This window comes from Psammomys obesus, unplaced genomic scaffold (genome assembly GCF_907164565.1).
Source record: "Psammomys obesus unplaced genomic scaffold, mPsaObe1.curated_primary_1811, whole genome shotgun sequence".
Taxonomy (NCBI): domain Eukaryota; kingdom Metazoa; phylum Chordata; class Mammalia; order Rodentia; family Muridae; genus Psammomys; species Psammomys obesus.
In genome coordinates this window covers 15,837,386-15,908,025 of record NW_026596085.1, presented here as the reverse complement: position 1 = coordinate 15,908,025, position 70,640 = coordinate 15,837,386, and the positions used below count along the sequence as shown (strand labels likewise).

Here is a 70,640-nt window from a genome sequence, read left to right as displayed (position 1 = left end):
CTCCTTCGCAAGGCCCCTATGCCATCCTGCCTCCTTTGGATTTCCGGCCCTTGCCCTCGCTGCTGTATCCATGCTTTGGTCTCTCAGTATTCAGCCGGCCTCACTTCCTTCTCTCTGGCTGCTCTCCTGCAGGGCTGGCCTTTTATCAGGCCCAACTCTGTTCTCTGCACCTGTCAACAGTGCTCATCCCCAAACCAAAGCTCAAAAAAAAAAAATGCTTTTAAGTAGCAGATGTATTGAGGAAATGAGTGAAGATCTAAAGACATATAATTTGGGAAAACATTAAGTCAAATTTTGTTGCCTTTAAAACCAAATGAAGAATTCAAATGGCTTAAACATGAATCCCCACAAAAAAAAAAATCACTCTGCAAATATGTGTTTGTAGCCTCTTTCTCATAATTCCCAATTTTGGAAGTGACCAGACAGGAGAGGGAGGTAAGGAACTCCTGCAAGACGCTGTCAGGTGATCTCTCCTCAAGTCACATGCAGCAAGGAACAGAGAGCCTTAGCTTGTCCAGTGTAACAATGAGTCGGGGCTAGGGATGTGGCTTGGAGGGTAGAGACTTTCCCAAAACACACGAGGCCCTGGCTTCTCTCCGCAGCACCACACAAACTGGGCATGGTAGAACATGCATGCCTACCCTCCTAGTGCTTGGGAGGTGGTGGCAGGAGGGTCAGAAGTTCAAGGGCATCTTTGACTACATAGTAAGTTGGAGGTTAGCTCAGGCTATACGACACCCTGTCTCAAAAGAGGAGGAGGAGGAGGAAGAGGAGGAGGAGACAAACCTAGACGTAGGCCTTAAACCCTCCATGAAAACGCAAACATGATCTAGACATAAATCTCAAAACTATGAAATTAGAAGGTTCTGTAATGGAAAACCTAGAGAGATGAGGTAAGAGTTGCATGGGAACATTTCGTACCTTCTGTTCAACGTTTCTGCAAATCTAAGTTTACTGGGGGACAGGCCTGCTCAGATTTGTACAACTATCATTTACTGAGCAACACACCATTAAGCTGACAGACTCCAGGTCACACATTCTGGGTTCAGTTCCTGACCGTGCACTTAAAAAGTACACACAACTATGAGGAAAGTGGCCTGATGGGCCTATTTCTGCATTTCCCCATACAGGAAGGGTATCCAAACTTGACTCATGGCATGGCTTTAACTGAGCCCATACCAAGAGGTAAGTGGTATCCGTAGGCAGTGTGGTAATCCCTTGTGAGTACTCACTTGATGAACAGGGTCTGCAAACATCTTGGCAGCCATTATTTGCGAATACTCGGCATGGCGAAGAGTGGGGGCGGGAATATGACAGCTTCCGGGTGCTAGAGTGCAACATATGCCAATCGGGTAAAACCGACATTTTGTACATTAATTCCCTGTGAGAGGAAAGAGAGCAGATTACATCATCTCCATCGTGTAAACATGGCTGACTTCCTGTGTGCTCCTTTCTGACCATTCTTAAGGGGAACGCTAAGTCATATTTAGACTGCTTTTATCATATCCAAAGAACTCAAAAGAGCGGAAACAAAGATTATGTAAGTGCTTATTTTCTTAGTTGCTCATTGCTCAATCACTGGCCTAACTTTGTTATTTCTTCCTGCTGTCTCCTAGCTATGTCTCTCCTCCTCAAGACTGAAGTATTCCCTTCCAAATAACCTTTGCGAGGCTGGTGTACTGGCGAGTCCTACAACCTGCTCTCATCATGGAAAACTTTTCTTTCTCCTTCAATTATGAGATAGTTTCACTGGATATGGTAGTCTGGCTTGGCATCTGTGGGCTTTTGGTATGTATTTTCAGTGGTCCAAGCCAGTCAACATCCAGCATAGATGGAAGAGGGACTCGTGAGGTCCTACCCCTAGCCAAGGAACTACTGGTGGCTGGTGGCTGGTGGAGGAGGCAGAGTCAGTTGTTTTGAAGAGTGTGTCCCCTGGTAGGATGCCCATTGTCCTGTGGGTGGCCCTGGACCCATGCACATATACTGAGAGTACTGACTGGACCCAGTGGGTTGAAGAGAAGATAGCACCTCACTCCTGCTTCTTCCGGCACTCTGAGTGACCTTCCCATTCATGACCAGGCAACCTGGAGAACTACAGAGAAGCGAGCACTCGGGGCTTGGGTGGGTGTGTTATTATAGGCCTCAAGTGGGTAGCCAGGTCAGCTGCTGCCCTGCCTAGGAAGTAGCCCGGGAGGTGACCTCAGCCTGTGCCACCCAACACCACCACAGCTCCCAAGGATGGGTTTTGTGCTGCGCATTGGGTGCTAGAGTTCCTTTTGCACTGCCCCACCCTTCTCATCTCGCCTTTTAAGGGACATGGAAAGGTCTGGTGGTCTGTGTCTGTCTCCCACACGCTCCATTTCCCCCCCCCCAAGGCAGGCAGGGGCGGTACCAGGCTCCTTAGAACCCTCACGCTGTCTCCATCACCACACGGGGTGACATAAGAACAGCTTGCAGGCCAGAGGGGTAGGGTGAGCCCTCCAGTGGTCCGTGGGAGGAATCCCTGAACACCTGTGTGCCATGAGGACCCTACGGGGTCCCTCGTGCTCTGCCCCCACAGTAGGTCACCTTCGATCCTCATCCCCAGAGTCATCTACAGATGGCAGGTGGGGGAGGGTAGTTCTCCATTCCACATCTACCCACGTGTACATGGGAAGTGGGCGGGGATAGCCTGGCTCAGTCCAGGACTGCACCAGCCAGGGATGCTATAGAGAGGCCAAGGCCAGAGGCCCTAGAATGTCCCTTACCTCTCACCCCAGCCATGAAGCCACCCAAGTAGTAAGGCCAGGACATAAGTTATTGTTCACACTAGAGAATTAGGTTCCCTGTATACATTTTGAACAACGAAACCATCTTGGGATTGTATGGGTATAAAACTTGTTTGAAATTTTGAAAAAAAAAATAAGATGATATGAAATTTGGAGGGAGCAGTGGGGAGTTCTGGGAAGAGTGGGAGGGTAAATATGATCCAAATACAATGCATACATGTATGAAATTCTCGAGGAATAATTAGTACTGCTAACTGATGTCTGGGGCGGGCAGTAAGAGGTTAAAAAGTTAATTCTTGCTGGATATGGTAGTGCAGGCCTGTGAGCCAAGTACTCGGGAGGCTGAGGCAGACAACAGAGGGTAAGCTTGTTTCAGAAAACAAAAGGAAAAGAACGTTCAGTCTCTGGGTATTTAAGAAGAGTAGCATTGTAATACAGCAGCAAAAGCAGAGACAGGGACTCTGAATGACTCCAAACAGCACCCATGAGAACCTCCAAAGACTGCTGGCGCCATGGACGTGAACCTCACAGTAACCTGGTAGCATCTTCTAGCAAAAAGGCCAGATGTCAGGTCTGGTGAGGAGGCTCAGAGGCTGAAGGCATTTGCTGCCAAGCCTGTTATGGTTATTAATGTATGTTATTGATTTATCTTTTAGTTAAGCAGCAGTTATTCCTAAACCAGCTGTATACCCAAATCACCACATAGAGGCTAAGATTTATTCGATTAACCTAGAGCACAATGCTGGGCAATAGTTACTCCATCCTAAACCTCCCAGCCTGCATAGTTTCCGACCATTCAGATTTTACCCATTATACTTGCTTTTAGTTATATCTTAGTTCCGGTTCACCTTTCCTCCTAGTTCTAAGACCCTCCTCGTGGTTCCAGATCTCTGCTTCTCCCTCTGTTATCATGTCCCACCCTATCCTCTCCATTGCTCAGCATTAGGGCTGGTTGCTTAACTAACAATATAGATACCAAATGGTGGCATGTTTACACAAACTTGAGACAGTGATGCTTAGAATAAGCATCACAGTGCAATGTCCGATTGAAACCAGATAGTGGGGGAGAGGAATCAGCATTTGAATGAACAAAGATAAATTGTATACGTTCCACAAGAACATTATACCAACACAAGCCTGAAACTTAAGGGTGTTTCCCAGCACCCATGTGGTGGGAGAGAACTGATTTAAGCAAATTTGTCTTCTGACCTCTCCCTATGCACTTGCATTCTGTGCACACACATGTCTTATGTGCGCTCTCTCTCTCTCCCTCTCTCTCTCTCTCTCTCATTTACACACACACACAGAGAGGGAAAGAGAGAGAGAGAGACAGAGAGAGCGTAAGCACTCCTGCAAGTTGTCCTCTAACCTCCCATGTACCCTGTGGCATATGCCCATACATACAAGCAAACATACGTGATTTAAAAGAATTTTAAAATTACAGCTTCCTAAATGAGTAGGCCATTAAAAATTTGCTAGCCAAAACCTTCAAGGGAAAAGCTGAGGCTCTGGAAAGCTCCCACATTCTCCTGGAAACCTAGCAGGCCACCCAAGTGCACGGGTCCATGGGCACCTCCAGAGCCAGGTACCTTCTTGGGAAGGCCCCGAACTCTCCCCTCAGGCTGCCTTGGAGGGTCTGCACCACAAGGAGGAGACAGCTGGGCAGAGTTACACATGCCTCGCTGGAGAGCAGGAATGAACATTCCAACACATGCAGCATCCAGAAAACTTGGAGACTTGCTGTCCCCAAGCTCTTAGAAAACGCCCAGTCCTGAACTGGCTATGAAGCTCATCAACCAGACACTCAATGGCCGAGCAGAGCAGAGGAAAGGCCCGGCCTTACAGGCTGAGTTGAGAGAAGTCACCACACCATAAAAGACACAGACAACAACAGAACATAGAAAGGAGTGAGAACATGGCCACCATGATTCTATACGTGTGTTATTTCAAGTACTGAGTTTTTAACAAAAGTTTTAGTATGGTGCAGGGCTGGAGAGAGAGCTGGTTCAGCTGTCAAGAGCACTTGCTGTTCTTTCAGAGACCAGAGTTTCGTTTCAAGCACCCATTTCAGGTAGTCCACCACCTCCTGGGAGACCTGACACCCTCTTCTGGCCTCCATGATTACCTACATTCAAGATGTGCACATATCACACACAGACTCACATACACTTTAAAATAAAATAAATCTTTAAAACACAAGATTTAAAAGAAAGTATGGCCTGTACATACTTGCCTTTAGAAACTAGACAATCCGCAAAAGTTCTGTGAAAAAATCTATTGTATGAAAATTTTTTCAATGTTAAAAGAAAAAAAAAAAACAACAACACTAAATTCTATATCCAGCATGAAAGTAAGGGAAAAATAAGGACTTCCTTGGCTACATGAAAATTCAGATAGTTTGTCATCATCCAGACATGCTTGTAAAAACTCTCAAAGAACATTTTCAGAAACAAAGAAAAGTAATATAGATCAGAAATCACACCAATAAAGCCAGAGGGCTACAGATGGAGATGTGAAGGGGAAACAAGCCCACGGGCACTAGGAGCCAAGCCTGATGGAATGAGGCACCCGCCATACCCAGACAGGAAACAGGACATCTCAGCAAGAACAGCTGGAGCCTGCCATGCCCACCACTAACAATGGCAGAACTACTTAGAAGCTAATCAAGGCCTGGAGAGATGGCTCAGTAGTTATCGGCCCTGGCTCCTCTTCCTGAGGACCTGGCTTCACTTCCTAGCACCCACATGTGGCTCACAGCCTTCTGTTACTCCAGTTCCATGGGCTTCAATGTCCTCTTCCGGCCTCCACAGGCATTAAATATACATGGTGCACAGACACACATGCAGGCGAACACTCCTACACGTAAATAAAAGCTTAAAAAAGGATAAGGCTTGAGAGTCATTGAAGCGCCAACAAACTGACAGACGCCTACAGAAAACCTACTTGCCAGGATACAAGCTCTTCCCAAATACAAAGGGGAACATTCTCCTGATAGACTATGTCAGAGGAGAAACTCAACCACACGGGGATGACATTACAAGTTAGTCCCAGAAGACAGCTGTGTGGTTGTGGTAACTAATGCGTTTGTCCACAGCCAGGAGGTCAAAGGAAACCAGGAGAATGCAGGCATCGTGGGGGGGAGATGGAAGAGCAGTACACAAAAGGTTTGTAAAGTAACACATAGACATTTGTGATGCTGATGCCTGGGTTTAATTATTTTACACCATTTACTTATTTAGTGTGTGTATGCATGCCACAATGCACATGTGGAGGTCAGAGGGCAAAGGACAATTTACAGGAGTCTTTGTTTGACCATGTGGGCTCAAGGGCTCCCATTCAGGTTATCAGCCTTGGCAGCAAGTACCCTTCCCAACTGAGCCAACTCACTGGCTCCAGATAACTATGTTGTTGTTGTTTTAATCTCAAATAAATAAACTAAGCTTCTTCTTTAAGAAAGAGAAATAAAACCAAAGTGAGCAGCAGGAAGGAAACAAAGAAGGCTGAGGCCCAAAAACAGCATCCAAAAGTCACAGAGCAGAAAGGCCACTATTTGAAAATACCAGCGAAGTTGGTAAATACTAGGGGGACTAAGGAAAAATAGAAAACACTCCAACTGTTAAAATTAGAAATGGGAGACACATTGCTACCCTCCTTCCAGAAATAAGGGAACACAGTGTAACCAAAAGAAAACAAATACATTCTGAGGAAGGCAGGGGATTAGAACTGAGGAAGAAGCATGATGATAAACAAAGAGACTGAATCAACATTTAAACCGCCACAAAGGGGCTGGGGAGATGGCTCAGTGGTTAAGAGCATTGGCTGCTCTTCCAGAGGTCATGAGTTCAAGTCTCAATAACCACAGCCATCTATAGTGAGATCTGGTGCCCTCTTCTGGCGTGCAAAGCTACAAACAGACAGAACATTGTATAAATAATAAATAAATAAAACAGCCACAAGGGGGCTGGGGAGATGGCTCAGCGGTTAAGAGCTGGCTGCTCCTCCAGCGGTCCTGAGTTCAACCTATACTGGATCTAATGCCCTCTTCTGGCATGTAGGTGTGCATGCAGACGAAGTACACTCACGTACATTAAACAAATAAATAATCTTTAAGAAAACAGCCACAAAAAGTCCAGTGTCGCTGGACTAACCCATCTGCTCAAGGAATAATTAAAAGCCAGTCTACCGCAAGCTCTTCTAAAAAGTCAGAGGGCCAGCTCACAGAACAGAGAAGGACAACCGTCCGCAGACCTATAAAGCCAGCGCCAGCCTGGTAAAAACCAGATGACGTTACCAGGAATCACAGCCACAGACCAACTGTTCTGTGTGGCACAGGAACACTGACAAACTAAATGTGACCACAGCCCAGCCACGTGGGCTTCTGCCTGGCAGTGCAAAGGTGGTTGACACAGAAGCTGACAGAGGCTGGGACCAGCTCGGCGATGGGGCTCTCTCACTTGTTGGGATCTACCACTGGTGCTGTCGTGACAGTCGTGCCCACACTTCTGTGTGGGCGTGCACTTTGCCTCAACTGTTTTCCTTTTTTTTTTTTTTGAGGCAGAGTTCCTGATTTGACCAACCTGCTTAAAATTAAGTGTAAGTATTCAGAAACAAATGGCCACTGGACTAAAGAGATGGCCTAAAGGTTAAGTGCACTGGCTTTTCTTTCAGTTTGGTTCTCAGCACTCACATTTGGCTGGACCGTAACTGCCTATAATGGCAGATCTCCTGGAGCTGATCAGTGCAGGTATACAGTCAGGCAGACACACAGACACAGACACAGACACACACACACACACACACACACACACACACACAAACCAAGTCCTCCCAAATGCAGAGCCCCCACTCCCTAATCACTCGGCACTAAACCCCTACTCTTAAGGGGCCCGCTGCCTGTGATGCTGGTACAACAGGATCCAAGCTTCTATCTGTGATCTTTATACTCTGTCTGTGTCAAAACCGAGGCACGTGGCTTGGCCTATCAGAACCTTGAGCCCAAGCACAGCTTGTCTTCTAGAACTGGCTTACTTCAACTGAACGGAAAGCAGGGGATCATAGATTCACAGATAAGCTCCCAGAATCCTGCTGGTTCTGAAGCGTGTGGCTTCTGTGTTCACTCCTTTCTAACACTCGTGAACACAGCAGATAAACTCCTGAGCCTCTCAGATCTAACTGTAGCAATGAAGATGGAGAGTAAAGAGAGCAAGGTTCTGTGGCTTGATTATTTTGCCCAAAAGGCACTAAGCCCTGTGTTCAGTCCCCATCGCCACATGAAACCAGTTGTGGGCTGTCCTAGTTATCTCTCTGTTGATGCGATATTGCCCATGGCCAAAGCAGCTTGGGGAGGATGGGGTTTATTTGAGCCTACAACTTGTAGTCCATCAGCCAGAGACATCAAGGCAGGAAACTAGAAGCAGGAACTGAAACGGAAGCCAAAGAGGGGAGTCGCCCACTGGCTTGCCCAGCCTGCTTTCTTATCCTAGGACCCACCTACCCTGGAGCGGCACTGCTCATAGTGGGCTGGTCCTCCTATATCAATTAGGAACTTGCCTCACAGACATGCCCATGGGCCAATCTGATGGAGGCAATTCCTCAATTGTGATTCCCTCCTCCAAGCCATGCCTAGGTTTTTAAGTCAAGTTGTCCAAACTGTGACCGTTGTGCACACCTACAATCCCCTCACTGGAAAGATGAGAGCAGGAGAACGAGAAGTTCAAGATCATCCTTGGCTATACAAGTTGGCATTCTAGCCGATGACCAAGGCCGTCCTGTGATGTTATAGGAAGTTCCTGAAGACCGAAGCGGGGTCCGTGAGCTTGGGGTCTCTCCTCAGGCATGCAACCGAACATTCATAGATGCTGCTGCACAGGCTGGGGGTGGGGGGACACGGTATTTTCCCCATAAATCCCCTTCTCAATAACAAGGCAGCTTGCCCAGGCTTGGGCCTCATGCCTTACTGTGCCACCTGAGGAGAGAGATAATCAAACCACTGCCCGAGCTTTGCTGCATCACTTCGGCACAAAGCCATTCAATCCCAGAAACACTTAGCTGAGGGAAACATGGAAAAAAAAATACCACCCCATGAAAAGTAATTTCTCCTGATGCTGCTGAGAGCCTTGCAGGGAACCACCCTTTTCCTCGGGGGAGGCTGGCTGGCTGACCTGTTTGTTCTCTTCCCACTCTCCTGCCTACTAACGGCAGGATGGTGTGACTCAGCCACCAAAGTGATGTCCCAGGGCTGGCCGCAATGGTTCTGAACACAGACCCTATTTGATATTCAGTCTAAACGGTCATAATGTAAACAGATTCTAAACAAGTATTCTCTCGGCAAAAGCACAGGGAGGCCATGGCTGGGGTCTAGAGAGAGGGGGGAATATACCCTTCTCATCCTCCTATGTCCCTCAAAGTCAGGGGAGGAAGAACACTGATAACATGTTTTAAGACAGAAACAGGAAGGGGAAGGGGGCGCAGTTGATGAAGTGGTTGCTCTGTAAGCATGGAAACCGAGGTTTGAGCCCCCAGAACCTGTGGAAATAAGCTTGTCATGGTGGCCGGTTTTTAGTAAACCCAGGGCAGGGAAGCCTAAGACATGGGGCTCCCTGGGGCTCCCTGGGGCTCCCTGGGGCTCTCTGGCCAATCTAGAAGACTCGGCAGGCTCCAGGTTCAGTGAGGGACTGTCTCAAAACATAGGATGCAAAGAGACTGTCTTCTGCCCCTACATACATGTGCACACACATGGGCTCATACACAAACATACACACACAAGTTCAGGAACAAGGGGCCCCTCCCTCTTTAACCACACCCTTGAGGGATGTAGGAACTACGTGTTGAGCAGAGGCTGAGCTGATCAAACGGAAGGTGGTGGAACGAAGATGCTGGGAGCAGGTGGGATATGGACAGGGGCTGGTCAGCAGGTGCAGCTGAACAGAGAAACAACCCCGAACCCTGAGTAACTGGAGGGCCACTTCGGCTGGCATTAACAACACTTCAGAAGAGCTGGTAGAGCAGCCTGAATGTTCTGGACGCCAGGAAAAGACGAGTGTCTGAAGCGACCCATTCTGTTCCTTCCACACAGAACCCATGTATTCTGATGACATATTAAGGCCGAACAGACAGCTTAACAGCACATCATTTGCCTAGTGTGTATAAGGCTCAGGTTCAATCTCCAGGACCAAGAAAAATAAAAAAAGGTCAAACAATGTTCTATAAACTTGCACAAATTATTACGTCCGTTAAGAATAAGGATATACGTGGTAGAGGGCTGGAGCAAGGGCTCAGTGGTTAAGAGCACTTACTGCTCTCCCCAGGACCTAGATTCGGTTCCCAGCACACATATGATGGCTCACAACCACTTGTAGCTACAGTTTCAGGGACTCTTCTGGCTTCCATGGGCATTGTACATGCATAGTACACATACATACATGCAGGTAAAATGTTCACACACAAAAGAAGTTTAGAACCCAAATCTATATATTATATATTATTGTATATAATATGCGGCATATACAATACATGCTAAAGAAACAGAATTCACTGCTAGGAACATGGCTCAGGAGATAAAGTAGTCCCTTGCAAACATAAGGACCTGAGTTTAAACCATGTCAGAGATAAAGTCAGGAACAGACTGGAGAGATGGCTCAGAGGCTAAGGGCGTGGCTGTTCTTCCAGAGGACCCGAGTTCGAGCCCCAGCACCCATGTGGCAGCTGACAGCCATCTGTAACTCTAGTTCCAGGATATCCAATGCCCTCTTGAGACCTCTGCCAGCAGCAGGCACATGTGTGATACACAGACATATGGGCAAAATACCATACAGATAACATGAAAATTAAAACAAACAAAAGCCAAATGTGTGCAATATCCCAGCACTGGGGGGGTGCAGACAGCGTCTCTGAGCCACTGTGTCAGCCTTCCACGTCTCCTCCTGGAAACGCTGTCAGGTGACACTGAGCTGGGTTGGGTAAGTTTATCCAGTGCTACAAAACCCCTTGAAGTTGACTGATAACCATAGCCCACAGGGCTTTCTCAAAGCGTACACAGGCGCACACACACACTTTAAGTCAAAACAATGTAAAAACTAGCAAGTGTTCTGTGTCACGATTCTACCAGCTTCAAACACAATGCCCAATGCCTCTTTCTCTGGCCGCTGTGTCCGATCAACAACTCTGTAACAATCTCCTGGGTTAGAGACCTGTATTTTTCAAGAAGGGGAAATTAAGCACTAGAGAGAAAAGGGGGAAAAAGGCAAACGTACTGGGTCCCCAAGACTGAGACCCAAACTCTCCTCGACTTAAATCTCAGCCTCTTAAGACACTTGCACCAGTGTGCATGTGTGAGGGCTGTGTGGACAGCGGCGCTGACACAGGTCTGACGAGAGAGCAGGGAACCTTCACTCTCAACCCACACCAGTCTGCAGCCTATCCCTGCAGGGACTTGAGAGGAGGGCTGGCAATGACCCCGTGGATAAATCGCCTGCTGCATACCAGGAGGGCCTGAGTTCACACCCTAGCACAAAGTGTGGAAGGCTGGCTGTGGCGGCATGTGCTGTGACCCCAGGGCCAGCAGGCAGAGACACGCAGGTCCTTGGGACTTGCTGGCCAGCCAGCCTAGCAAGCTTCACCCCGACTCCTAACAAGGTGAACGTCAATCGAGGAAGACACCCAGCCTCTACCCCTGCCTCCACATGCTCACACAGACGTATGCTCTCTCTCTCTCTCTCTCTCTCTCTCTCTCTCTCTCTCACACACACACACACACACACACACACACACACACACACACACAAAGACACAGATGCACACACACACAGAGAAGGCTCTAGCACTCTTGAGGAATCCAGGGTCCCGACACTGACATGGGAGGCCCAGGCTGCTGTCTCACGCTGCCTCCATCTTAGACTGTGTGGCTGTGGCAAGCTCCGTTCCCCAGCTCTCAATGTAAGGAATTACAAGGATGTGAGCTGATCTCTAAGCAGTTTCCAAATGACAGAGTATCTTCAGAAACAATTTAGCCAGCCATCTGAATTCAATTCAGCCGAAACAACTGTGGCCATAAACTGACCAAACTCCATGACAACAGTGTCCTGCCTGAGCCTCAGCCTTCCATCACTGGGGTCTCCCACATCCCCACATGGCCCCCTCCTTCCTCCTGAACCCCAGCCTAAGGGATGCTGTTGGGCTTTCAGATCTACGCCCCTTCGAGGCACTAGACAAGCCTCATAAACCCCCAAACCACACAGGCACCACTCCTAAAGATAATGTGTTTCAGTGAGCTGGAAATGTGGGTGATAAGAAGATACAGTAACATTATGCGTTTAGAACAATGTTAAAGAGGGGGGCAGGGCATGTGCAGCGCAAACACCCTGACAGAAATACCTGATTCTTCCTGTGGACAGCAGGAGAACAAAAACAGCTACGCCTGGGAGGGTGGTGACGGGGTCCTTTCATTTGCTCTCTTCTAAGTGGGTCCTAGGGGCTGGCCTCTGCCCACCTTGTGCTTCCGACCACCAGCCGTGCCCTCCACTCCGAGCTGAAGCCTCCCTGCTCTCCAGAGCCCTGGGCACACCAGGACTGTCTCTGCGCTGCACCCACCGAGATCTGAAGCCACGCTTTTAGGTGGGAGACCTACAGCCTTCATGAAACCAGGCGGCCTCTCCCACCCCACAGGCACGCGCTACAAAGCATGCGTATACACATACACCACGCGGACACACGTACACCACACACAGCAGATGCTCTCACCACGCACACTTCACACATAATACATGTTCCTCACATATACTTACCACACGTTCCGTGCAGTCACCATTCCACGCAGTCACCGCGCCTGCCATACATACATACATGTTCCCTGCACACCTGTAGCACACGTACCCAGCGCACACTCGTCATATAGTCACCACACCAATACCTCACTCTCACCACAATACCATGTGCTCACCATACACCCGTGACATGTGACACATTCGATGCTCGTACGCACACCGCCTGCTACACACACCCCCCTCACGCTTACCAAACCACATACCGCTACCACACACGTGGCACGCACGCCCATACACACCACAGCCACATGCGCCATTGCCTAGGCACTCACACCACATATGTAGAACACAGGCGCTGCCCACCCACCCTTCCCTCCACACCTGAAGACCACCCCACTCTTTATCCTCAGCCATGACTCCTCACTCTTCTCCCTCTATTGAGAGGTGGGGAGTAACTGTAAAGGTTTCACAGTGTCACAGGCTCGTGGATCTCCATGTGTGTTCCCTGGGAGGCCATGAGAAGGGGGAACCATGAGTATAGACCCCAGCACACATCAATCCTCAAAAGACTGGCGCTCAGAAGGGCCTCTGTGTGTCCCAGGCTGTCTGTGTAATGCTTCCTCTGCCCACCCCCGCTGTGCTGGCAGGCACACACAGGACACCAGGGAGAGAGCAGGACCCCAGACGGCTACCATGGAGCCATCCCGCTCTCAGCATTTCAAACGTGTGAGAACTGGAGACTTCGCACCCTCCCCGTGGCTCTACCAGCAGACAAGGCGTGTTTGGCATATGCCATTTACCATCCAGCCAAGTCCCCCAAGTCCTCAGAGGCAGCAGGCAAAGTTCCCAGGGCTTCCCTGCTTCGGAACATTTGCTGCTGCTGCCATCTGTGGCAGGAAGAGGGGATTGCTGCAGGAGTCCTGTGGTCCGTTTGTTCCCACAGGTGCCTGGGTCAGGAGATGCCCAGGGCACTGTGGGTATCTAGTGGTGGCTGTGCAGTTGACGTCAGTGCTGGGGCACTTCAAGTCAGAATGAACAAGCCTGAACAAACAGGAGTGCTGGATGAGTGGCTGACACAAACGAGAGGGAGGCGCCAAGAGACGCCCCCCGATTTGAGGGCACCTTCCTCTCAGGCTTGCAGCAGGCCTCATGGGACGGGACATGGCACGGCTTACCTGGCTTTGGTGCTGCCTGACAAAGTGCTGTTGACTCTGGCCATATTTAGTCTGAGAGTGTTGCGCTTCATTTCCTTTTAGATCAAATACTTGTAAATTGGAGAATTCTGAGGAAGGAGAGAGCAGCTGGATTAGCACCGATGGGCTGACCACAACCTTTCTCTGAGCCACACAAGTAAAGCTACTGCCTGTGAGCACTATAGGCATATTCCTCCTACTCTCAGGTTCCACTCCAACTCACACACACACACACACACACACACACACACTTCCATCCTTCCACACAACAGCCAGAGCAATAAACTTGAATGGCCAATGGTGACCTGTTCCTTCCAATCACTGTCACTGTCCAGCAGCCCTTGGGCTTTGAAAACCAGGAAGACACAGCATCAACCCATGTCTTTCTGCAGCTGCCTCCCATCCCTGTTCTCACACCTCTACCACACTGGCCTCTGGTGGTCCCGGGACACACAAGATGCTTTCCACGCCTTTGTCCTCACATGCTGTCACCTCTGCCTATCCATCTCAATCTTTCCCTTTCTGCCCACTAAACTCTCCTAATCCTGGAGATCACTGATTCTCAAGCCTGAGTGTCCCTCAGAATCATCTGGAATCTTTCTTAGAAACAGATTGCTGCACTTAGTTCTAGATTCCAATTGCCAGGAAGAGGGGGTGGGAATTAAGAATGTGTGACTGTCCAGGTTCCTAAGCGGTTGCTACTGCCTCCACAGGCCCCCAAACATCATTCTGGGAACTCAAAACTAATGTCACTTCCTGGGAAGCCTTTGTGGATACCTCTGCCCAGAATAGCCTCCCCCATACAGGTAACAGTGACCTCAGACATCCCTCACATTCAACCACTTTGTAATAATGTTTCTACTGCTGTGAGTCTCAAAGACCTTGAAGACTACAGCCAAGGAGCTGGTGAGATGGCTCAGCTGTTAGGAGAACTTACTCTTGCTACAGAGGACCTGAGTTCTACGCCCAGTATATTGCTGGGGGGCAGGGTGGTAGACAGTAGTAATCCGAGAAGATGAAGGACTGTGGGTTAAAGGTCAGCCTGGGCAACACAGAAGACCCTGCCCCCGTACACACACACCTCAGATTACTACAGCCTATTAATTTATTTAATGGACGCTACCAAATTATGTGGTTAAACTTCAATAAAACTGTCAAGAGACGTGGGAGGCATGGAGGTCCTTGCGCTCACAGATGAGCTCGGGGGACCACAAATGTTAAACACACAGGCTGTCTCTTCAAGGGAACCAGCACAGGCCACTGAGTCGTGTTGAGCAGAACTGCCTTCTTGCCTCCGGAAAATCATGACTCTGCTGACTGCAGTAGTCTTGTAGATCCTCACAACCGGGAGAAAGAGAAAAATACTCCTGAAAGCCAAATAAAGTTTTAAATTCTGGGTTCAACTAATTCGACATTGTATCCAAATTTTTGCTCCAGTTTGGAGCACTGTACTGTGGTTATTCTGCAAATGGTATCACTGGGGTTGGGGGTCCAAGAACTGGGAGTACCCACAGCCTCTCTGGACTTTCAACTTTTATACAAATATAAAAATATTTTATTTTTTTAAACTTATTTATTTTTTTATTAATTACAATTTATCCACTTTGTAGTCCAGCTGTAAGTGCCCCCCTTATGCCCTCCCAATCCCACTCTCCTTCCTTCTTCTCCCATGCCCCTCCCTAGTCCACTGATAGGGAGGGTCCTCCTCCCCTTCCATCTGACCCTAGTCTATCAGGTCTCATCAGGACTGGATGCATTGTCTTCTTCTGTGGCCTGGTAAGGCTGTTCCCCTCTCAGGGGGAGGTGATCAAAGCGCCAGCCACTGAGTTGATGTCAGAGACAGCCTCTGTTCCCCTTACTAGGGAACTTACTTGGATGCTGAGCTGCCATGGGCTACATCTGTGCAGGGGTTCTAGGTTATCTCCATGTGTGATCCTTGGTTGGAGTGTCAGTCTCAGAAAAGACCCCTGAGCCCAGAGTTTTTGGTTCTGTTGCAATAAATAAATAAATAAATAAATAAATAAATAAATAAATAAATAAATATTTTTTAAGGATTAAAAATACAATGCTTCTTTCATGAGGCTCCCCTACCAGTCACATCTACAGAGAGCTTAGGCCTGCAAGCTTATCTTCCGACCATTTTGCTTGCTAAAGAAAAAGTTACAAGGCCCAGAGTCATTTTCAGTTCCATTTCTGTATCAGGGCCACATACTTACCTGTCTGTTCTTCTAGCCCTATCTTGACTTTCACCAGGCGTCTGCTTTTAGATGTTTCTATGATTCTATGGACAGTCAGCAAGCCCCTCCAGCAGAAGAGACCCCACTGGCTGTTTAGACCTATAGAGACCAGGCATAGGATGAATATGTCATTAGCCATTGTTCTTGCTGGGCTACAGGGAGCATCTTACACTGTGAGGTAGGCCCCTGGGCTAATACTACCCTTGCTCTTGAACGCTAACAATGTGTTGAGCAGGACCAGACACTGTGACAGATTCCACGTCTCTCATCCCTAACTACATCATGCTTGAGTCAGGTCCTCACGTAGCCCAGGCTAGCCTAGAACTCAAGTACCAGAGGGTTCCTAATCCTCCTGCCTCTCCTGCCCTGCCTTCTGGATCACAGGCATGAGTGAGCCACCACACCAAGCTCCAGCTCTGCTTCTTCCCCACAGGCAAAGCCACCATGTGGCAGCTAGTTCCCAGAGTTATTTGTCCATTTGCCAGAGAAAGACTGATGTCCAGTTTTTAGCAGATGCTATTTATAATCAGATCCTAACAAAAGTACCATCCATCTGCCTTGGCACCCAGAGAAACATAACTCAACACAACAGTAAAATCTACACGCAGCCAATAGCAATGGCATCAAGAGCAAAAAACTGTTGGTGCTGGCATCACATGGGGTAGAGGGAAAGGGAGGGGGAGAGCACTTGACTAAACTGGAAAAAAAAAATCATGAGCCGCACAAAAGATGTGGGCAGCTACAGCCACATACTTGAGAGGACTCTATTGGACTGTCAAGTACAAGCGGGTGTTCTGTTCTACCTAAGGACACGGGCATTAAAGAGCTCCACCTCCAGGGATGGTAAAGACAAAGCTCACGGATCAGACCATTGCTGACATCTCCTGTGTAGACTCGCAAGTTGATCCCTAACCCACCCGGTCTTCTCGTTGGCAAAATGGAAATAGCAGTTCCCTTTCAACTGTAGGATCTCAGCCTGGATCCTGACAGGGAGGACCACGTGTAAGCCTGCAGACGCTGGACCAATTGCAAGTGATGATCTGACTGGAGAGCTTCTCCTGGAACCAGGAAGGAGGCAAGGACAAGGAGCCTGCGAGATGATTCAGCAGGTAAGGGGGCTTGCTGGGAAGCCAGGTAACCTAAGTTCAGTCCCTCCAAGCTGAAGCCAGAGAACCAGCTCCCACTGGTCGTCCTTTGACCTCCACGGGCATGCCGCATCACCCATGCCCTCCAAAAAAAAGTAAAAAATAAACAAAACTCTAAAAAAGAAAAGCTGCTGAGGCCGCTGCTCTCACAGCTCTGTGCGCGTGCCCGCCAGCAAGTAACTCAGGAAATGGGCCAACAGCACCATCTCGGGGTGTTAGAGGATAATCAAGCAGTCAACCTGAGCAGGGAAAAAAACAAACTGCAGTGTGGGAGCTGGAGGAATACAAAGTCAAGGTGGGACCCATCGCTATGCCATCCCCAAAGCCCAGGCACGGGTTGGCACAGGGCAGACGCTCACTAAATCACCACTAAGTAAATGAGCACAGAGATGACTGGAGCCAAGCCAGAGGGTGGGATAATCCACTCAGGAAGCCCCACAGGGGCAATTCTCAGAACGTGTTACTGGAAACTGTTATGAGTCAGAGTTCCTTAATTTCAAATGTTCAGTTCAAACGAGCACATTCTCTCCCAAAAGTGAGGACACTGAGCTTATGTGTTTGTCATTTAGTAGTTATCTCGAGGCCCATCTCCGCCTCGCCTGATGAAACCCAGGAGAACTCTCCCCTTCCATCTAAGTGTGAGGAAAGACATCTTCCCACTAGAACCAAAGACCTTATTTCCCTGGATTCAATAAATTCCAATTTGAAGGTGCTGGCAATTGGGCTTAGGGCCTCACACGAGCTGGGCAAGTGCTCTATTGCTGGGTTATATGCCTGGCCACTGATTTCCTTTTTTTTTTTTTTTTTTGAGTCTGTTTTGCCTTGAATTGACAAGGAGCTCACTGCTAATGTCACAGCCAAACTTCACCGATCGAGACCTGAACATTCTCTTCCCTTCCCACGATTCTCTTCTCTGCTCTAAATTCCTTTCCAAGACCTGGAAGGAGTGGGTGTATCTGGCTTACACTTCAAGGTCACAGTCATCACTGAGGGAAGTCAGGGTAGGAGCAGAAGCAGGAACCTGAAGCTGAGACCATTGGAGAAGCCCCATGCTGGCTCACCTAGATGATTCATTAGCTCATGCTCAGAGAGCTTTCTTATACAGTCCACGCCCACCTTCCCAGGGAATGATGCCGCCCACAGCGGGCTGGGCCCTCCTACATCAGTTATCAAGACAGTCCCCTATGGACATACCTGAAAGCCAATTTGATGTGGGCAATGTAGTAAGAATTTTGGTGTCTTTAAATCCCATGTAAACATGTAAACATACTTTTGTTTTAATCTCAGGTGTGGGCTGCCTCAGACTGTCCACAGCAGCTGACTCTTTGGCAGGGGTGTGATTCACACACAGGTTCTGGCAGGGGTGTGATTCTGCCAGCTGAAAACAGTTTAATTCTGGGGACTCGGGTGTTGTTTTTAAAAGGAAAATCCCTATTCTTTGATATTTACCAGTAAAGACTCAGGAGCTATGAGAGGTAAAAGCCTACTAGCTCAGAGAGGCAAAGAAAACACCCAGCTGACCTTCCTACTCAGCTGACAACCCCGAAAAAAAAAAAATAAGCCTTCTTAGGCAGCTCATGTCCCAGAAGAAAAAGCCCCTTCTCCTTCTCTATGCTGTCTTAAATTCCCTTCAACTCAATATCCCTCCTTCCTGTGTTTCCCTATGTCAACTGGCTGCTTGCTCTGTCTCTTGACCTAGGATTAACTTTTTTTAATCCTTTTTACAGAAAGGTCTTGGATTAAAGGTGTGTGCTAGGGCTGAGCCACACTACAGCTACTTGTTTAAAATAAATGGAAAGTTCCTGGGTTAGGAACTGTATGGGTTAGGGTTGAGCCACACTAAACAAGAAACAGGTTTGTCCAGTTCACAGTCTAGGAGTTCACAATGGGATCAAATACCCTGCAACACCAGAGAGGGTATAAATTGGCCAGAGCCCCAAGAGAGGAGGCACAGCTGTTCCTCTTGCTGCTTCTTGCCCCTGATGCTGCTGTTGCCAGTTTGTAAGGTGATCAAGAGAAAAGAGACAAGAAGTTGGAGAACTCCTGACAAGACGAAGATTGGACTTTCCCAAAGGAGTTCGATGCCCTTAATCATCAGGAAGTAGTTTTAAAAGATCTACATCCCCTTTCCCCTCTAACCTTCTTTCTGGCCTGCCTAGTGTTGGAGGATTGGAAGGAATAAGGGTTAGAAAGGAGAGAGAGATAAAGACCCCCCCCCCCAAAAAAAATATCCCTACAGGGAAATCCCTCAACTGAGACTCCCTTCTTAGATAACTCCAAGCTGTATCAAGGTGACAGTTTAAACTAGCTGGGATACTGCTCTGTCAGTATTTTGTCTCATGCTGATTTATACTTTTTTTTGTGACCACGTGGTAGGTGTTCCTACATGTCATTCCAAAGCCCTGCCTGGACTTCAGGCATCAGTTGTTTATCAAGAACACAGGTCCTACTACCAGACAACATACAGGCAGAAGCCACGTTCTGCTATTTATTAGCCTCGTGCTTTAACCTGCGTCACTGACTACACGTTTTCATACTAACTGCACCCTTTCGTAGATGAGTTCTGAGGACTCATTGTAAAAGGCACATGAAGGCCAATGAGGTAGCCCGATGGATAAGGATACTTCCGCCAAGCCTGCCAAGCCTGCCAAGCCTTCCAAGCCCAGATCCCTGAGACCCACGTGTTGGAAGCAGAGAACTGAGTCCTGCAAGTTGTTCTATGACTACTACATGTGCTCGTGTACATTCTCTCTCTCTGTCTCTCTGTCTCTCTCTCTCTCTCTCTGTCTGTCTCTCTCCAACTGAATCTAAGAAAACTTTAAAATCCATGTGAGGTCCCTTGGGTTGCCTGACACAGCAAGTGTTCAGTGTCCCCAACGATGGGGCCAGCGATCAAGCCACAAATCGGAGCGGAAGAGAAAAACAATAAATGGCATCTGAAACCAAACAAGCAGAACAGCAATGAGGGGTCAAAACCCAGGACAAAGGGGAGCTGGAGCGGTGAGCACTGGAGGTGTCCCGTGAGTTGCGGGTCAAGCCACCGGGTTTATGCAAACACATCCTTTCCCCTCACCTCTTCTAATGCTGAGAGCGTCTGAGAGAATACTATAATGAAAGCGGATTGATGCTCACTTACATTACAAGAACCCCACCTGTATCATCCTGTGGGCCCATATGAGGTGTTTTTTTATACACGTGGACTTTACAAAAAGATCACATGAAGTAGGTTAAGGGAAAAAAAAAAAAGTGGCCATTGGCATCTTTTCTCCCAGTTTCATCATGTACTGCCTACGGTGTATGTGTCAGTCCTGGTAGGGGAAGGAGCCAGCAGGAAGCCATCCTGTGACTCTAAGCATCTATGACAGCGGTCCTCAACCTTCCTTCCTACTGCTGGGACCCTACACAGTAACATATCAGTAGTATCATCGTGTTGTGATGACCTTCAACCATAAAACGGTTTTTGTTGCTACTTCCTAATATCTGAAATGGGACCCCCCCCCCCAGGCTGAGAACCACCGTTCTATGAGCTCGTTACACTTGCTCTTGATGCAGACCAGTGAGACAGCTTTACTAAAGCAACTGCCTCGTTAGCATCACGCTGCTGAACAAGCCTGCAGAGCCGGCTCTATTTGGGGGTGCTGATCGGCTGTGAAGGTCTCAGCATGGCTGCTCAATTTCTGTATGAGGAAAAAAAAAAGTGGCTGGAAAGGGGGGGATGTCAAAATGCAAACTATAAATGAAAATAAAATTGGCAAGCAAAATATATATTGTAGGATAAGCTTTGTTGGTTTATTTTTGAGACAGGGTCTCAATGCAGCCCAGGCTAACCTCAAACTTGAGGTCCTCTTGCCTTCCTATCTCAAATGCCGGGACTACAGTGTACAGCATCACGTCCAGCCGCAGTTATACATTTCACTAAGTGCTCTCGCATGGAATTTGGACACTGGGGTTAACTCGTGTAAAACAAGGCTGAGTAAGGGAGGAGAGAAGCAGAACGCGGCAGCTCTGCTTTGAGACTTGCTACTTGCATGGCTGACTCAAGTCTTCGTCAAGACGGAGTGGAGAACGCGGCGTTCAGGATCTAGGCGGGGCACGAACTCTGCAAGCCGTGGGAAGTCGGAGAAGTCGCCTCCCGCGTCCGCCCGCCCGCCCGCTCGCCCGCTCCTCCACGGCCCCCGCTCTGCTCCGCGCAGCCCTGCACGCCCCTGGCCTTCCGAGGACCGCGCGCCTGCTTACCGGGCTTGGTAGTAGCCTCCACCTCGCCTAGGTCACCGGGGCGGGCACGATCCACGTCTCCAGGACGCTGTTGCCCCAGCAACCAGGTCGCGCGCTGAGTGGACATCAAATCCCCGCCCCCAGCAAGAAGCGGAGTTTCGATTGGTCAAGGGAAGGGGCGGAGCCAGGCGAAGGCTCGGGCCCTGGAAGGACTTCCGCAGGAAGTGCACACTGGACAGGCTAAGAGACCGGAGACAAGTGCAGTTTCTGTATTTTTGTTGTTGTTGTTATATTGGATTTTCGCGTGATTGAGGGCGAGTCCCATGAACCTGCTCCACTGCTGAGAGGCAGATTTTTTTTAAGACGTTTATTTTTACGTTATAGCAAAATATTCCTGTGTTCTTTTTCTCGTATAATTGGTATATCCATCACAATTATATAAGCATATATATATATATATATATTATATATGTATATATGATCCGTGTATGAATGTGCACACTCAAACACATTATCATTTTGAAAATTGTTACCTGTTACAACAATTAAAAGGAAATGGTGTTTTATTTTGCCCTCAAAAGATTTGTATGTGTTTGAGCATGTGTCTGCATGTGTGTATATGCACTGTATGCATGCGATTCCCTCAGAGGCCAGAAGAGGGTGTCAGATCATCTCTAGCTGGAGTTACAGATGGTTGTGTGCTGCCATGCCGGTGCTGGGACCTGGAACGGAGGGTGGGTCCTCTGTGGGAGCAGCAGGTGCTTTAACCACTGAACCATCTCTCCAGCCCCCCTGGATAATGACTCCAGTTTCCCCACAGCATACTTCATGAGTGCTAGCTGGCTCTCTGGTGAGCGAGATTAACTTAGAGTTAGTAAATCTGGCAGAGGCCTAGTTGTCTACTGTAGGATATGACTCTACAAACACAATACTTGTTTTCTTTGCCTATTGCTGTCTTTGGACTCCACCTTGTGCCCAGCACACGGCATGGTAGACATTCATGAGACCCTAACAAATGAATTACTATCGAGAGTCTCCGAGCCTAGTCACAGCACAAGAAATCACGTCAGGGATCATGAAAACAGCGGTCCTTGCCCCTGACTCTGTGGAGTTCCCTTCCTCAGACACCAATCTGAGTACTTCATGTGTAGTTTTGTCTTCTCCACAGCATGCTGGTGAAACAGGTCCTGTGAAAACACACTCACAGTATTTTGCCCAAAGATCCACAGCTGATCGGGCCAGACCCAGAGTGAGAATCCATATAGCTGAGCTCACGGTTTCACAGCCTTCCTGCCTTCCTCTTATCTGGAGGAGAAGATAGAGAGCTTCGTGGGTAAGATGCCCTGCGCACACCTCTGCCAGCAGGTGAGTTAATGGGCACTGCGCCCTGTGCTGCACAAATGGACACAGCATAGCCCCTACCTCATGGCCTATTCACCGAGTAAGCTAACTTCCCTACCACTCTGATCAGGCTGCCCTCACTCATTTCTCTGATTGAATGACCAGGCCTCACTTCATTAAGAGATAGAATCCATAAGCCCCCCACCCACATGACATAACTACTTTGACACCCTCTTTTGTCCCCCCCCCCCAAAAAAAAAAGGACTGCTTTTGAGAGAGTCCTATTCCTATACTGGTGCCCCGGGTCTCACTGCCAACCTTCTCAGAGATTTTTGCTTGCATTTGTAGCAGTTTTCTAAGTGTGCTGGGGGATGCCCTCGGAGCCCTAGAGCCCTTTCAGATGACCTGTAGTCAAAACTATTTTCTCACCAAGCTAAGACGTTACTGGATGTTTCAGTTATTCTCACCTAAGTGAGGCACTGCTGGAGACAAGATGAAAGAAGAGAATCCCGCTGCCTGTTAATAAACAGATTTACAAAACTCTTCTTTTATTGTTGTTTTGGGAAATGTTATTTCCATAAAAACTTATTAACCCATCTCACGGTCTCTCTGTCTCCCCGGAAGTTTTCAGAAACCTAGCGAGGAGAAGCTGTAGTCTGCAAATAAGGGGCAAGCAGGCATGGCCTGGGCCTTTGTAGGCAAGTGCGGGGTCTCTTTTGAGCTTTCCATGCTACTGGCCTTTTGTGCTTGCTACGTGCTCCAGGTCCATGGCAGCAGAGAGCCCCCTGATGGGAGATGTGAGAACATAAACTTGGAGATTTTTGTCACGCTTGGTTTTAATTTTTGTTCTCCCCACACACACACCATCTTTACTCTGAAGTGTTTTCCTGCTCTGGCAATTTCGTGCTTCTGTGTGAAGAGTTAACTATTTTTCACAAGAAGCTGAAGTCAGCTCACGTGTTTATTACCCAATGAAACCATAGCACCTCCTGGTGTGGGTCTGATCTCTGTGCAAACAGAACAAGTTCTGTACTGAGACAGTGGCCCCAAGCAACAATTTGATAACTGTCAATAATTTTCTCCTCTGAGAAAACTTTCCAAGCACCCTGCTGGCTCCCTCAGTGTGTCAGGGATGGGGGTGGAGGTGGGGGTGGGTGGGGGTGCTGGTGGTGGGGGTGGAATTTGGGATACCCTGCAAAGGGCTGTTTTCAGCAGGGGTGGGGGCCAGCTGGACTGTGTGGCCTGAATTCTTCCCCATCCTCTTCAGCATCATTTACACCAGAGACTCGCGCCCCCCCACCCCCGCCGGGAAGCTTAATGCCCACATGTCTCCATCCACCACGGGTATCTGCTGCCCCCACCCTCTGTTGGCACGACCCCTGAAAAAGACTCATGGGACGTCAGAAAAGCTGCAGTGGATCCCAATGTATGTGTGCAGCTTAGGGTCCTTTCTCAGTGCTGCCACAAAAAACAAAACAAAACAAAAAAGGGAGAGAAAGTATTTTTACAATGAGGTGAATCAACAGATTTCTCATTACCTCGGGAATCAAGAAGAAGAGTGCTGCATGGCCATAATCCTCAGGCCATCTTATAAGTTTGGGCTTCTTCCCAGTTGCATGCCTAAGAGATGGGACGAGGGCGTCCAGCTTGTCACTCTGTCAGTCCTGGAAGAGCGCAGGAGAGACTATACCTCTGCATTGAGGAGGAAGTGAGAAAGCCCTGAGGAGATGCGCTGCTCTCCAACAGCTAATGCTGGAGGTTGGAGGAGTGACGCTCCCGAAAAGACACAGGCTAAGGGCATCACTGGGGAGTCTGAACTCTGTCCTGCTGGTGGTCTCCCAAATGGAGACAGGACTCTACTCAGCGGTCCTTAGGAGAAAAGAAATCACACAAAAATAGGGGGCTGAAAGATGGCTCAACAGTTAAAGGGCACTGGGGCTGCTCATCCAGAAGACCTGGGTTCGGGTCTTAGCACTCACATGGTAGACCACAAGAATCCCTAACTCCAAGGGATCTGATGCCCTCTCTGGCTTCTGTGAGCACTAAGTGTATGCACGGTTCACACACATACATGCAGGCAAAACACCCATATACATAAATTTTAAAATAATGGAAAATTAAAATAAATGAGGTGTAAGTAGCTCCTGCTGCAGTTATTTTTCATGACTAAAAATAGTCTCCTCCCCACCCCCACCCCCACCTCCCTCCTCCTCCCCACCTCCTCTCCTGGATATTTACCTTGACAGATGATAGGCCTGCTCATTTTAATTCCATCAGCCAGAAACTAAATCGCACATTTTAAACACCGTCACCACGAACAACTGTCAATAGCCTGTAAACGGGGGCCATTTCCTAGAGCATTTTAAGATTCAACATGGAGAGAGACCGTGTGCAGATCAATCTGGCACCTCATCTGGCCCGCCCTCCCCCCCATACGCTGATGTGCCTTTGAGACCCTCGCCCCCTGTAATAGTTGCTGGCTACCTCCTTTCACGGAAACGGGAAGCAAGATCCACTTATTTTGCTCTTGAACCAGAACATGCAATGAAACATGCTGGGATTTCAGATTTCACAAACCCTACCCTCGGCATCATGCTGCAGTCCTCTTAGGAGGACGGCGCCCTCCAGAACTGAGCTGCAGTTACAGAAGAGCCATTTCCAGACTCAGCCACCTGGACACCCAGCAAACCCAGGCAGTCACCAGCAGCTCTCTTCGCTAAGAGCGAGGATCTTGCAACAGCTTGTGATTAGTGCTGTTTAGCGGTTAATGTGCCTTTAGTTAGGTAACAAGCAACTACTGATGGTTTGACAGAAAAGCAATGCTACACTAAATGGTGCTGGGAGAGTGATGAATAGAAGGCGCCCTCTCCATTTATGGCCTACCCGGGGCTGAAAACACCCACTTCAGGAAGCAAGCGGGAGAGTGTTTAAGAAAGAGAAAACAGCGTTTAGTACAGGGAATTCTTCCTTCTATCAGATTCACGGCTCTAAGTCCTGACCCCTCCATCGACAGACACCCATAGCCACATCTTGTCTCAGGTTGGGTCCAGGGTCCCGCACTTGCCCAAGCTCAGGCTCAGGCAGCCTCCCACCTTCCTTCTCTTTGCAACAGCCCCAGGGGTGGTAGAGATCCAGGACAGTGACAGTCACCGGCGTGTCAGCCTCACCTGATGTCGATCCTAACATGTCAGGTAAAACGGTGTGTGTATGGGGGTGGGAGGGATGTGAGCAGGCCAAGAGTCGTCCTTAGGACTGGGTTTAAGGTGGGGGTGTGGACATTAGAGAGGATGGCTGTGGTTCAGAGAACAACACGCTCAGCCTCTGAAGGCCCTAGATTCCATCCCTAACACCAAACAGAGAAGCAGGGGCCCAATGTGAAGTCTGAGTATCAGGTGAGTAGTACAGAGGACCTCAAGGCACGGAATGATGAATGCACTGTCGGGATGAAGGATGCCAGAGGCAGAATGCTGCTGGAGAGGACCCTGCCAAGCTGAATCCCATGAGCATTGACCCAGTGGTCATTTCATTCATTTTATTTTTATGTATGGTCGCGTGCCTGCAGGTGCTACAAGAGGGCACCAGACCCCCTGGAGGTGGAGTCAGGAGCAGCTCTGGGCCACCTGGGAACTGAGCTGAGGTCCTCTGCAAGAGTGGCAAGCGTCCTCAAAGCCCTGAGCCATCTCTCTGGTCCCACCTGGCATTCTTTGCACCAAGCGAATAGAAGGGATTGGGCCCTGGCCTGCTGAAGCTTTACCAGCAGGCAGTCAACATACCCCACACACCCTCCCCAGCTATCAACAAACAGGAGGGTGGGTAAAAACTGTCCCTAGGAGATCCCCAGGATGGGCCTATTCTTGGTGATGTCTATGCCCTAGGGTAGTGGTGTCGCGTCCACCCCTCCCCTCACCTCTGAGGCTGTGAGCAAAACCACAAACTAAGCCCAAGCTGTGAGATGACAATCCCACCATAGCCACCAGGTGGCGCTGGCTGGCCTGCAGCATGGAGATGGGCAGGACATTGTCGGTATTTTGTTTTGTTTATTTGTTTGTTTGCTTGTGCTTTTTTTTTTTTTTTTTTTTTTTTTTTGACAGAGTTTCTTTGTCTTGGCTGTGCTGGACTTACTTTGTAGACCAGAGTTTACCCACCGAGCAATCTTGTTCTCAGTGACCCATGACAGCATTCCAGATCCTGAACTAGCCCTATGTCTCCCTGACTCGGCCCCGACTGGAACTAAAGCTCCAGAAGGCCGGGTCTCCTCCCTAACTAGCACAATGCTTGTTACACAACAGCACTGAGGTCCCCGCAGAAGCTGATGGCTTACAGGTAAAGCAGGCACAGGAGTCCGTCCCCTGCTTCCTCTGGGCTCCCTGATGTGTGTCCAGTTTCGAAATGACTAAGGGCAGACCCTTCTAGGCACAGCATGAGGACGAAAGATGACCATCCAGAGTCTGCCTTCACCTCAGGCTCTCCCTCTCTACCGAGGAAATGGTGCCCAGACTTGCCTCCCACAGGACTGGGAAAGCCAGCCAGGAAGGGCTTGCCAAGCTCAGTCTCCATCCCACCGTGCCCTGAGATGGCACCAGAGGCAAGCAGACTGCGGAAGGAGAAGAGATCCACAGGAACACCAACATCTCTCCTCCGGTTTCTTTCCTTTCCCCTTCCTCTCACTTCCAGGAGGTCAAACTAGGGAATAGGTTTCAACCCTCACTGAAGTTTGCATGGGCGAAATAACCAAAATCTGCCTCATCAGAACCCACCCCAGGCTGTCTTCCTCTGTAGCCATTCCCAGGGGATAGGGCAGGAACGGGTTTAGCACTCCTTTGAGAAGAATTGCACAGGGACCCTTCTCTGCCCAGCACAACACACAAAACCCACAAGCAAGGGAAGGTGTCTTTTATTAAAGATGCAAGCAAGCACAGAGTACCGTGGTTCCAGAACATCCGTACAGTACTAAAAATAGAAAAATAGAAAGAAAATTTCACAGAAAGCAGCCTTCCTTCCCAGACACACGGGAAAGGCACTGCCATGCCCACCTCACAGAACCATGCATCCGGCCCACGCAAGCTTTTCCCTGGACAGCGTAACACCAGCTACAACCAGACCTGCTTCAGAGACCGCCCACAGCAGGCCCCTCCCACAGCCGGAGCCTCCCACCACCAACCCGGTAAGGAACAGAACGGAGTTGGTCCCCCTCAAACAGCAACCTGCTGGTCCACCTCTCACCTGGTCATTGCTTGAGCCAAAGTTGAGCCAGAAGACAGAGCAGGTGTGTGTTTGGGGGAGTTGTAGGGAAGACAGAGCAGGTGTGTGTTGCGGGGTGGAGGGGGGAGGTGTACCACATGGGACCACTGATCCCTCAAACACCCCGAGGGCTGAGGTGCGCGCTCAAACACGTAGGCTTGATAATCCTATCTGTATGGAGGACATTCAACCTGCAGACCGGGTGTCCTGGGTGTGAGAACCTTGGCTTGGCACCCTTGGCACAGCCGGAACACAAGTGATAGCGACTAGGGATTTTAGAACCATACTATGTCCTCTTGCCATCAGGAATGTGTCAGTCACTGCCTTGGGGGACAAGAGAAGGCTGTGGCAGAAACTAATTCTTGGTGCAGTCTGGTGTCTGTGGGGACTCTTCACACACCATCGACGCTTTCAGATGCCACCTGCAGCCTCCAGCCAGCTTCCTTTCTGGAACGTTCCTTGGACTCTTCTGTACTGGGCTCAGAGAGCTGCCCACTGGTGGTGTTGCTGAGAACGGCCTGGGACAGGTCCTGGTTTGGTGCCAGAATGGTTCCAGAAGACGGAATTCCACAGGCTAGACCCGCCTCTCTGGGACCCACCCCCACCGTCATGTGACCCCCTAACCTGTCCTTTGATCTCAGAACAAGGTGGAATGGCTGTGCCTAGAGAAAAGACTACAAAAACTACAGCGAACCCTGAGAGCTTCCTACCATCCGGCACTGCTCGCTCCTGCTTCCCCTTGCATTTGGTTGGCAGAGATTTATTTAGATTTCCAGTGAAAAGCGCTATAAAATACAGTGGATAAATAACATGGGGTGCAGGGTAGCCGTTCTCGCTGCCTGTGCGTGTGGCATGGCCACCACGTGGAGACTCAAACGCTACAGGCCAGGCGGCCGCTTCGGACAGCCTCGTCACCCTCCTCCGCTCTCTCCATCGGGCTCATCCCCTGCTGTTTCCACGCGGCTTCCGGAGTGTGTCCAGCAAGGAATAAATGAACGCAAACAGGACTTTTAGCGAGTGGAGCATCTGGGGACCGTGAGCATGCAAGTTTGTGGTTTCTGGTATTATAAATAAAAGTCAAACGTGAGGTCACACTTCCCCATCTTCTGTTTATATACTAGATCGAACTTCTCATTCATGGAGACAGTGAAGATGTCCTTCCACAGCCCGACTCTCCCTGCAACACAGACCAGAGTAGAGCTGGCTGTATCCACCGGTTTCGGAACAAAAGGGAGCCTCGGGGATGGATCTGGAAGCTTCCAGGTTTGTTCCTAGACCCATCCGAACTTGGCCTGCTGGGTGGCATGGGCCACCTGAGCTAGGACACAGGAGCCCGGCTTGTACTGGGGCTTGACCGGAACCAGCTTCCCTAACTCTGGAGGGAAGCCTTGCTACTGCTGCCTTCTGTCAACTTGCCCCAGGCATCCCACGGACACCTGTGGTCTGAGAGGGACTTCACCTCCTGTTCCAGGCTAGCTCCCGGAACCTACCAGGGCAGGTGCTCTTGCCATAAGCCTGCCAGAGAGGAAGTACTGTGGGCTGGGTACTCACAGGTCCACAGCACCAAGTGCTGCTGGCAGATCAGTTATCTCTGAAGAATTTGAAAAAGAAAAAACAAACAAACAAAGAAGCCAAAGGACAATAAGGAAGTTCTCCTGAAACCATCAGTGGTAGAGCTTTCTAGAAGCCTAACATTAAATAAATAAATAAATAAATAAATAAATAAATAAATAAATAGTACATAAATACATAAATAAATAAATAAGGTTGGGGAGGACTTGAGCTTGCTTTCCAGGCTAGGTATAAAATGCGTCACACACAAGAATTCTGCCCCTCGACTCCAGCATGTGTCTGCCCACAGCCAGGGGAGAATTAGGAGTCTGTATTCCAAGGAGTGGCCAGCAGGCACGCACTGCTGGCTTTGTGGTTTTAAATAAGGGGGGCTGACAGGAAGGACAACTCTGAGGTTAGAACTGCCATCTGCAACCGATAGCCTTGCTTAGGTCTTCACCAAAGCATTTGTCCCGCCAGGGCCTCAGATCTGCGGCCTATGCCCTATGGTAGCTGGGCTAAACCTACGGACGAGGCAGGACTTTCTCTTTGGTAATGAGACCTCATCTGTCGGGTTTGGAGAAGTAAAATAGAATCGTTCTTGCCACCCTCAAAGGATACCAAAGGGACCAATTTAGAAGCTTCTAGACCAACCAGACTATAAATATATTTTATCAGGATTGTTTTTTTGTTTTTTGTTTTTGTTTTTTTTTCCCAGCTGAGAGTTTGTCAGAGGAGTCACCCACCTGGTTTAGGATTTGGAATCAAGACAATTTATGCTGTGACATGAACCAAATTTAAGCAATGCAGCCGGCTCCCCGAGCCCCTGCATCCTCGCCACCTCAAGGCGATCTTCTGAGTAAAGAGTCAATGTGCTAAAAGAAAACAAAACCACAGAACTGAAATAAAACCAAAACTAAGGCCAGCACAGAGCAAACGCCTCTGACAGAGTGTGGGGGCACGCAGCAGAGCACACGTGACCTGGCGCGCTACACACTCACTCACCACGCGAAAACCAAAAGAGGGCTGAGGAGGCAGTCACGGACAGGGTTAACAAAATACAGTGAAAGCAAAACTGAAGAATGACAAATAAACTCGAAATAATAAGTGTCTGTGAAGACGCCGCCAAGGGACAAGGGGTGCGGGTTGCTGAGCTGCTCTCTGGAGGAGCAGGGTTCGGCCTTCTTCTGAAAGGCCCTGTGTACTAGCTCCCTAGCAACTGCCTTTGGGCCCTAGCAACTGCGATGCTGTGATGCGGAGGAAAGCCTGGAAGCCATAGCTGCTGTGGGACTGATAGAAGACGCAGACCCGAAGGCAGCTAGGCCGCAATCAGGCTCATCTTCTCTCCCCACTTTGGGCACCACCCAAAGTCCTCAAGATCTCTCCTCACAGCTCCTCACCCTCTGGAAGTTTCCAGGTGACACTGCTGGCAGCTGGCTTCAGACCTAGACCATACTTACCTAGGGTTGACTTACGGAGCATGGGCACTGCTCTGAAACATCCTGAGAGTTCAGCACCTGAGCTGCCCCACCGAGCAGCAGCTAACACATGCCCCCGAGGAACCGGGAAACTGACTCAGTGGCCTCGGGGGCACTCCTGTCTGGAATGTCACCCCCTAAGTCTGCCTGCCCACCAACTGCTTCCTGCTACCAAGGTGTCCCACATCTAACTGGGCCACGTCCACAGTGCCCTGGCTCTCATTACCGATGCTTGGCTGCCCTTCAGGCTAGGCCATGTGTCGTGTGTGCCCCTGGAACCAGGAAGCCCCTCCCTTGGTCAGCATCCTCCAGGCAGGGGAGGGAAGAAGGCATCTCCTCACATAGGATCCATCTTCCACAGCTCATGACTCACAGCCACCAGAAGGAAGGCTGCCAAGTCAGTGGCCTGCCCTACATATCAAAACGCCCTGGCACCACCGCCCTGCCTTGGGTCTCCTCTGTGGGCATTTGACTTGAGCCAGTGGGAAGGGCTCTGCGTGAACATACCTTGCCCAGAGCCTGAGCCAGTCCCAGCAACCTGCTGCCCCTTTGAACTCCAGCAAGCATCACGTGTGCAGGCGGGCAGACTGTGCCCGACTCCTGGAGCACTGCGCCCTCAATAGGCACTGGCCAGCCAGCAAGTGAGCTTCCCAGAGAAAAATTAGTCCAGAAGGTCCTAGGTAGACCCAAGCGTGGGGGACGGAGGGGACACATACCCCGGCCCACGGGCAGGGCCTCCGCATTGCAGCACTGATCCACCAGCTGGTGGCAGTGCTCAATCAGGGACTCCAGCTGGGCCTTGTCACACGACACCCCCAGGAATCTGGCCAGCTGCTCCACCATGGTCACCAGGTCCTGAAAGATAAGGACAGAGAGCAGAGCAGCTCTTCAGAGGTAGCATTCCAGGGCACAGGGCTGATCTGGGCACTATACTCATGGCTTCCTTCCTCAGGGCTCAGGCGGGACCAGTCTGCAAATCAGCCAGGAGGTTAACATGCTGATTGGGGGCTCTCAATTCAAAACTTGCAAGTCTGGGATTCGAACCCACAGGTCTGGGAAAAAAGAGGGGGTTATGGGGATACAGGTAAGAGGTCTTGAGAGCTGTGGCTCATTTACAAACAGCAACAACAGAGACTGTCCCAACAATGGCAAGAGCTAGCTGCCACCCAGCTTCTGAAATCCTCTGCACCCAGAGGTGGCCTGTGCCCCACCCACCTCACACGCAGGAAGATGGACTGAGGAAAATAAGCCCTACTAAGTCGCTCACTGGACAAAGAACCGTTTATGGGCACCACAGTGCCAACAACTGAAGTCGGAACATAGCTGGAGCCGGCATGCCACGGCTCCCCACAGCAGCCATGTTCTCCCTGGGAAACGCTGAGGTTACCACCGATTCCCAGCGAGATCCCTGAACTGTCACTCCCAAGACCCCGACAGCCCGCTGGCAGCTGCCTTGGTCAAACATTAGGAAGACTCTGGAAGCTCTTTCGTCTCCTCTCTAGAGGTTTATGTCCTGATACCGAATCCCTACAGAGACCCCTCCCAAGATTAGCTAAGCCAGCCTCCTTGTTCAGCTGTACACAATAAACCAAATGAGTTTCTGAGCAGCTGGTGTGCACTCCTGCCTAAGCGCACCTGATCCCAACTGACCCCAGACTTTCTGTATGTGCGTCTGTCCATGCTCCATCACCCCAGTCAGGCCAATCCCTAAAGCTGTGCGAGGTTGAGGCACACTCTGGTTAATCAACGTTTTGAACTTCAACGGGCTGTACCGGAAGTGTCTGCTCCTCTGTGGGTCCCTGCAGCACCCACCCAGCAGCCTTGATCCTGCTGTTCCCACTGCTAGCTGCCTCATCTCCCGGGAGCGGGGAGGTACACAGCCCCAAGGTCCCACGCACAGGAATGACACGATGGGTTATGCGAATCACAGTTGTCAGAGCAAACACAGAGAAAATAAGAACCCACTTTTACTGACCCTAGCACTTATAAAGGAAAAAGAACAAGAGAGAAGTAAAACCAGCCCTCAGAAGAAACCGCTCAGGGAAAGGACTGCAGCAGACAGACAGACAGACAGGTGGATGGCTGGGGTGCTCTGCGGGACTGCTCTGGGCAGCTCGGCATCCATGCAATGCCTTTCTTGGAGGAAGGACTGCTTCTGCATTGAGACTCCTGTTAAAGGAGACTGTAGGGTGGTTACCAGGCCAAACTGTAAACCTCACTCATCTGAGCTTGCTTCCCACTCATAACTAGGAACCGAGTGCTGGCTGGTCACCTGTCATTATCAGGGGAGCCCCATTTGTGAGAGGCTACCATTCAGGGAGACTGTGAGGGTGAAGGGGAACTTTACTTGGGGCACCTGGGCACACAGGCCACCAAGACAGGACTAGCAGCAGTGGGGCAGCTGAAGGCCTAAGGGAGAGATGAGGGGCTGCTGGTGGGAAGGTATCCCAGAGAGGAAAACATTTGCTACACAGGTATGAGGGCCTGAGTCCAGATCCCCAGGATCTGATTAAAGCCAGATGCAGTAGCATGCATTTGCAATGCCCACGCTGCCACAGAGAGATGGGAGGCAGAGGCAGGAGGAGCCCTGCCAGCTCACGGCGCAAGCCGGCCTGGCATCCACCGCCAAGAACAGGACCCTGTCTCAAACAGAAGATGGAGAGTGAGGACCCGGGGTTGTCAGGTGGGCTCCAAATACATAGTACAATGAACATACCCTTAACATGAACACACAAGTACGTGTACGTACACACACACATACACACACTTATGCACACACGAAAAGTGGAACCATGGGAGCACACAGCTTTGCCTGTAACAACAAGACAAGAGTACACCCACTTAATCCACAATATGAAAACGCAGGTGTTCTCTCATAGCTACTTTTCTACAGTAAGATGAGAACATGCATTCCTAAAAATGCAACATTAGGAGCTGGAGGGGTGGCTCAGTGGTTAAGAGAGCTTGCTGTTCTTCCAGAGGTTCGATTCCCAGCACCCATATGGTGGATCACAACTGCCTATATAACTCCAGTCTGGGGGATCTGAAACCCTCTTTTGGCCTCTGTGGGTACTGCTTACCTGTGGTACATACATGTAATCAAAACACCCATACACTTAAAACAAAAAGTTTGAAATTTTTTTGAATGTAATCTCAGGTAGGGCATGATGGTACATGCCTTTAATCTCCACACTCTGGCAGAGGCAGGCAGTTCTCTGAGTTTGAGGCCAACATGGTCTACAAAGCAAGTTCCAGGACAGCCAGGGATACACAGAGAAACCCTGTCTCAAAAAAAAAAGAGTAAAAAACAAACAAATAAACAAACAAAACAACCATCATCATCATTTTAGCATTCTAATCTCCATCAAAGACATCAGTAACTACAGGTTTCTGGAAAAATCAGCAATGCCAATTAGACACAAAAATCAACTGACTTCAGTGGCTGGATATGGGTGAGTGTACCCTCTCAGGGAGCTCTTGTTATAAGCTGCATCTTTGGGATGATACTGATGGAACCTAAACAGTAGGAAGGTGAAGAGATGGCACAGTCATTAGGCACACATACTGCTCTTCCAGAAGACTGGAGTTCAGGCACCTGTACCTGTGTAGGACAGTTCACAACTTCCTATAATTCTAGCCTCAGGGGATCTAATGCCCTCTGCTGGCTGCCATGAGCACCTGCACTCATGTGCACACACACCCCATATGTATATGTATGTATGTATATTATTTAACAATAAAAATAAAATGTTTTTAAAAAGCAAACAACAGCCATGTGTTTGACTAAACTGTCCCCCTCAGGTCCCGGTGCTGAAGCCTGGTCCCAAGCTGGTGGTGCTGCTTTTGGAAGCAGTAGAAACCTCACAAGGCCTGGCCTTGCTGAAGAAAGTGGCCTCTAGGGGAGGCTTTTTCCTTTTAAAGGAATCCCTATCCTCTGGTCCCCTTTGGCTTCCTGATCTCCATAGGGTAACTGACCCCTGGAGCATACTCCCACCCCACCACTGGGCCAGAGTCAACAAATCACAGACTCTGGACAGAGTCCTCTAAAAGTGTGGGCTGAAACGCACCCCCAACCCCTGTGGTTCTCTGCACACTTGGGCCTCCAGGCCATCTGGAATCTTCCTGGTAGTGTGTGTGGGTAGGGGGTTAAAGAGCAGAGTCACTACCTAAGATCTTCAGCCACCAGCAGCAGTTAGTGAAGCTGGCCAGCTTGGTGCCTGCTGTGCCCCCTGCAGCTTTCTCAGCAGGACAGCTGGGTCTCACCAGGTGGTAGATATGTGGCACAGCCCAGCCCAGGGTCAGTGCAGAGGGGACAGTCCAGGACAGGGTACTTGGAGATGAATGATACCACAACACCCCAATCTCTACTCAGTCCTTCCTTGTGCACAGGAGCCATCATCACTGAGGCCCCTTCGTGAGCTCCTCAGGACCTTCTTCAACATGTTCCTAATCAGACTTCCAAGGTCATGTCCAAGTCCACATTAGGCAGGGCTACCGCCCTCTCCAATATCATCTCCAATCTCTCTGACCTCTGCTCCAGGCCCTCCCACTAACCATCGCATCCCCTCTCCCCAGGTGCAGTGGGCAGCACGGCTTGGCCCTGGTCTCCCTGGTTCAGGACCTCCAGAGAACACTTGAGCCTGGCTTCCTGCAGCCCAGGCCTGTGCACCCTTAGGGACTGTGCTGTGAGGAATCAGCTTACCCTGCTCCAGCAAGAGACCTTCACAGGCCTTTGACTCTCCACACCACAGTTTTCTTGTGGAAGGGGGGTAGGTGTCTCCACCCTGCAGGCTACTCTCTCACTTAGACAGTAATGGCTGGTTTGGGTGCATTGAATCTTAGGTCTCCCTTTGATGACCACACAGACATGTCTTGGGGTACCCACAGCCAGTGGGTGCTCAAAACCTAGTAAAGGAGTGAGACCACAGGGGAGTGAACAGAAGAAGAGATGAAAAACAAGGCCAAGACTGAGGCCTGGAGAGACAGCTCAGAGGTTAAAAGCACTTGGTGCTCTTGTTTTCCAGCATAAACACGGTGGCTCACAATCATTCCTAACTCTAGTTCCAGATCCAATACCCTCTTCTGACCTCTTTGGACACTGACATGTACATGGTATACACATATATACATGCAGGCAAAACAAAACAAAACAAAAACACTAACATAAAAATAAATCTGAGAGAAGGGAGTGAGGAGAGATGACAGTGGCATCTCCACAGCCAAATGAGGAAGGGCAGGGTCATGTCAAATGCCATTAGAAGGGTAGGGTACAGGGACCCAATAACTATTACTCATCATAACACAGTAGGGAACCACTGGGAACCATGACAGAGCAGCTTAGACGTTGTGGAGCAAGGGCAACAAAAGGTGCGACACAGGATGGGGAGGGTTTGCAGTGAAGTGAAGATGAGGGTAAGATATTGACAGGGGAGAGAGGTCAAGGGCAGGTGTGCTCTTGGCCCTGGCCAGGGGTGGCACATGCTTCTTGTTTGTTTATTTTTTGTTTTTCTGTGTAGCCTTGGCTGTCCTGGACTTGCTTCATAGACCAGGCTGGTCTTGAACTCACAGAGATCCACCTGCCTCTGCCTTCCTGAGTGCTGGGGTTAAAGGTGTGAGCCACTATGCACGGCTCTCTGGAGGCAGAGGCACGCAGATCTCTGAATTTGAAGCCAGCCCGGTCTACAGAGCTAGTTCCAGGATAGCCAGGGCCATACAAAGGAACTCTGTCTCCAAAAACTGAGAAAGAGAGAGATCAGGACATCCATGCATGGCAGTGGAGACCCCAGGAGGTAATGCAGCTATCAAGACAATATGCTCACATGCTGAGCGTTCCCCACACCTACAACCCTACCCTGCACACAGCAAGACTTCCACACTAGCCAATGCTAACCTCCTTCCCTGAGCACCCAGGAGAGACAGGGAGGGGGCGCCACAGAGCAACACACAAGCTCACCAGCATCCCAAAAGCTGATGCAGAAGGCAAAGTGACTCAGCTACCTCAGCATACTGTCTCACACCATCACCACGGTGACAATAAGGACACAGAACATGAGAATGGCCGAGGTCCTGCTTCTGTTGTTAAGACAAAACAGCCAAGAAACAGGCTTTCCACGATGTCATTGGGGACCAGCCTGTCCCAACAGAGGCCATGTGCTGGACCAGGGACTTGAGCCCCAGTCTCCTCTGTGGCCCACAGGCAACCCTGGGCAAGAAAGGAATTGTGCAGATCCTTCCGATGCCTCTATAGGGTGCTGGCACCAAAGAGCCCCAGCACCACGGACAGCTGCAGCACCACGGACAGCGTCTCCTGGCAGGGTGGGCCGCGCTCCCGTGACTACTCACCCGGTGCATGTCTTCATACTTGAGGAAGAGTACGTTTGCGTCCATGCGATGTTCCCAGAATTCCTGAACGTGCTCAAACCAGGAACCGTAGCCCACTGTGGAAAGAGGGAAAGGGTCACAGCTGGGGCGGGAACCGCACAGGCAACCTCGCCCCCGCAGGATGCCCTGCTCCTGCCCTGCTGTGGTGAAGGAAACTGCAGGGTCTCCTACGAGGAAAAAAGCATTAAAGGCCCTCGCCCCCTTCTGCTCCTGACAACGCTCCTTCACTCCTACCCAGCCTGAGTATGGATGCCCTGAAGACCCTGGCAAAGCCCAGCAGGATTTGGTATACACACTAGTGCCAATAGAGAAAAATGCCCAGAGAAATCAGGACGAAGGAGCAGGCAGAGTAGGATGGGGCATGTGAGACTCTAAGATAGTTCCAGAACAAGGTCCTACCCCATGACTTCTGGCTGACTCTAGGTGTTCTCAGTGAAACCTAAAGAGAGTTGGGAGCTCTGTGCTGTCACAGCGGCAGCATGTGCCACAGCACGGCCTTGCCTGGCCAGAGCACCTCAGGTCTGAAGAGAGGACTCAGCCCACTCTGCAAGCTGTGCCACAGCATTCCTAGTAACGAGCTCCAACGTGACCCGTCTCTTTGACTGAGGTGCCCCGTGATGATCTTCAGGCCACACTTCCGTGAAGGTTCCAGAGTGGGACTCAATGTGACACTGTACAGGTGCCTGAACCCTTCTGAGCAGCAGGGAGGGACCAACTGCATGAGAAGCAGGGGCAGAAACGTCGCTCTACCTTCCAGGCCACCTGCAAGCTCCCCGGGGAAGGAGTTGTACTGGGGTAAAATGGAGCTGCACAGACACGCCTGGCTGACCTCTGCAAACTCCTCTCAGCAAATCTGTTCACTTTATAGAGCTGAGTTTCAGGAAAGGACAGTGGCAGGCCAGGTCACAATAGGTCAAATGCCATGGGAGCCTGGACCCTGATCTGGATCCATGTGGTCACCTGAGTCCAGGCAGATGAAGTCCTGGGGCAGGAGGAAGGCAGGCAGCCCAGTAAAAAAATGGGAGGACTCTCCCCAACTCCCAAAGAAGGCCCAGGACTTCCGGATGGCCTGGACTGCACTGGGTCACGAAGACACTGCACAAGGAAGGACAGCCAGGACCACGAACCAAGCAAGGCATGCTGACTGCTACTAGAGGTACCAAGAGCACCATTGCCTCTGTACCTGGGGTCGCAGTGGACAGAGATGCGTTGTGTGCTAATGGGAAGTGGGCCTCCAGAGAAGGGGCCCTGCCACGACCTGCTTCTCTCCGTGCCTCTCTGTGCTGAGACCATGAAGACACTTACCCAGGGCCTGCAGGATGTCATAGCCCTGGCCTAGGAAAAGCCCACCTTTGGAGTCCCCAAGTGCACAGGTCACTGTCTGTCCACAGAGCACTGCCAACACAGCATCTGTCAAGTGACCCTGTCCACACACTATCTCCCGTGTGCTTGTGTCAAAGGAAGACTGTCCACATACTATATCAGTGACCCTGTCCAGAGGCTCCACACACTTGTCACTTGACCTGGATAGCCTTTAACCCCAGACCTAGAGTCTCCAGCCACTAACTGTCCTCTGCTCTGTCCAGTACTGGGGACAACAAGCCCAAGCCTGACATGCCAGGCAAGTGTGCCTGCCTCCCTGGCTCCCTTACTACCTTTCATGTGGAGACAAGCCCTCATTAAGTTGGCTGGGCTACCCCTGAAGTCAGAATTCAGGCAGGCCTTGAGCCTGCAAGCCTCCTGTCTCATTCCCAAGCAGCTAGGATTATAGCCCTGTGCCACCATGCTGGCTAGGAAATAATGTCATTTTAATGCCCCTTCTCTTAGCGGCCACTTTTTTTGAGCTTTGGACAGGGAAGGAAGGATCACCCCGTTGTGAACACTGAGTGGCTAAGAGCAGAGCGAGGGAAGTGAGCACCCACCAAGTCACACGTTTTAAATAGGATACAGGCCAGAGTGAATGGCCTTGAACCTGGGGCTTTGCACTGTGAACAGGGAGACCTGTGCCAGGACAGGTTTTAACAGCTCTGGCTGAGAGTGCACCGAGCTGAATGTGGCAGATCCCTGCTGTCACTGTGGTGCTGTTCCCATACACCGATGAGGCAAGAATGGGGGCCAGGACTGGAGGGTATGATGCCATGAGCTAGAAGGGGCTGTTCAAACACATCGGAGACTGCAAGGGGCACCCCAATAGTACACAGGGGGGAAGAAGCCAGGTGAGGGTCCTGCAGCAGGCCCACGGACCCTGGGGAACAGGTCCTGCAGTTTCATACCACAGATGGGACCCAGCTCTGGACATGGGGCATGGCTGTAGCCATGTTTAACATAAGAAAGCCCTCTCAGCCCCTGCGGGTTTCCAGTTGCAGGCAAGCCCGTGTGCCTGCTGCAGCCTGCTCTACAGGGCCTTGTCTGCACCATAGCCTGGGGAGGAAACTCCTGGGGGCTGCCCTCAGGCCTTCAGCACTTGAGGTTTTACTGTTATACACTCTATTCTCACCTTGCCTCACAATCTCCCTGCAGGACCCTCCCCTCCCTGCGCCATGAGCCACGCCATGAGCAGTTAATGTATTTTCTGACCCAGGGCGAGGACAGTCTCAGTGTGGACTAATGAACGTGGAGCATAACCCCTTTCCCATGACTGGGTGCATGCCACACTGTGGTCAGTCACAAGACCCCACGGGGGTGTCAGGGGTGGGGGCAACTGGGGGAGGTAGGAACACAGCCAAAGAGGAACTGCTACCAGGGCTCTAAGGAGACAGGGGGCCTGCAGGGTAAAGAAAGAGAGGCAGGAGGGAGAGAGGGCTACTTCCTCCTATGGTCCCCAACTTCCTAGAAGTGGGGTGGGGTGGGGTGAAAGGTCATGCATCTCCTACTCCAGGCAGGGAGGAGCCAACAGAAAGTATACATCCCAGCACATCCTGCTTTGCCAGTCACTGCCAGCCCTTGAAGTCCACCCATGTGATAATTCACACCCAGTAGCAGCCTTCACACCAATCGGTGGATACCATTCACAGCCTAGAGATCTGAGCCTCCGAGTTCACAGTTTTCATTCTCACCTCCTTAAGAACCTAGGCAGGAAGGACAGGTGCATACACTGGAGAGCCCAGAGCCCTCAGGGTGGAGGGGAGTGGGAAGAGGCAGTCCCAGGATCTGCACCTCAAAGATCCACAGCTCCCCAGCCTCAAGCTGTGGTGGTAACTCAAACCCCATCGGCACAGCGGCACAGCGGGCTCGCAAAGGTGAGGTGCCGTTACACACAGCACCTCCCCGGAATGCCAGGCACTGGCTGCTGTTTATAAGGTTAGGGCACGCACAGGCGCTGGCACTTACATTTGTCGTTCATGAACCGCCGACAGAACTCTTGGAAGGTGCCTCGGTAGCTCATGGTCCTCAGTGAGCGGTGGAATTGGTAGTAGGACACCACCAGGTCCTTGGGGTTGCGGGCCATGTAGATGACCTGCGGGCGGCAGAACGGTGGGTAGGTCCCCCCCTCCAGGGGTTCCCTGGTTCATTCCTAGCACTGATGTGCTCTGGCCCACAGGCTGAGTGCGCAGGAGGAATACAGTGACTGTCCCACTGTAAATGCTTTAGACTGTCATCGGTAGGAGACAGACGCCCCAGTGAGGGCTGGGGGCCTGGGGACTTTGGGACTGAGGACAGAGACAAGAGCAGCAGACAAAGGGAACCCCATCCTCAAATGTCCAACTGTTTGAGAACATCCCCGCCACACTCCCTGGTAAGCATGGAGGAAGCGCCGAAGACATGATCCAAGACAGACCCTGGGCCAGGGGTAGTGGCACTTACAGGAGGAAATGGGGGTGGGAGATGGGGATAGGTTACCTTGGAGTCCCCATTGTGGAGGTCAGAGGGCAGAAAGCGATAGGGGAGGTGGCTCTTGATGAGTCGGGGAGACGTCAGTTCCTGCAGGAAGATTTATGGCTATCATGTTCACGTATGTGAGTACACATTTATATGCGCACACACACAGACAGACACTCACGATTGCACATGCACGCACACGCACACACACACACACACACACACACAAACACACACACACACCCCTACCTCTTCCCTCCCTCGGCCTTTCTAACAGGTCTGGAAGGATCCTGATGAAGCAGGACCAAATACACGCTCTAGCCAACTCCCTACTTGAGCCATCTGGACCTGGACACAGCTGGCTGGACCCCAGGTGTTGTAATGAGAATCCTTGTCCTCCACCTGAAGAGTTGATCTCTTGTGGCTATAGGGGTTTTGTCTGAATGGCTGAGAATTAGGAAGGGTCTACGGGGCAGGGGAAACACAAAACACAGGCATAAAATAGTGCCTGTAAGAACATAGGGGTGTCCAGCTTTAAAGCTTCCGGCTGCCCTCGACTGTGACCTCACAGCAGCCCAGGGCATCATGGGCAGCAAATTTCCTTCAGCCCTTTTTATCCTGTCAGCTTCCCCTTGGAGCATGCGTCTCAGTGCCCTCTGTTCCTCTCATCCTTCTGGACATTCTTTAGTTGTCTTCGGCTGCATGATCCGCTGTCCCCTACTCGGTAGTCACCATGACGACTTCCTGCCCTACCAGGTGGGAACTGTCAGCTCATTACTGTACCTCACGCCGGAGCAGCGCCAGCCTGCCGGTGTGCCCTTGAGGGGCGTCAGCTTGACCGGCACAGACTGCAGCTGGGAGAGTAACCTCTGGGTGGCAGATACAGTCTGAAGCAAGCTCACCAAGGGCAGGAGGGATCTGTTGCCGTGACACATGGAGTGGGGCTCTCGGAGATAGATCCCTGAGAGGGTGCGTGAGGCGAGGGCTGCATGGCTTGAGTTGCAGCAGTAGCAGGAGATGGAATGGAAAGAAAGGTCTAGCTACCTCAAAGGGGCAGAATGCGTAAAGCCTCTTACTGTTGAGAAAGGATTTCATCACGCAGCCCGAGATGGCCTCAAACTCCTGTCATCCTCCTGCCTCTGACACCCCAGTTCTGGGGCGATAGGTAGAAGCCACTACATGAGGCTTATATCACTCTTGATAGCAAAGATTTTATTTAAACCTGTCTTTTCCAGCTCCCTTGATGGATGAGGGAGGGGGCTGGGACCTGCTTTCCTACTGGTGGTCCCTCAGTCTCTAACCAAAGGCATCTGTTTATTTCCTCCCCACCTTGCAGACTCACTGCTGCTGACATTAGTCAGCTGCACCTGACAGGCACAGGGTCACAGTCAAGGCCTCAGACCTGTCAGTTTCTCCCTCCTGGCTAGCTAGAACTGCCTGGAGGCCCTCAGATGTCCTCATGAGCTCCCATGACTCCTTGAGAAGCTGCTGTTACCAAGCAGGTGTTAACTAAGGAAGGGGTCACATGGGTACCTTGATGATGTCCAGACCGGGCTGTGGGTACTCCAGCACTGGCAACTGCTCATCGATGTTCATCAGGCCAATTTCATCAGGGTCAGCGCCCTGGCTCACCAAGTAGACCACCTCCTGCAGCAAGCTTGTACCTGTGGAGAGTCGGGAAAGGCTGCTCAGAGGAAGCCACTGGGCCAGCCTACAGTCAACGTCACTCCCGCTGCCTGAGAAGCGGACACAGAGCCCAGCAAGCAAGAGGCACCTGGAGACGGACTGAGAGTGAGCCCAAGACTGGGCATCCGCCCTGAGCCCACCACCACTGCCAGTACCCAGCCGGCAGCTTTCCTCTGGGGCAGGACAGCCGGGAAAGCTAGCAGGGTGTGCCTGCCACTTGCAGGCTCTGGCGGGGACTGCTCTCAACTAAGGCTTCCAAGGGCTGAACTTTCCACTGGATTCAGAAGTGACCAAGCTCAGGGGTAAAGGGCGTGACCTCAGCCGCCAACTGATTCCTTCATCTTCTGCCCCATGACTACTAAGCTAAGCACACATGCAGCTCGTGCTCCAGGAACACGTGGAGGGCAACAAGCGAACAGGCATTCATGAAACACTCAAAAGCCCTGAAAACACGACAAGGGTGCACGATGGGAAAGTGACAAGGAAGGACACACATACGATACCCAAGGTAAGAACAGCCCAGGACCAGCAACACCATGGTGTGACTATTTATTTGCCAAATGAACTGAGGTGACAAGAGGTGAGACCAGGAGCCGCCACAGGAGTGGTCGCTCAGTCAGAGACACAGAGGGGACCCACATCACAGACCTCTCACCACATCTCATGGGAGGCGTGTGGAAGGTGGGTCCACACAGAGACAGAAACCACTTCCGCCCGCAGCAGCCTGCTCCCCATGATAGCAGGAGACAGCCAAGGCCAAGGGCAGATGTGAGCCTGCTCGTGAGTCACGCAATGCAGAGAGAAACCCACCAGGAGACAGGCACAGTGGCCCACAGGGCTAAGGTATGAGTAAGCCCCCATCCCCCCAGAGCATTGTGCCATAAATGGGTGCCCTGCTGGATCTGGGGACCATCCATCCTCTCAGTCCCAGGGCCCACTGTCTCCAACCTAAGTGACTTCCACAGCTTCGCATTTTTCACAAGGCCCAGAAACAAAAGGTCCAGGCCTAGCCTTCCCTCTCCCTGCTCCCTCCTCACGAACGAAGATTCTTATGTAGCTTCAGTACTGCCACCCCCAAAGCCTGCCTCCTCAGAGGCTTCAGACACTCGCAGCACAGGCTACCATCCACACCCTCACTGCACCTCGACCATGCTAAGCCTGGCACCACCCACCACACACCAGTCCCTGAGCATGATTCACGGCCAGCAGGCTGCCTGGGCTCTGCTGGGCACACAGTCCGAGCTGGGGTCCCAGGGCCAGGCAAGCCAGCCAGCCAATGGTCAGCAAGGAGCCTAGGGAGGCCAGAGGCCTGGCTGCTGCTCTCCAGCCTCTGTGGCCTCCAGTTCCCAGGACATGGGAGCAGGTACTTCCCATGAACTCAAAGAAGAGAGAGACACAGCTGGTCACACTGCCCCTTCACTTTGAGCTTTGGTCCCTAGAGCTGTCCCTTCCTCTCCAGCATTCCCAAGGTGGACCCAGGAAGTCCCACCCACAGGAAGCCAGGCCTTGTGGGTAATGGGTACATCCCACGAGACCTGTGGAGGTGGAGTCTCATTCACAGCCTCTCTCCAACGCCTCAGCAATCCACACCAGACAGCCTCGCCTGCCTCACACCTCGGCAAACCCTGTCCCACCACAGGTCTGACCCTTCCTACCAGCAGTAAGGCTGTCCTCATGCCTGAAGCACTTCTTCCGAGGACCACACCTGTCTTTCGGCTGCAGGCCGGTGCACACCTCTGTCTTGCTTTCAAGGTAGCACAGCCGGGGAAGCCACATCACACTGCCCATCTCCTCCCAAGGGGCTTTGCACCTTGTAAAAGTGAGAACTTAAACCAGGTCTAGTCTCTCTCTCTCTCTCTCTCTCTCACACACACACACACACACACACACACACACACACACATCTATAATCCAGCACTCAGGAGACTGAGGCAGAAGGATTGAGTTGGAGGCCACCTGAGTTACAGAAAAGGCACTGTCTTAAAGGAAGGGGAAAAAAAAAAAAAAAGGCCAGGTGGTGGTGCACGTCTTGAATCCCAGCATTTGGAGGCAGAGGCAGGTGCATCACTCAGTTCGAGGCCAGCCTGGTCTACAGAGTGCGTTCCAAGAAAAAAAGAAAAATTAAAACTCAAGACATTACGGGGGCGGGGAGGGAGAGGTGGCTTCCTCATTTCCTCAATATCTTTTCTTTCGTAAGAGCCCTTTCTCCCTGCCTTCTCCCTCTATTTATCTCCTCAATGCAGCCATCAGCAAAGGCCTGCTGGCCTGTCCTTCATGCTCTTTCTGCTGTGCCAACAACCCAGGATTCACATACCCGCCTCCAGATCTTAGCTGTAGACAGAAAGCCAGGGTGTTTCAGTGGTCCATTCATCCTCTAAGGACCTGCCACCTGGACATAGCTCACACACTGAGCAGGCAGGATGGACGGGCGCAGCTGAGGTACCAGGGGGCAAGGATACCAGGGAGGAAGTGACCAGCACGCAGCAACACAATGGTTTTCCAGTCACACAGTTAGTCCTAGACCACAGCTGGAGAAGGAAGGGCTCTCTCTCGCTCTCTCTCTCTTTCTCTCTCTCTCTCACACACACACAAATGAGGTTGGAAGGCCAGAAAGTAACAAGGCCACAAACCACACACCCTGGTGAGGCCAGCCTGCCTGTCTGTCCTGGTGAGCCCTGTCCACTCAGGCTCAGCTAGCTTCCAAGAAAGGCCCTAAAATGGGTCTCTCCTGGCCATCTTCACCGTCTATTTTTAATGTGCTGTATCCTGCCTTCAGCCCACATAGGTCCATGTCACAAACAGACCTGAGCTGTATTTCAAAATCACCTCCATCCACAAGTCCACCCTTACCTCCACTATGTATTCGTGCTAGAAACAGCCGAAGCAGCTGGCCCCCCGCCAGCCAGCCATGCTCACACCGGCAGCACTGATTAGGCTCAGGGGTTATTTATTCAAAAGCTGTGTTTTTGGGAGGGGGAGGTATCGAGGGGCCCAGGGGGATCTGGAGTAGGAAACAGAGGATGGATATTACAACGAGTACATTTTATACTTGCATAAAATTTGTTAAGAGTAAGTAAAGCTATTACGTTTTAGAAATAAAGGAGGCAAAACCTCCCTTCGATGGAAGACAAGGACCAGCAAGTGACCTGCTCAGGCCAAGGCTGCTCAGAGGCTGAGAAACCTTGAGTATTCAGATTGTGGGCACCCTCCCAGGTGGGACAGCCATGCATGAGGACACGACGCCGTAGCTTCACGTCACCCTCAACAGCAGGCTAACAGGATGGGAGAGCTCCAGGATGAGAGCCTGTGTGGCTCTCCTAGCCACAAACCCTGGGCCTCGGGGGCAGGGTAGAAAGGCACCTCTCTCTCAATGGGTCCCCAAGTGCAGAGTGGCAGTTAAGACCACATCAGAGCTGGGAAAGAACAAGACCAGGGGCTGGAGCCAAACACCTATAAGTACTTAGGGACAAGAGCAGCAGGGCAGAGGAGCAGGGAAGTCCCAACAGGCCTTCATGCTGCTATGGTGGCCACTGGGAGGCCACCTTGAAATACATAAAAGAAGTTGCCCTGAGCAACCAGCCTGCTGCACCCCAACACATACAATCTGCAGGGGAAACAGCTGTCGATTGGGAAAGCAGCCAGGCTTCTCCACTGGCTCTGTGTGTTGGTGGACCAATGCCATCATCTGAAGCTCACTCCACTGACATGGCCAAAGCCTGAGAGGCAAAGCACCAATGCCCTGGTGGTGGTTGACAGGACACCCTGACCTCAGTCCTAGCTGAAGTGCATAAAATGTAACTGATAAGAAAAAAATAAAATTCAAAATAAAAAAACCTAAAAAAGTGAAAAAAAAAAAAAAGAAAGTCTCTGGAATTCAGGAATCTGGGATACGGCCTCTCAACAGACCCAAGGAGACCAGCAAAATCTCCCCCAGAACTCTGGAGACAGGATTCTTCACTGTATAGACAGGGCCAATCAGAGCAGGGCCAGCACCACCAGGTTCCCGAGGATGGGCCTTTTTATTTTCATTTATATCATTCACCAAAGCCACACTGCTACCTAGTCCGACCAACCAAAGTACATTGGAATGCATGACAGAACACCCCATCTCCTCCCGAAGACCCCACTCCCAGGGGCAAAGGCTCAGCCGGTTCTCCCAGCCAACCTCCAGGTAACGTGTTACCATTCACGGCCTGTGTGTCTCAAATGAGCTACTGACCTTCACACATACTTCGACACATCCCTCCCCCCTCCCAGAAAGCCTCAACACTGTACTTCTTGGGGACATATCTCTGCCTGTTCCATGTCAGGTACACCCACCATGTAGCGATCACGTGTCCCGTCTCATTCAGTACCTTGGTTTTCCTGCCTGTGTGTGTCTGATTTCCTACAACCATTAACTCAGATCTAACAAACATTCCCTGGTAGTGAGAGACCTGGGCACCCTTGGCTCTGTTGGCAGTGGACACCTTTGCCCACAGGGGTGCATTCAAAGCCCCAGCGGGCATCCGAGGCTGGGAACACCACTGAGCTTTACAAAGCATGCTTTTTCTCTAATACACATTTACGATAAAGTTCACCTGCAGTTCGGGATTAAGGGTAGCCTATGCAGCCTGGCACGGTTGTGCACGCCTTTAATTCCAGCAGTAGAGGCAGAGACAGAGGCAGGTGGATCTCTGAGTCTGAACCCAGCCTGATCTACAGAGTGAGCCCCAGGCTGGCCAGGGATACACAGAGAAACCCTGACTCAAAACAAAAATAAAAACAAACAAACAAAAAAAAACAACCATAACAATATTCTGTATGAAAAGTTATATAAATATGGTCCCTCTCACTCTCAGAATACTTTGTGTAAGTGTGCATACATGTTCCTGGTGTGTGTGTGTGTGTGTGTGTGTAGGTAGGACCTTGTCTCAGAAGGATGGAAAGAGAGGGAAGGAAACAAAGAGGGAGAGAAGAAGGGAGGGAGGGAGGTTAAGAGGGAGTCTTAATTCTTCCTTGCTCTGTAGAAATGCTTTCAGACATGCTTGGCTGTGAGTAAATGAAATTAGACCAGGAAATCACCGTATCTCTTGGGGACATGACCCTGTCACTCACATCACTGGTCCCACATGGTGACCTGACCCTGAAGCACACTACACAGCTGTCTCCCTGGAATCTCTTCCACCTCAGATCCATGCTTCTTCCTGGCTGGCTCTCTCCTCTCTGCTTCCTCAGATCTCAAATGTCTCCAGTACAGGACCAGCAGCTCAAGCCAGATCTTAGAGGCTGAAAGTGCCGCTGCTGTTCTGGTGTCCACTGTTCTGGTGTCGCAGGCCACTTCCCAGAACCATGATCTTGGCATCCACATCATCCAGCAGTGGAGCGGCGCTGCCCTTCACCAGCCCACCCATGGGGTCACTCAGTCTGAGCCTGATGCTGCGGGTCTCACAGCCTGGGTTCTGAAAGCCATGATCTTGTCAGCCATGTCTGCCCCTCTCTCTCTGCTCTCCCTTCTGGAGCTGATGTTAACCTTCCTGTCCATTCCTGCTATTTGACATCATTTTCTACTACATCATTTTCTACAAACTCTTCTACTTCGTAGCCATTTCCTCAGCTAGACCCCACCGCCCAACGCTTACCATCCCAACTCTTCGACTTGAAAACTTCCTGGAGCTCAAAGCACTCCCTCCAATCCCTCCTCCACGCTGCTTTCTCTGAGGAGGTATCACCCTCAGTCTCTGAGGACAGAAGCCATCAAGGCATGGGAGGGGACACTTAGGACACTCCTTTGTCTTTTCTTCCTCCACTTAAGTGTCTGTGGGTCTCTGTCATCCTTCAGCAGTGGTCTAACACTGCGACCTTGAATACAGTTCCTCATGTTGTGCTGTCCAACCATACAATTATTTTATCGCTACTTCATAGCTGTAATTTTGCTACTGTTATGAATCGTAACACAGATATATGATCCTTCTGGAGGGTCGCGACCCACAGGTTGAGAACCAATATCCCACACGGTACCTGAGCTGGGAACCTCCCGGGTGAGAATGGGAGGCAGAAGCAGCTAGGGGATGGGAGGCCAAGGAGTGTGTGCACTCATGAGATTGGGGTGGGGTGGAGTGGCACGAGACAGAGACACAAACACACACAAGGACAGGTAGGCAGAGCCACGGACAGGCGGTCTGACAAGGTCCGTCCATTTCCCTCGAGAGGACCGTCATTTCTGTTCCCGATGGGTCTCTACTATCCCACAGATGAGTTCTTACTGGTGTCCACGTTCCCAAAGATGGAGACCTCCAAACTCTGGTGTGGGGCCTGAACCCAGGTATCCTGTCAAGGACAGATGGGGCTGGGAACCTCACTTCTCAGGGGGTTCCATCCACCTGACCCCCGCTGCTAACAAGGACTGTGCCCAGCGTCCGCCTGTGTCCTACATCCACAATCCATAGGCTTTTACAGTCAGCAACCCCAAAGAAACCCCCATGCGGTGACCACCTCACCGATTCCCAGGGCTCTGCAGTGAAACTGCCCTCCCCATCTTTAATCAACACCTGGCCAGGCAAGCCTGATCTTCCAGACCCCTACTGCCCACACGGGCTCTCAGCTTTCCATCACTCCTGGTCCGTCACTGTGTTCCATCTGCCCCGAAGAGCACCATCCTTGCTGGCTGTTGCAGAGCTCTCTTCTCCAGGCTGGGGATTGGGCCAAGGTGAGATGAACAGGAAGCCCTGGGACACATTCCACCTGTGATGTGGAAGTTCAGCTTCCCCCTCGGCCTGGGAGACAGGAGGGGGTCCCATACCCATTGGGCATCCTTTTCGGTGACCAGGATCTCACTTGGCCCCAAGAGGAGATGGCAGCTCTGGTCACCAAGCAGACTCCTGTTCAAGCTCCTTCTGTTCAGGCAACACCGGTGGCTGTGCCGCACTGGGCCCCATCACTTTGCCACACTACAGAAATGCCAAGAACCTGGAGCCCTGGTGCCCAGTGTGCTAATCTGCTTCGGTTGTTAACTCGGCACGGCCTACAGACCTCATCAGGGAGAGATCTCAAAGAACCGCCCAGCTCACACAGGCCTGTGGCACTGTGGCATGTCACAGAGGGATGGTTTCGATGTGGACCCACCCTGGCCATTTGGGGCAGCACCATCTCTAGGCAGGTGGTCCTGGACTGTGTGAGAAAACTAGCTAAAAAGCATGAGCCAGGAGGAGCCAGGAACACAGCCAGCAGTGTTCCTCCACGCTTCCAGCCTAGGCTCCGGTCTCAGATTCCTATCCTGACTTCCCTCAGTGATAGATTGGGAAATAGCAAGTCCAGTAAACCCCTCCCTCCTCCAAGCTGCTTTGCTCAAAGAGTATTTTATCACAAGAGAAAGCACACCAGGACATCCGGCACTCTAATGACTCTAGGACCCAAGGAAAGACACCGCTCCTCTGGGCCTCAGTTTTCCCACAGTGCCAAACTCCTACTCTCCAAGAGGGCACTCACTCAGGTGGAGGACACCCCACTGCTCAGGAGGTGGCTGATGCCACCTTGCAAGCCCTAAGCAGAGTTCAGGACCTCATGGAGTGAAGCATGCATCCCTGAAATAGCACAAAGTAGAAAACATTGGGCAGATGCTCCTGAAAGAAGAACGAAGGGCAAGTGGGGATACCAGGGGCCTCCTGAAGGCCTGGAGGACACAGGTGGAACCCAGCCACTCAGCTGTCACCCTGGCAGAACCATGGGGTCCACCGTGGCCAATACAGACTTCTACAACTGTTCTCTATGTTGCTACCACTGAGATGGTCTCCCCGGGCTGGGCTGCTCATTCCAAAGCCAGAAGGAGGTGGGAGTTGAATGGCTTGGTACCCAAGCCTGGGCACCCTGCAGACACATGAGCTGGTTCCAAGTCCAGCTTACACAGACTGGAAACTGTCCCCTAGCTAGGATCACAGACTCTGCCCTTCAGGCACTGGGGGGCCCTGACGCTGAGGTGGGTGGCTCCTTGATGCATGAAGGTGCTGGGGCCTCAGCCCTGAGCCAGCTCTTCCCTTAAGGAGGCAGAGGTTAAAAGAACAAATAGCAATAGCCTCCATGCCCCCCAAGCACTGAGGAGGCAGGAGGGAAGAAGCTGCCAGGGACGCCCACTTCTCTCTCAGAGGCAAAGGGCCTGAGATACGTCCACCCTGTCTCTCCAAGGGCCCTGGAGGCTGGGCAGAAGGCCACAGAGGCTGCCCTTCTCTGGTTCTGGTTCCTCCCCTCTCCTAGCTGAGGCCACTCCGATACCTGGTTCATGCTGGGCTATTCCCCAGGACGCCAGCCCCACTGTCAGGCCCAGACTCTCAGCCCTGGAGGTCACTGGGTCCAGGAAGTGCCAGGAGGGCTGGGGGCAGCCAGGCTCACCCCTGACAGTGGCTCCTCTCTGGGAGATGAGGTAAGCAACCCCAATACCATCACTCACAAAGCACCCTGGGCATGGCACTGGCACCTGCAGCAGCGATGTTGGTGCTGAGGCACTGACCCCAGAGTGACCCGGGGATGGTCACCTGACTTCTGAAAAGTAGGCTTTCCTACCAGCAGAGCCAGGGGCACTCACCTCAGCCTAGAACCGGCCACACAGGTGCCTACCAGAGCCACCATCCCCACCTGGGCTGTGGGGACCCACCCTGCCCTACTCAAACCTGGGAGAGGTTCAGGTGCCAAGCCAGCACAGAGCCTGGAGATGGTTTCCTGGTTCTTCCGAGCATACCTGTGCTCTAGCATGTCGGCTTTGAGGCGAATGGGACAGGGAGTGGGCAGGGGCAAAGAGAGACAGCAAGAGCCACCAGGCCATGGGATGGTCCATTTCAGGAAGGCAGCTCCCAGGATGTGGTGGGGAGGGCAGAATTGGAGTCCCTGAGCCACCTCTGGTGTCTCTTTGCCGCGAAAGGGCCTGTAACACTTTTACACCAACTCCGGCCTGTGCTTCTCTCTGCACTTGGGGCGTGTGACACACATAAGACGTGAGTGGCTCTTACCCAGCATCCAGCCAGGGGTGGTGTGGAAGATTCCTGTAACCCCGGCATTTGAGAGGCTGAGACAGGAAGATCAGGAGTTCAAGGCTAGCCTCAGCTACATAGCAAATTCAAGGCCAGCCTGTACTACATGAGACCTTGTCTCAAACAGCAAAATAAATAAATGAATGAATAAATAAATGTGGGTGCCCTATGGGGAGACTGTGATAATCCACCCCAATTCCAGCAATGGAAGGCTGAAGCAGGGAGAGTGAAAACTCAAGGCCAGCCTGGGGTACGCAGAGAGACCCTGTCTCAAAATATTCACACAAGCACGCACACACTCATGAGCACACACATGTTTCCCATCTAACTCCTCTGTGCAGTGTCCAGGAAGCTCATCAGAAAACACCAGGCCCCAGCACTGGATGCCTCTAACACTCAACAAACTCCCAAGTTCATAGCTAGGCCTCTACCCTGGCCACTCCCCCAGGTACTCCAAGCCAAAGTTCCTCCTCAGCCCTTTCCAGTAACTCACACCTCAGTCCCTCTCTCGAGTTAGCTCTGCCACAACCACAGCCACAACCCCTGGTCCTAAGGGCTCTGAGAACCAAGTCTCCCACAATTCCCAGGGCCCAGGTGGGGAATCTTTGCACATTCATACACTTTGTATCGAGGACAGTACAGCCGCCCTGAGGCTGGGTATAGAGCTGAGTGGCAGAGCATACACGGAGCATAAGGCCTCAAGGCCCTGGGTTCACCCCAGGCACGGGTCCAAAAGAGGTGACACCAGACACAGCCACAGACCCAGCTGGGGACCGCCGAGCGCGGTGACCAGTACATAGAGAATTCTCTGAAAGCCAATCCTAGCTCAGGCCAGCGGGGATTTAAGGCCGGAATGAGGTCGTAGGGTGTTTCCAGCCTCGGTCACTCCTGCCCATCTCCTGCCATGCCTCTTCCAGGACAGCCCAGCCGGCTGCACACGCGGTGGTGGGTCAGTGCCTGCATTTGGACTCGACTCGACCCCAGGGCCTTTGCATCCCCATCTGGGGCGAAGATGCCAGACAACTGTCCTGCCAACCGGGACTATGCACCCTGGGTGACACCCTGCTTACATCTTCTCCTGTCAGCGCCTGCTCGGATACCCCGGGGTGACGGACAGCCACCTTCCCAACTACCCTCAGCCTGCAGGACTGTGGTCACAAGGACGCCCTCCAGGCACAGCGCACGAGCGAACGAGAGAGCCAGCTTGGCTTGTTCCCACCGACCCCAGAAAAGGCACCACACGGCCATCTCCACACCAGGCCTGGACAGCTGGGAGGCTCAGATCCCAGCCCAGCTGACCTTGGACAAGCCTCCTCCCCTCTCTGTGCCTCTGCCTAGAAGCTCTAACCTTGCACGGCTGCTGGGGACCCGGGTGCTCGGGTCCCGCCCTGGTGACAGAGACAGCCCATAAACCAGGCTACAGGGGCAGCGGAGGCCGGACCCCTCCCCCACGGAGCCCCCGCTGGAGGCGCGACCGCCGCCCCCGCCGCCCGCCACCGCACGGGGAGCCGGCCAGGACGTGGGACACAGAGAGGTTGAGCGACCTGCCCAAGGTCACACAGCGGCGCGGCCGCCGGGCGCGGCGCGGGGCCCCCGGCTCACCAGACTTGGGGTAGGTGACGATCCACACGTCGCTGGGCCGCACCGGGAAGTCGGCGATGTCCTCCATCTTCCCGCGGCAGAAGGGAGGCAGCCGCACGCCATGGAACTCGAAGTACTTGCTCTCGAACTCGCCCGGGGTTCCCGGGGTCTCCGCTTCGCTCTCCGCCATGCCGCCGCCCGGCCCGGCCCGCAGCTCCAGGGCGTGACGTCACGGCGCCGGCGCGGGGCTCCGCGGGCATGACGTCATGGCCGCACCCACGCACGCCGCGCCCCGTGACGTGGGTGGCCGAGGCTCCCCGCGCCTGCCGCAGAGGTGCGTCGAGGTCGGTGCCGCCGCCTGTCAGTCATCCGGGCGGGCTCAGGGCGCTCACGCCCCCGGGGCAGAGAGGGGGCGTCCGGGCAGAGCCAGGGCGAGCCCCGGGGGCGCCGGGAAACCGCACCTCCAGAAGCTTCTGCTGCCAGAAATGGAAAAGCCCGCGCCAGAGCGCGGCTGACAAAGGCAGCGCTTGGAGAGGCTGGAATCAGGTGCCAGGGAGGGCTCCCCCAGGAAGGATGCCCCGGCAGAGAGGCCCTCAGCGAGGAACCCCCCCAAAGCTGAGAAGACCACCAGCAGAGGGGTCCCCCTGCAGATGGGAACCTCAGAGTGGGCCCTCTCAGGCAAAGAAATCTCCAGGCCGAGGGGACACCCCACACAGAGGGGTCCCCCCTCCTCCGGAGAGGAAACTCCCAGACAGAGAAGACCCTCAGCAGAGAGGACCCCACCCAGGTACAGGGAACCCAGCGAGAGATGCTCCCTTCGAAAACCTCCGGGCAGAGAGGACCCTCCAGGTGGCGCCCTCCGCCTGTCCAGGCCCGCATCCTCCTTAAGAGTGCGAATCCTGCTTCCAGGAGCCGCAGCTGGGGGGAAGCAGCTAACAAGAACCCAAGGGGCTGGGAAGCCCCTTGGGAATAGGGTCCCTCCCTTGTGTGAAGCCCTGGGATCAGTTCCCCAGCACTGGAGAAAAGGGGAACAGATAAACAAGAGTTGGGTTTTGCACACATTTGTGATCCCAGGGTGGAGACAAGAGGATCAAAAGTTCAAGGCCAGCCTCGGCTACATAGTGTGTTTGAAGCTAGTTAGCCTAGGATGCACGAGAACCTTTCTCAAGACAAGGGTTGGGGGCAGAGCAAATTGACTCATTTTGCTGCCTAGCACAAGACAGGCACAGACCTGCTGGGTGCAGAGAGGGGAGATGGGACCTGCCAGCTTTCCACACAGAAGGACATCCTGGAGAGCAGTTAGGGTGATGCCAAGGGGCTGCAGGCTGGGCCCCAGAGCCAGAGTTTCAGATGGGGTCCATTCGGGGTGAAGAGGAGGAGGCAAGGAAGAACCTTGCTGAGCTAGAACAGGATATGTAGACTGGAGTTGATGACACTAAGAAGGCATCCCGAGGCTGGCAAGATGGCTCAGTGGGTAAAGCGCCTGCGGCTAAGCCTCACAACCTGGGTTCCATGCCAGCAACCCACTTAGTGGAGGGGGAGAGCTCCCACACACTGTCCTTCAATCTTGACTACGCATGAACTTGCAACCCTCATGCACACCAAATAATTTTTTTTTTCTTTTTAATTTTAAAGAAAGCACCTTGGCTGTGTCAGTCAGGGCTTTACACGGTTTCAACGCAGTGGGCAAGTACTGGAGGCAGCTGAGGTGTTAGCATTAGCACGGGATCCCCCATGATGAGGTGTATGCACGGGGCAGATTTCCTGCCACACGGAGATAAAGAATTTATTGCTCAGATGTGATGAATATCCTAGGCTGTTTTCTTTTATTTATTTATTTACTTATTTATTTATTTATTTATTTATTTATTTATTTATTATTTTACTCATTTGTATGGGTGTTTTCCCTCGACATAGGGCTGTGTACCTTGTTCCCAGGGAGAACAGAGGGTATCCCCTGGAACTGGAGCTACTATGTGGGTGCTGGGAATCACACCCAGGTCCTCTGGAAGAGCAGCAAGTGCTCTTAACCACTGAGCCATCTCTCCAGCTCCTGTATTTGCTTTTTATTACTGTGTGGAACATCCTGACCAAAAGCAACATGCGGAGAAAAGGGTTTATATCAGCTTACATGTCATAGTCCATCATTGGGAGAAGCCAGTGTTCCAGTTCAATAGCTGTACAAGCCACTCAGACACTGATCTCAGTCAGATACGGATGGTATATTGAACACAACACCCCAAGACTGGTCATGACCAGGGACACAGAAAGGAACTCGGGAGCCTAACTGTGACATCGACCTAGTCTTAGGGCAGTCTTTTATAGGAAAACCAAGTGCAGAAGACAGAGGGGGGGTGTAAATAAAGTAACAGATTTTGGCTAACTAAACAAAGTATCGACAGCTAACCTTTAAGCTGAGGTAAGTGTGGCAGTGTTTAGTCTCTTCTAGACTGCATCCAAAGTGTAGCCAGATGCGTAGACAAAAAAAGGATGCAATCAGCCAGGTGTGGTGGCACACGCCTATAATCCCAGCACTCAGGGAGGCAGAGGCAGATGGGTAGCTGTGAGTTTAGGGCCAGCCTGGTTTACAAAGTGAGTCCAGGACAGCCAACGCTGCACAGAGAAACCCTGTCTCGAACCACCATCCCTAAAAAAAAGAAGGGTGCAACCAGAGTGTAGCCAAATGAATAGATAGCAAAGTATGAGTTATTAACACTATTGAATCATAGTAAAAAATATCAGGTCAGCTCGACCCTTGGCAGGGTCTGTTAGTGTCAGCTATGAATAACTGCTTCTAGGAAGCAGAGTTGAGAAGTTGAAAATTTTGAACTTAATTTCATCTTATAAACAAAATGGAAGCTGAACATAAAGATGGCTGCAGCTATGTCAAAGAGTCAGGGCAGGAACTCAACAGTCAGGGCAGGAACTCAAAGTGGAAACCTGGAGGCAGGAACTGAAGCACAGGGCATGGAGGGGTGATGCTTACTGGCTTGCTCCCCGTGTCTTGCTCAGCCTGCTTTCTTATTTGATCTAGGACCACCAGCCCAGGGATGGGAGCATCCACAATGGGCTTGGCCCTTCCCATCAATTATTAATCAAGAAAATGTCTCACAAACTTGTCTTCAGGTCAATCTGACGGGGGCATTTTTTTTTCTTTCAATTGTGATTCCCTCTTTCCAAATAACTCTTAACTTGTGTCAAGCTGACAAAAAACTAACCAGCACATGTGACAGTCCGGGTAAGCGGCCATCTCAGTGTGGACAAAAGAAGCCCAGGCACGAAAGACAACTGGTCCTGTGTGATTCCACACACAGTTCAAACAGACCAGGGTCTGCAGACGGAGGTCTGAAGGGTGTTGACTTGCAGGTAGACTGAGAACAGATTCCGGTGCCCTTGAAGCACAAGCAGCATTGTGAGCTGCGCTCAGCCACGGTCACATGATGTCAGTGGTGAGTGATGTCACATGATGACAGGAGTGAGGACAGACATGAGCATCGCTCTGAACCCTGCTTCGTCAAGCACACCCGATCCCTGCATTCAGAGTTCCATGCTCTGTATTGCCAAGCTGAAACTTAATGTGTTTTCCTTTCTAAGACAGTCTTGCTACCTAGCCAGGGCTGGCCTTGAATACCAGGTCCTCCCTGCTAGTCCCTGACAGGATTACAGGTGTGTACCAGCTCTTCCTGTGAGTTACCTAGGCTGTAATCACTTCCCATCCTCGGTGCCTCCCCTCTCCTCCTGTCTTCCTCTTCCACTCTTGAGGAAACTTTGATCCCTGGCTCTGAGACATTCACCTCAAGGCTGTGTACACTTTCCTTTCACTTTGACATGGCATTACTCTCACGAGTTCCCAGGTAGAATGTGGGCGTCCTTGGGGGACCATTATTGTGCCTTCCACAGTGGCAGTAAGCTTTTCAATAGGATTAATTTTTTTTCCGGAATAAAACCCTAAAGAAGATCTTCCCTCAACAAAGATACTCACAGGAATCTTCGACAAAGAAACAAAAACCAGTGCAGCTAAGAAGTTAGCTTAGTTCGCTCAGGGTAGACATGGCCAGCCACCGAACCAAAGTCCATTCTGATTGCACACACTTGGACAAACATTTGAGGTCTAAGCTTTTGAGAACATTCACAGTTAAAAAAAAAAAAAAGAAAGAAAGAAAGAAGTAACCTAAGAAAACCCAGGCAAGCATTTTATGCCAAAAAAACTGTACAAATGTGACAAAAGAGAAATGAAAAGAAAACCTGGTGATAATGGAAAGAGACGGGCCCTCGGAGTGATGGCACAGCGCTGAACCTGCAGTAAGCCTGTGAGGTGTACAGAGTGTAGAATAGGACCTTTGTGCTCAGCGACTGCTGCTGTCAGAGCCACGCGCGCCCTGTCGCTGTCCGCGGTGCTGAACGCTCGAAGCTTGGCCCTGCTTACACACTGGGTTATCTGTGCGCGCTCTCTCTAAGGCATACTTCCCTCCAATCTGTAAGAGATAAGAACTCTTTGAAAACACACCTCCCAATGTACTCAGCAACCCAGCTCCACTTACAATCTCCTGTTTCCCTGTACTATTAAAAATCTTAAGGTCAGGACTTGCAAGATGTAGAGGCACCTGCCACCAAGCCTGCGACCTGGGTTCCGTTGCCAGAACCCATGTGGTGGGAGGAGAGGACGTATTTCTTAGTTTGCCCTCTGACCTCCGAACATCTGCTGGGGCACATTCACACACATGCACACAAAATAGAGAGAGAGAGAGGGAGATAAATGGATGAATAAATAAAGATTTGAATGAGCAAATTTACTTGAATGGGAAAAAAATGTGGTTTAAATTAGTGTGATTTAAGTGAATGCAATTTAGCTAACTAAATAAATTTTTCTTGGGTTTGGAAATGCCAAAATTTGAGAGAATGAGATGACCTTTATGCACCTGTCACATCTCCTCACACAAAGTCTACCATCAGCTCATGTTTTCCCAGCTTAACCTGCACACTTACATACCCAGAGTGTACAGATGTGCACACTGGAGTATCTCTGTGCTTTCTCTGTGATGCACACTTCCCTACAGATCTCTAAGGCACAGCACTTTAAAAAAAAAAACACTTCCCAACACAGAAGCACAACCTGAAAGTGATGATCAGGGTGAGCCGCCAGGCATGGTGTCACATGCCCATCATCCCAGCATTTGGGAGCTAGAAGAAAGGAGAGTCGGGAGTCTGGGGCCATCTTCAGCTATGCAGGGAGTTTGAGGTCCATCTGGGCTACATGAGGCTGTCTCAGAACACCAACACCAGGAGTGACTTGTGACATGGTAAACACACCCCCTTTGATGTAGGAAAAGTTAGCTGTGCGCATCCCACAGCACACTGACATCCATTTAAAAGACCTAAGAAGGGCTTATTAGATGGCTCCATGGATAGACTGCTTTCTGTGCAAGCATTAAGTCATGAGTTCAAATCCCTAAGACCCACATTTTAAAGAAAATGCTTGGTGTGGCTGCATGTGCCTGTAGTTCCAACATTGAGAGTCAAGACAGACAGATCCCAAGAGTACACTAGCTGATCAGTTTAACCAATAGGGTGAATTCCCACTTCATTGAGGGATTCTCCTTCAGGTCAACAAGACAGAGGGTGATGGAAGACACGCAGAGTCTTCCTGTGACCTCTACCCCTGTTCACACCCATGCACAGAACACACACATACACACGAAGGGCCTGGAATGCAGCCCAGTTGGTAAAACACTTGCCCAGTAATCAATAAAGCCCTGAGTTTCAACCCCAATGTGTGTGGTGGTGCACCCAGCCTTTCCTTCATCCCAGCAGGTCCCCTGTGGAGTGAGGAGATGACGTGGAAAGGGGAGGCTGAGGAGCTGTTGGCATAGAGGCCGTGTCCATGATAAGATACAAAGGCCGTGGATGAGAATGCTCTCAAGAGTGTCCTGAGAGTCAAGTCCCCTGGCCTGGAGCCCCAGTTGGTCAGGGTGAAATGACATCACACTGGAATCTGAGAGTTAGGACCATGGCAGTGCCCCCAGCTCAGCAGGGACAGAGAACGACCTTCTGGAACCACCTAACCCCTAGAGAGGCAGCCCCCTCCCTGATGTAAGGAATCAAGTCTGTGTCTGCCCCATGGGGGAGACATGAGAGACAGCAAGTATGTGAGGCTCGCTCAGCCCTGGGACTCCCGGAGGGTGGGGAGCCTGTTGCTCATGCTTGTCTGCCCTCCTGGTCCCTTTAGCCCTGGCTGTCCCTGTGCCACTGGCTCACAGCTGAGGTTTTGGCGGGGGAGAGGAGGTTCTTTTCTTTTAGATGTGTTTCATTGTACAGCCCAGGGTACCCTGGAACTTGACATTTCCCCTGCCTCTGCCTCCTCAGTGCTGGATTATAGACCTGCACCCCGGCCCCAGACCCTGCACCAGCTCTTCATTTCATTACTTCATCCCTTGCCCTGATCTAAACTCCTTGGTGATGGGGCTAGAGAGAAGGCCCGCAGATGACCTAAGCTCCCAGCATCCACAGCGGGCCTCTCACAACCACTTATAATTCTAGTTCCAGGGGTGTGGGTACCACCTTCTGGCTTCTGTGGGCACCTGCATACAAGTGGTGCACATAAACACATGTAATAAAAATTAAGAAATCTTCAAACTCCTTGGTGACACAGCCTTGCCACCACCTGCCTGTGGCTCTTAGCATGTCCTCCACCCTCTCTCTCCCACAGCTATGGTCACGCTGTGACAAGAGCTTCACTCTCTTTGCCAGCCCTCTGCGCCTGCTGCTCCCTGCAGGGCCTTGCAAAACTCCTGGCCTCTTGTCAGATCTCAGCTCAACAGAAGCCTTCTTGGGGCAGCCTCCTGAACAGCCTGGTCCCTATATCTCTCCACTTGTCTTCACATCCTCACTCATTGTGTTCTCTTCTAAGCATCCCTGGTAGGGCTTGTGGCAGCATGTCCCATCTGTATTCCATCTGGGAGCCAAATGAATGAATGAATGATAAATGGTGAATAAATGAATGATGGGCGAACCCATGATAGATGAATGATCAATGTATGCATAATCTATGAATGACTGAATAACACATCATCTCTTCTGCCCACTATGTATTTCATAATCTCGTCTCTCATTGGCACCCCCATTTCTCTACAGGCCCATCTCCGCTCAGGCTGAGTGTCCCCTACAGTCTAACCAGGGGCACAGTGTGGGTTCTTCAGAAACAGGAAGAACAGAGACCCCAAGGAGAGGCCGAAGGAGCTATAAATGTGTGCCACCCAGAAACCTTCCCAAGGAACTAAGCTGTAGTGGCGGTAGGCTCCATCCCCAACAGAAGGATCTATGCTCAAGATTTCCCTGGGAATTCCCCCCACCTTCCATCTGCACTCACAACCCCTCAGATAAGTGCAGGCCAGAGAAAGGAGGTGGGGGAACCCTGTCAGAGCAGTCACTACTGTGATCGGGGCCTTGGGGTGCCAGCTCCGACTCCAGCCTACTGCTCTAGTGCAGAATAATCTCTTCCTGCCCCCTCTGTGTCCCCACATGGAGATCCAGAACTGAGACATGTCTTAGCTTGTTCTGTCCTTTCTCCCCTGACAAAATGGTCAGGAAGAGGGCGGTGGCCTGGGCTCACAGTAGCCTGGAAGCATCCAGAGAGGCCCTGGGTCCTAGGAGCAGCTGCAGGAGGAGCCCTCGTCCCACTCCAGGAAGCCACCTGCCCACACAAGAAGGATGAGGCCCAGCATTGGCAGGAAGCCAAGTATTTTTTTTTTTTTTTTTTTTTTTTTTTTTTTTTTTGCCAGTAACACAGCAATTTCCCTGAGCTGGGAGTTGGACTCAGAGATCCTGGAGTATGAGCCTGACACAGGCCACCTGCCAGAGTCCCCACTGCAAGAGGCAGGCATGAGCACACAGGATGAGGGCAAGGACAGGGTTCGGGGGTCACGTCACACATGTGCATGACCTATCCCAGTGCACGATCAGTAAGCCTGACGTTCGAGGCCCGGTTCCTAGGAGCAGCTGTCCACAGCTGGAGGGGAGCAGAGACTGCGCTGATATATGAGCTGCAGAGAGAGCAGGAAACATGTTGTGAATTCCAGACCAGGAGTTTGGTGAAGGTAGGCTACACCATAAGAGACAGCCCTTACAAGGAGCGAGCTACTTCAGTCTCAGACCTCTGAGGAAAGTCTCAAGCCCTAAGCAGGATCAAACAAGAAAATATCTGGACTCCAGGATAGTTTTTCCTAAAAGAATATGGACAGGGTGGTACAGGGCATCTCCTACAGCAGGGAAACAGTCAGAAGACAGCCAGCAGTGCCTGGGCCACGTACAGCCAACCTTGCTGAGGCTTGTGGGGGAATCTCTACCAACCACAGAGCCATAGCAGCCCCAGAAAACTGCACACACTGACCAGTGTGACTGGCTAAGAGACCGCAGATACTGAGTGGCACACACAGCTCTCCTCCGGTGGATGGACAGAAGGACACGGTATGTGTACTGGACGCTAAACAAATGCTCTGTGCTAGGTGCTAGGTTCTGGGTTCTACAAATTGGGTGCTGGGCACTGAGTGCTGGGGTAGTGAATGTGGTCAGCATGCTGACATCCCGGCAAATGCTCCAGCCCCCGACCCCCACCTCATGTCTCACCTGCCCAGCCTGAGAAGCTGTCTCTTTGCCTTGGCGTAGACCTTGAGGGTTGTACTCTTCAGGAGGCCCTGCATCCAGCACAGGTCATCTGGCATCTCCGGCAGCCACAGCAGCAGCCTGTGGGAGGGGCAATGTCAGCTTCCCAGGGAGCCCTGGGATGGGTCCAGATCAAAGGTAGTCCCTGCAGTCCAGGCAAAGCTGGAGAGAGGAGACGGAGGGGTGCCTAGGTGAGCCAAGCTCATCTCAGGGTGGTCCCGGGGGGCACATGCATGGCAGGGTGACCTGAAACAGACTTTGGACTTGTGGGAGGGATGGACCTTAGGGTCAGCCTCCACGGAGCTCCAGTGAGAAGCCTGGGGCACAAAGGGCAGAATGTGCTATTGGGCTACCTTGGAGGCTACTCTGCTGTGCAGCCTGGGGATTCAGAGCACCCTTCAGAGCCTCAGCTTTCCTCACCTGCCTGTCGTCCCTTGCTCTCCTTATCTCCATCCCTCCCTCTTCCTGCCCCAAATCATTCATCCATGTGTCCTAAAGAGGCCGGTGCCTCCTCCTGCTGCAAATGCCCCATGTGTGGGTTATAGGAAATAGGAAGGGTAGTTGCAGTGTGCTCTGGGCTGTCTCCAGCAGGCTCACACCATGGAAGAGGCTGGATTTGACATCTCTTCATTTTCATTCCACCAGCCTGCGGTTTTATAAACAGGCAAGTCTCTCAGAAGAAAGGTCTCTTGCAGGTTTGGGCCACTGTTTGCTTCACACCAACGCTGACCTTATCACTAACTACAGCAGAGTCCTGGGGCTCTCCATCTAGATTTATTTTTTATAATAATGCATGTGTGCCTGCAGGCCAGAAGAGGGCACCAGATCTCATTATAGATGGTCGTGAGCCACCATGTGGTTGCTGGGAATTGAACTCAGGACCTCTGGAAGTACAGCCAGTGCTCGTAACCGCCAAGACATCTCCCCATCCTCAGCCCCATCATAAACTTCTAAAGAAGAGGGGTGTTTCTAGAGACACAGATCTCACACCTGGTGTTGGGGCACATGGCGGGAGTACCAGGCAGAGGAAGTCTTGAGTTCAAGACCTCTCTGGATTGCAAGATTAGCAAGATCCTTCCTCGAAGGAAACATCAGATCTCCCTACTGGGACTCTGTGTCTGGATGAAACTCGCTCACCTGACCACAGACTCTGTGTGCCTGGCCCCGGCCACTCCCTCACACCCCATCTCATACAGACAGCAGCTTTCACTACAGCCCTGCTCTCCTGCCCTGGGTTCCTCAGATGTGGTTGACTCCCTTCTGCCCCAGCACCTTTGCATACAGTACCCTGCCCACCTGGAAGGCTTTTTCCTCTCCTTTCCTGAATAGACTGTGACCCATCCTAAAGACGCAGAGGTCATTGCCTGCCTTCCCTGGACAAACAGTTCTGAGTATGGACAGGGCTAGCTCAGTGCTTGTGTGGCTGTCTCCTAGAAGCTAAAAATGGGTGACTGTGAGCTGTGTGCTCCATCAGGCCGGAAGCCAAGACCAGCCTGCCGCTCCTGCCCGGAGCTAACACCTCCGAAGCTGCTGAGTGAGCAAATGAAGGAGCATGGTCCACTAAGTCAGCAAGGTAGAATGCTCAGCAGGGGGCGCTCAACTACAGCCAGAATGACCTGAAGGAGCCCTGGTTTCAGGAAATTTGCTGTGACCCAGAGAGGTCAAGGGAACTGGCCTCCACCGCACAGCCAATCTGAGGTGGACCAGCTAAGAGAGTTGCCAGGGACATCACGTTGTCGAGGAGGCTCTGACCATGGAGCGGAGGGCAGAAGGTCACAGAACAGCCTAGGTTCTGTGCAGCCAGCCACATCACCTGTCTTTGGCAGAGCCTACCCAGGAGCTCCATGGGCAGGTGGTGTGGGGAAGGCAGGTGCCTGCCAGCTCTAGCCACCCAACCACCCTCACTGGCCATAAGCCTGCCTCCCTCAGCCCCGGCTACCTCACCTCCGGCTCCGGAAGTAGACATACTCAAAGGGCAGCGTACAAGGCAGTAGCAGGTAGGTCAGTGCCCTCCCTGGCACCGAGCACTGGATACGGGCCCAGAAGTCCCGTTTGCATGCTTTCCTCAGTGCTGCAAGACACGAAGAGGCCAACGGCTCCTTGGTACCCTCAGGCTGTGGCGCTGTCTCCCCTAGCCAGCCCGGGGCCACCCTGGGGCCACCAAGCACTGGGGTGCCAGGGAGATGCCCATAGTAACCACTCTCAGCATCCCCACACTGATGAAGCCATCACCGCCAGCAGGGGTCGCCCTGTCCATGCCCGTTCAACCCTCTGAGGCCTCGATAGAGGAGACTGAGGTTTAGTGTGGTGAGAGTCCCCTCCAGGAAGAGGTGGAGCCAAGACAACCTTGAGGTCTCCAGGCTCCTGTACTGAGCTCTAGTTTCCTCTCCTCCTCCCAGGAGAAGTTTGTCCTGACGCCTTAGACGAACAAGTGTCCCTAGGCCTTTCTCACAGCAATAGCCTCAGAGCAGCTGGCACCCCAGCATCCACGCTGCCAGCTCCCCTTGTTTGCCAGGATAAGCAGGGTGGGAGTGACTGGCACAGATCAAGAGCCAGAAGAGCACCCGAGACTACCGGTAGCTCGGACTGCAGCTCAGGTTTGGCATCAAGGTCTGAGGTTTACAGCCAAGAGACAACATCCAACTCCTTCTATCCCCTAGTCACAGGAAATGGGTCCCCAGCAGAGCAGCCCTCCAAGGCGATAGGAGGGACCCCAGGGCATCTGAGCATTAAACTCACTCTCGCATTTCCTAACCTAGCCAGCGGCAGTGCGTGGCCACTGATTCCAAATTCAGAAGCCTGGACCTAGGGCTCGGTGCAGACCAAAAACCTTCCAGAGACAAATTAATGCTCTCTCCTTTCCCCTCACTTCCTCAGTGTCCCCACTGTCTCTTCTTGAACCTTCACTGTCATCTCAAACCCTTTGGCCTCTGCTCCCTCCCACTAGCTCCACTGCACCTCCGGGGCTCCCCAGCTGCGGTTTGACTGAGAATGGCCCCCATAGGCTCATTTATTTGCATACTTGTTCCTTGGTTGGTGGAAGTGTTTGGGAAGGATAGGAGGTGTGGCCTTGTTGGAGGAGGTGTGGCACCAGGGACGGGCTCGAGATTTCAAAAGACCCACACCAGCCCAGCGTGCTCTCTGCCTCCTACTTGCAATTTGAGGTGTAAGTTCTTAACTATTTCTGCCAGCATCGTGGAACTGTAAGCCAAACCGAACACTTCGATAAGTTGCCTTGGTCATGGTGTTTTCCCACAGCAATACGAAAGTAATCAGGATACTAGCTCTCACCTCCTGTCTATCCAGTCATTATGTCTGCCATGTCACCCAACCACTATGCTATAACCTCAGAGACCTACCGGCCCAGCCTCTATAGTCCTAAGGCCTTTGTACATGTGGTGCCTTCTGCCCAAACTCACACCCCCCCCACCTTTGACTGGCAGCCCCCGTTTGAAGTGTCTCTGGGATGCCAATGCCATCCATGTGTTTGCCTCTCAGCACCTCGCTGTGGCCTGGGCACAAACCTGCCTTTCCCAGGCACAGTACCCCAACAGCAGACAGGAAAACCTACTGAGTTCCTTCGCTCAGAGCCTCAGGTTCCACCGCCAGTGAAAATAGTGCCAGACTGCAGTCGGGAGCAAATGACACAGAAAAAGCTCCCGGCCACACTTGACATTTGGGAGGGACTTGGCAGGTGTGGGTGCTCAGGCAGCCGATTTGGTAGGAGAAGGGGCAGTACCAGCCTCCAGCTCGGGTGACAGCAGCTCGAAGTCCGGCACATCCCTGACCAGCACATTAGGGGTGTCCCGCCAGACAGTCAGGCCATCTTCCCGGCTCTGGCCATGCTCAGTGTCCCTGGGCCCCTCCACAAGGGCTGGAGGCTCCTTAGATACCAGTGACCACAGCACTGGCTCCTTGGTGAGTCCTGGATTGGGAGGAAGAAAAATCTGACGGTTGGTGCGGTGGCAGCCTCCAGGGGAAACGGTGTCTTGCCACCCCCATGTCTCAGTGCTCACAGCACCCAGGCTGTAGGATGGGCCCCAGTGAGGTCCTGCCCTGCTGTCCAGCCTGCTCTAGAGTCCCAAAGACACAGCTCTGTTCTCAAATTCTGTCCTACTCCTTCCTGCTGGCCATGTGAGCCTCAGCCTTTCTGCCCAGTTTCCCTCTGTAAAGAGAACTTAAGGCCTGCTGGCATGAGAGTTAAATGCAGTACTCCCAAGCTCTGTCCTTGAGTGAGGTGCTGCAGGTTGGGGTGGAGTACAGGAGTGAGGACGGGTCTAGAATGTATAGCCTGAGTTCATCTCTCAGCCTTGCCTTACAGGGTGACAGCTTTCTAGCTTGGGGACTATGCACCTTCTGCCATCTGACATGCCACTCGGAGCGCGCCTCCCTTCTGTCCACCTGACTCTGTCTTCCCATCCCAACCAGACACTCTACAGCTGGTCCCAACCCAACTCAGCTGTCGCCTCCAGGAAGCTCTCTCTGGTCACTCTCCCCACCTCAGGCCAAGATGAAACCTTTCTCTGCCCCAGCTCATCTCTGGAACTCCCTCTGTCACCCGCCCTCAGACCCCATCTCTATCACCCTGCCCCACTCTTTGGAAGCCACAAGGAGAGCAGGCACTAAGGTCCCAGGGTTCAAGCACAGAGAGGCTGAGTCCACCTGACACCATCCCGTTGCTACCCTCTGTCACCTACCCCGCCTTTCCAGGAACCTCAGGGCATCCAGGTAACCTTGTCTGCAATAATCAGCCACCACCTGGGACGCATGAAACAGAGAGAGGGCAGCGCATGGGCTTCTCTAGCAACAAGCCATGGGCTGGAGACCTGTCAGCAGGTGGACTCGGCCCCAGCCCAGCCTGCTACCCCAGTGACCCTGTGCAGGGCTCAGGAACCCCCAGAGACCTGATACTGATCAGGGAGACCCAGAGTCTGCTCTTAGTACTGATCTGCTCCCAACATCCCCTCCCACCGGCCAGTTCACTCCTTACCTAGAGCTCAGGCACTTCCCTCCCTCTGAGGTATCCCTCTGGCAGACAGGGTGACAAGACCTGGGTCAGGTCATGGGGGTCTCCGCCTGGCTCTCCACAAGCCCAGGGCAGCCCTTTCCTTCCTCCTCCACAGGGGATGGAGTGGAAGTGGAGCTCAGAGAACAGCTCTATGTAGTCATCTCTCCCCTTCCACCTTTATGTTGGTTCCTGGACTCAAACTCAGTCCCTAGGCTTACACTGCAGGTGTCTTTACCTGATGAGCCATCTCACTCTGTGTACATGCGTGTGCGTGCCTGTGTGTGTGTGTGTGTGTGTGTTTGTGCGCTGGCTGAAGTCTTGGGAGCTTACTGTAAAGACCATTCTGGACTAACAGTAAATCTTGGCTCTGCCACTTGGACTGTGTGACTGAGTCAGTGGCTTAACCAGCCTGAGCCTGTGTCCTCTGAGAAGTGAAATTCCGTAGGGGCTGGAGGGCATGGTGGCACACACCTTTCATCCAGCACTTGGGAGACAGAGACAGGCAGAACTCCGAGAGTTTGAGGCTAGCCTGGTCTGCGTGGTGAGTTCCAGGCCAGCCAGCGCTACAGAGCAAGACTCTGTCTCCAAAACCAAAAACTAACGAGTTACTGAAGAGATGGCTCAGCAGTTAAATGCCCTGGCTGCTCCCGTGGAGGAGTATATAGTTCAATTTCCAGCACCCATGTTGGGGGGCTCACAACTGCCTATTGATTCCAGTTCCAGAGGTCCAGTGACCTCTTCTGGCCTCTTTGGGTACTGCATTCACATGCACAGCTACACACACACACACATGCACATGAGTAAACAAACAAACAAACAAATAAATAAAATCTAGAAAAAGAAATGGAACTAATTACTTCTGCTCATGGAGTCTGCCAGCTAAGCACAGGCCATGGCCAGGCTCTAGCCCTCACCCAGGAAGGGGCAGAAGAGCCGGAACCCACCTGAGCTCAGGTTTCTGTCCCAGGGCTTGTATGACTTGAAGCTGGGCAGTAACTGAGGCTGAGGGGGGAGGTCATGGGCAAGGACCATACAAGGTGACCTACCTCAGGCTTGGGGGGGAAAAGGGATATAAACCCCATATAGAAGTTGCTGGTACAGATCTGCAGACTGGCATTGAGGATGGTTAGCTCATGCAGACTGGGCGAGGTGCTCTGGGGACAGATGTCCACTGTCCCGTGGAAGGGAGAGACAGTGATGGTGGTGGGAGAATCGGAGAAGGGCAGGTTGTTGCTCAGAGCCCCATCAATGTATCTCTGGAAGGAAGAAAGGTGTTGGGCCACAGTACCTCCCCTACACCCTCATCATGTTGGCTACTGTCCATTATCCCCTTCCGGCCCAGGGGCTGAGACTCTTGGCACACAGTAGGTGCTTCACCAAGGCATGGCACCCTCACTCCTATCTCCACCTCTGGACAAACCCTTGTCTTAGCTGCCCAGGGCCCAGAGTGGGATGCAGACAGGGGCCCTCCAGAACAAACTCACCTCCCCTCTGAACACCGGGGGGATCGTCCCACAGTACAATGGGAAGTACAGGGTACAGATCAAAGCCTAGAAGACAAGACCATCATCCTTGCTCAGTGCTCCACACCTGCTCTTGTGCTCAGACGAAGAACAGACTGAAGGCAGGCCTCCTTCGTCTCTCTGCAGAGGGCACCCTCGCTGCCTAGAGACTGTAAGCGGAAGGTCCCCTAATATATAAACCAAGGCACCCAACTCCCACACACGCCCTGGGTCTGGCAAGAAGGGGATATCAAAAACCTGTGTCTCCCCAAAGAGTGTTCTCAGAGGTGAGCCAAACAGATGCTCCTCTGAGAAGGAATGCCAGGTTCTTCCTCCCCACAAGAGGCGGCATCTCCTAGTAAGAGCCCTGACAAGTACTATGGGGTGGGGGTGGGAGGGAGATGCTTTCACTTATAGGTTGATCATGTGACCACATGGCACTGGCCTCGAGCTGTAATGGGATGTGCTCACAGATGCTTAGCACCAACCCTGGGGTCTTACCTGCTCACAGACACATGCGGAATGTGATGAGCAAGGACAGCTCCAGCATGGTCAACTCTGCTGGGGGGAAGGGCTGGGCAAACACCGAAGACCTAGGGCTCCATGTTCAGGGAACACAGACAACCCTGAAGGGCACTCCCCATACTGTCCTGGCTCTGAGGGTTTGAAGTGTGAGTGAGCCCCTCCTTCCCACAGACGGGCGCGGTTGATGGCAGCTGAGACTCACTGACTACCTCGTATGGGCTGTCCAGGTAAGCAAACCGGGACAGGCTCTGAGGTTCCTCCCTGGGCATGAGCCCACAGCAAGGGACACCCCATCAGAGACACACTGACACCCGGACACCTGTGTTCCAGCAGCCCCAGTGTGGGATAGAGGGCACCAAGATGAGGCTGAGCATAGGCGGCCCTCGGTGCCAGGAGCAGACAGAGGCCATGATAAGAAGGGTGGACGGAGCTACACTGAGGAATGCTATAGGGCTCTTAACGCTGGGCTGAGGCCTTTCAATATGGAGACCCTTATCCCTTCCAAGCTTTCCACTCTGGCCCTGCCCTTCTTTGCTTATACCCCAAGCCAGCCCCTGTCAGGTCAGCACAGGCTCTGTTCCTTCCCTGCCTTGGTCTCCTGATTGAGTTTAGCATAGGCCCTTTCCTACCCCGCTCCCAGGAGGTGTGCTCCTTGGGTACCAGCCCTGAGAAGGCAAGCGGAATGTGCTCGTCTCTGGCAAAAATCATAGCATACAACAGTACCCACACATAACAGAGGCTCAGTAAATGTTTTACTCTGGCAATCAAAAAGCACTTGGAAGATGGGGGTGAGTGGGTGGGTGGGGCAGGGCAGAGCTGCCCTAGAGGTCCTGGCTGTGGAATCCGACTACCCCTCAGTCTGCCCCAGGAGCACCTCAGATTCCTCTTCATACCATCCCCTAGAGGTTCTTGAACTCGGGCCAGTCTCGGATACAGTCTAGCTCTTGCCACACCCCCTCCCACACACAGATGGTCATCCACAGGAACCCCTCAGTTCACTCTATTATTCGATGGGCTATGCTCCTTCAGCCCCAGGTCCTCACCCAGCCCCGGCTCACCTGGATGAGCTCATCCCGAGTGGCAAAATCAGTGATTATGTAGTTCTGGCCGTCATACCATCGGGTAACAGAGATCCCCAGCCTCTGGCTGGCCAGGATGTGGCAGTTGTCAGGGAGCGTGTCCTGCAGCTGTTTCTTGATGTGCTCAATGGGTCCATAGGCCGGATGGAAGATGCCCAGGCTCAGCCGCTCCAGGTGCTTCACCATGGCCAGGAGATTGGAGCAACAGAAGTCTGCAGGGTGGGAGGGACTAAGGCTTCAGTGACCACCTGCACTCTTAGCCACATCTCCACCCGCACCCCACAACGGTCCACCTGGGAGTCAGTTCTTAACACCTCTGCCCCGTCCTGGTGGCCAGCACTCCCAAGGGCCCTTAGGGATAATATCCCAAATCTAAAGCCAGGACCCCATTTTTGAAGATAGAAGTGACTATAGCCCTCAGGTTCAGAGGCTGCATGTAAAGCCACATTGCCAGGTTGAGCTTCCTGCGGGG

General features: G+C 51.9%; 3 protein-coding genes across 3 annotated transcripts in view; all 3 read right to left on the bottom strand.

The window, feature by feature from the left end:
* The window catches only part of Efcab6 (EF-hand calcium binding domain 6), a 176,569-nt gene extending 162,808 nt beyond the window's left edge, over window positions 1-13,761 (bottom strand). Inside the window, exons 1-2 of the mRNA XM_055627242.1 lie at window positions 13,705-13,761; window positions 1,233-1,381 (exon numbers count right to left, since the gene is read on the bottom strand). Coding sequence (XP_055483217.1) covers window positions 1,233-1,381; window positions 13,705-13,748 — 193 coding nt within the window. The 5' untranslated portion in view covers window positions 13,749-13,761. The remainder of the gene's footprint in view (window positions 1-1,232; window positions 1,382-13,704) is intronic.
* A 14,605-nt stretch (window positions 13,762-28,366) lies between these two features.
* Window positions 28,367-53,635, bottom strand: Sult4a1 (sulfotransferase family 4A member 1). Its single transcript, XM_055627263.1, has 7 exons — window positions 53,418-53,635; window positions 42,664-42,794; window positions 41,152-41,232; window positions 40,642-40,768; window positions 37,273-37,367; window positions 31,647-31,785; window positions 28,367-29,078 (listed from the first exon to the last, which is right to left on the bottom strand). Exons 1-7 carry the CDS (start codon window positions 53,584-53,586, stop codon window positions 28,966-28,968), a joined length of 855 nt encoding a protein of 284 aa, XP_055483238.1. The 5' UTR covers window positions 53,587-53,635; the 3' UTR covers window positions 28,367-28,965.
* Window positions 53,636-61,246: 7,611 nt separating this feature from the next.
* Window positions 61,247-70,640, bottom strand: part of Pnpla5 (patatin like phospholipase domain containing 5) — a 9,728-nt gene continuing 334 nt past the window's right edge. The window contains exons 2-9 of the mRNA XM_055627185.1: window positions 70,148-70,380; window positions 68,547-68,612; window positions 68,109-68,318; window positions 66,752-66,812; window positions 65,794-65,979; window positions 63,999-64,125; window positions 62,019-62,135; window positions 61,247-61,435 (exon numbers count right to left, since the gene is read on the bottom strand). Of these exons, the coding sequence (XP_055483160.1) occupies window positions 61,336-61,435; window positions 62,019-62,135; window positions 63,999-64,125; window positions 65,794-65,979; window positions 66,752-66,812; window positions 68,109-68,318; window positions 68,547-68,612; window positions 70,148-70,380 (1,100 nt within the window). The 3' untranslated portion in view covers window positions 61,247-61,335. The remainder of the gene's footprint in view (window positions 61,436-62,018; window positions 62,136-63,998; window positions 64,126-65,793; window positions 65,980-66,751; window positions 66,813-68,108; window positions 68,319-68,546; window positions 68,613-70,147; window positions 70,381-70,640) is intronic.

Coding starts and splice junctions, on each gene's coding strand:
- Sult4a1 (XM_055627263.1), bottom strand. CDS start 53,586: ATGGCGGAGAGCGAAGCGGAGACCCCGGGAACCCCGGGCGAGTTCGAG. Junction 41,233..42,663: donor CCGGTCTGGACATCATCAAG/GTACCCATGTGA, acceptor ATCTTCCTGCAG/GAACTGACGTCTCCCCGACT. Junction 37,368..40,641: donor GCGGTTCATGAACGACAAAT/GTAAGTGCCAGC, acceptor CTCTTTCCACAG/TGGGCTACGGTTCCTGGTTT.